This window comes from Protopterus annectens, chromosome 2.part0 (assembly GCF_019279795.1).
Source record: "Protopterus annectens isolate FY-2018-M chromosome 2.part0, PAN1.0, whole genome shotgun sequence".
In the NCBI taxonomy this organism is placed as follows: domain Eukaryota; kingdom Metazoa; phylum Chordata; order Ceratodontiformes; family Protopteridae; genus Protopterus; species Protopterus annectens.
In genome coordinates, this window is record NC_056728.1 from 245,795,654 (window position 1) to 245,867,742 (window position 72,089).

Sequence of the window (72,089 nt, forward strand, 5' to 3'; positions counted from 1 at the left end):
CCAGTGATACTTTCCCTGCAGCTGCTGCAGCAGATGAGCACACTACTTCCTGAGATGGGTTTAACCACTGTATCACAGCTTTACATGGGTGCCTAACACCATTACATGTCACAGTTGTCTGCTGACTCATGGCAGCAGTTGGTATTAATCAGCAATTGTGCTACAGTACCATCCAAACACAATCTGCAGCAATGCAGTCCAACATGGAGATGATTACTGTGTTGTGTGACATCAACAATAATGTAACCCAGGTATAAAGTACTGAATGGTCTCATGAGGTTTATGGTGGCAAAACCTACTTTCATCTCCACCTTCATACAAATGTTTTGCAATGCAGCTGTCACTGCCCACACTGATATTGTTATCTGATGATGAGGTAGGGTCTGTACCAGGGGTGGCCATGTTGGGGGGGGGGGGATGTCACTGTGTTCACAGTCCTCACCTACATCTGAATATTCTCAGTGTTTTGCCACCCTCATATTGAGTAGCCGTGACACTTGGCTTTCATAATATTAAGGGCAGACATCATAAATGTTACAGTGCCTCATTCACACACCATGCCTATCAAAGGGATCCCAAGTCCTACAACATAAAAGCAGCATAGGGGCTGCAAGTCACACTTTGTCATGTTAGGGCATTGCTTATGATACGAAGTACCCATCACAATATTCCAAATGAATATGTAATTTAGGTAAAGACTAAATTTAAGGCATTAGACTTTGTGAAAAGTACCTGAAGCTCTCTGAACAGAAGGTCTTGATACTGTCCGCAATATTGCAAATGGGAAAAAATTAGGAAGGCAAAATGTCTGTCTATGGAGCTTTGGATGTGGCCAGTAAAAAAAGGAAAGCAAGAGACGAAGATATGAAAGTATGTCAAACTGCATCCAGAGTTTCAGCGAACAGCAATGAGAGAGAAGAAGGCATATTTAAATGAGCAGTGCAAAGAACTACAAGAAGACAACAGAATGGGAAAGGCAGGTGATGTGTTCAAGGATACTGATGGTTGTTGTTGTTGTCTTTCGGCTTTTCCCGGTTAGGGGTCGCCACAGTGGAACTCCGGTCCGCTAATGATTGGCAGTATTTTTTGATGGACGCCGAGGTGCCAGCTCGATGTTCAACCTTCAAGGAAGGCACGCCCATTTACGCATGTCTTTCGAAACCCACCCAACCACAGGGAGGACATGCAGACTCCACACAGAAGGCACTCCCCACACTCCAGCCGAGAATCAAACGGGAGAACCTCTTGCTGTGAAGCAACAACGCTACCGCTGCACCACTGCGGATTAATATTAAGGACAAATGTCCATGTAAAAATGGGCCCAAATTAAAGACAAATATAGTAGTGATCTAATAGAAGCAGAATACATTAAGAAGAGGTTGCAGGAATATACATAAGAACAATATAAAAAAGACACCACTAATACATATGATGTTATGTTCTCTGATCTGGAACCAGAAATAATGTTGGGTGTATTTCTACTACATAACTGGGCAGTCAGATCTGTTGCAATCAAGAGGGTGCAAATACTGCTGTCATTTTCAACTGCACAGTTGGGCCTTCTATTTGTACTCACCTGTTCCTGTTTAGTCTACTTCTGGTATTATGGCATTCAGATCTTGCACATTCTGCTGTTACTGCTTCCAAACAGATGTCTTTCCAGGATAATGAATAATAAAAACACCACAGAAAGTGATGGAACTCCAGATGAATTGTTTAAAATCCTGCTGCTACAGGGCTGCTTAGAATTTGTAAGCAAATCTACAAAAACATAAGGGAGGGCATTATATTAGAAAAGGGCAATTTATATTCCATTTCTCAAAACGGGCAACACTAGAGTGCAAAACGTATTGAATGATTTTAACTGTTTCACATGCTACCAAGGAAATGCTCATGTAAGCTAAAAGTAAACATACTGTAAGTTAGGTAATTGTGTACCAAGAACTGTCAGATGTACTGGCTGGTTTTGGAACGGACAAAGTCACCACAGAGCAGTTTGCTGACATCTGCTGGAGAATGAAGCAAGCAGGCAAGTTCCAGAAGAAAATTACTTCTAATCTGTTGACTATTCTAAAGCCTTTGAATGTGCAGACAATAGCAAACTGTTACGTTCTTAAAGAAATGGGGATATTGTGACCTTATTTGCCTGCTGAAGAATCTGCAAGCAGTGTAAGAATCAACAGTTAGAACTGAATATGGAATAGCTAACTGATTCAGGATTGGAAAAGAACTACAACAAAGCTGTGTACTTATTTAATTTATATGCTAGAACTGATGAGTCTGACATTGGAATCAAATGGGAGAAACAGTAACAATGCCAAATATGTTTGAAAGCAAGAAAGAGTTGAAGAGCATGTTGATGAAGTTGAAAGTAGAAAACACAAAAGCTGGCTCATTGTCTAACATCAAAAAACTAAAATTATATCATTTGGCTTATAAGAATCAATGGGGAAGAAGTGGAAGCAGTGACAGGTTTTATTTTCCTGGGCTCCAAGTTGTCTGCAGATGGTGACTGCAGTCATGAAATTAATTAAGACACTTGTTTTTTTGGAAGGAAATTTATGGCAAATCTGGTTACGATTTTAAAGAGGAAATACATCACATTTATCAGTAAAGATAAATGGAGTCAAAGCTATGGTTTTCCCAATAGTAACATATGGCTGTGAGAGTAGAACTACAAATAAGGCTATGTTCAGAAAAATCAGTGCCTTTGAACTGTGGTACTGGACACAACCTTCGAGAACTTCATGGACTGGGAGAATATCAAATCAGTCAATAATTGAATAAATAAATCCAGACTACCTCACAGTGAAACTAAATATCACATATTTTTGCTGCATAATACAAAGACAGGGTTCACTTGAGAAAGATCAAAGGCAAAAGAATAGGGGGGGGGGCAAAGGCTAAGGTGGATGGACAGCATTGGTGAAATAATGAACATGAATTTGCAAGAACTTAAAAGAAGCAATTCTTGACAGTCATGTTTGTCTATACAAGGGTGTTATATTAACCACAGCAGCTGCAATGACTGACAAAATGGCATGGTGAAATGTCAGATTACAGGAAGTAGCAATATAGCTGAGGTTTTGCCATGGAAGATAAATAATCCTATGAATGTCACAGACAACCTGGCAGTTCTTGGATTGTTAGCCTTTTTTGTTCACAGTGATTCAATGATTCAAGCCCAAAGCCTATAAAGGTCAGTTAATGGCTTGCTTCAGATTTGACCCTGTTGCATATAACAATTTTTTAAACCATATGTAAAGTGAAGTATTAAATATTAGTAGACAGTGCAACTAATATCTATAGGTAGAGTGTTCCATAATCTGCCAGCCCTAAAATGGAAAAACAAAGATTTCAATTTTGAATTGACACTAGGCGAATAAACTAATAAATACTTATTCAGAGTATTTAAACCATGATTTAACGATATAAACCAACACAAATCAATAGTTATAATAGCTATCTACCTCCCTCCTGCAAACAATCTACAAAATATTGAAAATATACTTGAATGGGCTTCCACTAACTTTAACCATGAAACAGTAATGCTAGGTTACTTTAACCTGGACTGGTGCACATGCTCTTCAAATACACCAACAAATTTTATAAAACTATACAACTTCCATCAAAATATACAACACCCTACATGGATAGACAAGCATACAAACAGGCATTCCACCCTTGATTGGATTCTAACAAATGAAACTAACATCAACTATGAGTCTGGCTGCCTCCCTGACACTTTAAATGATCACTACCTAGTATACCTAATAAGGAAAAACACAAATAACTGTAATAATATCACTTACCGCTACATCCGAAATAAAAAAACAATTCTCACTATCTACCTTCCAGACTCTCTTAAAACAACAAAACTGGGCTCCCCTAAAAACACTACAACTAGATCATGCAGTCCAATATTTTAATAACATTTTCCTACAAATCTTAAATAAACTTGCCCCACCCAGAAAAAATTCATTCTAAAACCAAAAGACTCCCATGGTTAGCAAAAAAAACAATACAGCTACTTAGACAGAGACAAAGCATGGTCCCTCTATCTTTGTAACAAAAGACATTCTAATCTTATTACCTTCCAACAACTTAGAAATCAACCTAAGAAACAAATCAAAATAGACAAAAACAATACTTTCAAACTTGCCAACTAAAATATCAAATAAATCCACAAAAATTCTGGCAATCAGTTAACCTCCTATTAAAACCTGCCAAACCCACTACCCCAGTCCCTACTACCAATAATACTATAGAGCCCATTGCATCCCAGTTTAATTTCTACTTTATTAAATCAATAACATTCCTATTACATAACACTTTTACCCCACCCCTGTCTGTTCCCACTCCATCCGGTCCACCACAAATCCAATTTAAACTAGAACCCGTTCAAACAAGCTACATACAGGGCTTACTATCTAAAGTAAAGCCACGTAACCTTGCCGCTGACCAATTACCAGGTGAGTTTCTGAAATTAGCTGCCCCATCTATTGCATACCCCATATCAGTCTTAATTAACCTCCCTGTTACTGAACAATATGTACCTACCATATGGAAAATATCTCATATCATTCCACTGCATAAAGGAGGCCCTTCTAAAGACATATCTAATTACAGACCTATAGCCATACTCTCACCCTTAACAAAACTCCTAGAAAAGTGTATCCACAAGCAAATTGATTACTTCCAAAAAACAGCCTCCTATCTGTTACACCACATGGTTTTTAGACCAAAGCACAGTACTAGTACAGCCCTCATTAGCTTTACCAACTCTATAAATCACCTTAAAAATAACAAACAACTTGTCTCTGCTACCTTTCTTGACATGTCAAAAACCTTTGACACTATATCACATCAAATCCTCTTAAATAAACTTGTGAATTATAACCTTTGCCCTGAGGCCCTAAAGTGGTTCCATAGCTACCTCTCATATAGGCAGCAAACCACCCTATGGGATAATAAACTCTTCCCCCTCCACCTCCCCATCTCTGTAGGAGTCTCCCAAGGATCGATTGATTCTAGGACCGCTACTCTTTACAATCTTTACCAATGACTACTATAGCTGCTAGTCCTGCCAACATTATTCAATATGCAGATGACTCCATGCTTATCTGCTCTGCACTGACAATAGACACACTTCAAGAAAAGACCCAGACTGCACTTGCCAACATTGAAAAATATTTAGCAGCCCATCAACTTATACTAAATCCCAACAAAACTAAGCTTATGGTCTTTTCAAATCCTTTCTCACTGGCCAATAGCCAGTCCCTCTCTATTTTCTCCTCCAATGGCACAAAAATAGAATCTGTTGAACACACTAAACGTTTTGGGGTTACCACTGACAAACATACAGAACAGACTATTAAAAAAGTCCATATTAAACTAGGAACACTCTACAGAGCAAACTCCTATCTTTCAGACCATGCTAGACTGGCCACAGCAAGAACCCACTTGCTCTCCTCACTTTTCTATTGTTCTCAAATATTCACAAACCTTCATAAAACAGAAATAAATAACCTTGAATCCTGCCAAAGATAGCCAAATTTGCAACTAACCTACCCCAAAACAATTAAATTGGTTAGAATTCCCACACTTAATCATGCTAAACCAATTATTAATAGCCCACACAGTAATGTATAAACCTGATCACTGTCCAGCCCTAACTAACTAACCTTGTCCAACCCTTCAAAAACCTTAACTCTCTTAGGTTAGCTGACAAAGTCCTGCTTAAAGTAAATAAATCTTATAACTCTCATGGTGTCTCCTTATACTGCCACAAAATTGCAAAAGTCTCGAACTCACTCCCTCAACAAATTCTCTCTATTGATCATACACAAAACTTTAAGCGAGAACCAAGACAATACTTCCTATCCCATTGGCTATGTCCATGCTCTATTCCAGACTAACCTATACCTTGTCCCCTTTTTTCCTCTACTATTCTGGCTGTAGCTCTCAAAACATTTGAAGAAGGCACCCCTTCACACAATTTAACAAAAAAAATAATATTGTAAATTGTTAAATGTTTATATTATATCAATGTTTTTACTGTCTTGTAATTTCATTTTATCCTACTTAATATGTTTTATGCTATTCACTATGTTTTTACTGTCTTATTTGTAATACCTGCATCTCACGTAACTTGTAACCTTTTTTTTATGCTTCTATATGCATTGTATAATTATGTTCATTGGAGCTTTTCTGCCCGAGTCTCCACTAATGTCCAGTGGTCACTACCCAGTAAATAAATGTAAATAAATAAATAAATGATTTATAAAACTCTCTCCCAGCACTGCAGAAAACATTTCATCCTTAGGACACTTAACACAACAAAATTAAATCAGTCCTTAATAGCCTATAAGGTATTGAATAAAGTGATAAGTTTTCAAGTCTATTTACATATGATAAAGGTTGACATGCAACTATATGTTTGGTAAATATTCTTTTAACATGCTCAGGCTTTACCAACTGTGAAACCCCAACACATAAAACAAACCACTGTATTCTATCACAGAGTGAATATTGGCAGAAAATAACTTTACTATAGCAAACCTGTCCCTAGATATAAAGGTCATAAAGATATTCTTTATTAGTCCATAACATTTCTTAACAACAAAATTCACGAGAGTCAAAAGAAATGGATGAGTCACCAGTTACACTTTAATCCTTAATTTATCCAAAAGGCAAATAGAATTATCCAAGGCACATGGATAACAATTATTTGCAACACCAAAGTGAATTGAACATTTGTTAATGTTAAATGTCGTACCCTTTTTGTTGTACCTATGTGGTTAACTTATCCAGATAAATTTACAAACCCTGAAGGTAATTATTGTACCTCTAACATTTAAATAATTGGTAATTTACTGAAACAAATTTCTTTGGATGTTGGATAGTCACTCATAAGCAACCTAAACAACAGAGGTCCAAAAACCAACCCCTTTGGAATACCACATTTAATGGACACATCTTAAAAAATGTTCTTAATCTTAACTCTATTTTTCAGACCTGCCAACTAATTTATAACCTATCTCTTTACAAAAACATTCCTATCTGTCCTACTCAGTATATCAATGAAAAGAGACTGTAAAACTGAATCAAAGGTCTTAGACAAATCCAAAATAAACCACATCTATAGCTAGGCCTTTATCCAACATATTTATTATGTGTGCATAAAAATTCATCAAATTAGATAGACTTCATCTTCTAGGTAAAAATCCACGTTGATATATATCACTAGAGAAATTAAACATAAACTTAAATGATAATTTTAATGCTTTCTCAAAACACTTCCCCAGAGTACACATTAAACTATTTGGTCTATAATCACCAATAGTACAAACAGTGTGATTTTTACATACTGGAACAACGATAGCCTTCCAGATTTTTGGAATGAAACTACAATCAAAGTTTTCTGAAACAAATAAACCAAACAAAAGCAGATACAGTCATTTATTCCTCTCAAAATTAGCCATTCAATCCATCTGGCCCTGCTGCAGAAAATATTTTTATATGTTCTGCCATTAATGGAGGACAACTACCTACTAAATGTGGTAGAAAACAAAGAGTCTACCATTTATAGAATAATCCACAAAAAAAAAAACAGCAAAAGCACGACAATTTCACTAAAACCAAGTCCAAGGTACTCAGGAAAAATATCACCAGCAACACAAATCCAATTGAAGCAGTTTTAATACAAAATAATAACACTCACATAAACGCATATACTTCAAACAACAGCGTTTTCGTTTCTACCAAGTAGACTTCATCAGATGTGGATGGACAACTACAATGCTGCTTTTATACTCTTATAAAACACAAGTTAACCAATAAAATTGAACAAATGATTAAAAAGCTGGTTATCATAAAATTCATGACATGATTGAGTTTCTAGACAGTGTAAAACGTTTACATTACTTTTACATTAAAAAATATATCTAATCATGAACTCTAAAATGGTTTAAAACACACTTCAAAATGTATAAAATGTACATGATTGATTTGTTTAATCTTAAAATAAAGGAGGTTTACATAAAAACTTCCTGCATGGTGAAAAGCAGAATTATAAGTGGCCAAAATTTTAATCACACTTTCAATTAAAAACACATTTAATCTAGCAAGAATCCAGGGTGCCTCAAGTTTTACTTAATTTTAAATAAAAATAAAAATGAGTTTGTTTAAAATTGAACTTCATAATTTAGTTGCTGTCATCTTCAATACCGGGGCTAGGGATGCATCATTTAAACCAGGTAGAGTAGTGGCTTGTAAAGTTATTTGCCACCATTTGTAGAATATCTACAAAAAAAAACTTTGACAAGCAAATCAGCCAAAATCTCAGGGTCAGTTATGTATCCAGAAACATCTCAATACCATACTTGAAACATCATCTAATCCATAGCTGGGGTCTACTTCACCCTGTCAAAGGCTGGCAATATCGAAGCTGATATTGTCGGCACCAAAATGTCAAAAGCTAAAGTCATTGCACGTGTAAACGGAAATCTCCATAAGGGGAGACTTCCATTTACTGCAATGTAGTGCGATCTTGGAGTTGGTATATTTAAGTAGGGGGGATGTGGCTTGCCGCCCTGCATAGAGCAATTTGTGTTGTGTTTGGGTGTTTTTTTTTTTTTTTTTGTGTGTCCGATGTTCAGGGGTTTCGACATTTCGTGTCGACAGTTTAGGTTTTCGCAGGCGTAATATAAATGCCATAGCTTCATAGGTATTTAAACATACACTTTTTATTATCCAATATACTGATAGCCAGTTCCATTTCATAAACAATCCTATGTTTATTAACTAGGATTTCATTTTTTTTTCTTTTAGTTGTTATAAACAGAGTTATTTATCACTGCTGGATGTGATCTTAAAGTACCTAAACAATCTTCTCTTTTTTATTCTGTCTGATTTCAATTTTCTATTCCACCATGGATATCTGAAATATTAACTTCCTGTAGAAATATATGTTGGAATAAAATGGTCAATTAAACTAACTGACTATAAAAAAAAAAATCCCAGTTTTCACATGTAGTTTTATCTTTCAGCTCAGAATCTAAATCTCTTTTTTTAAGATTTCACCTTCACCCTTTCATTAACTTTTGGTAAATTAAAATCCATACTTTCAAAAATGATAAACAGTCTGATTACCACAACTCTGGTGATGTTCTACAATATTTACATTTTAATTTGTTAAGGAGCCAAACTACACCTAGTACCTTGCTATTCCATGTTCTCAGGTTACAATCTGTGAGTATCCCCTGGAGATGCTGTTGCTCAGGATCTTATGTTCCAGTTTACTAATGATAAAGCTAGTCAATACTAGGAGCATTTACATCACTGACAATTATATCATAGTCATTCTTGAAACAAGTAATTATTTGTTGATTCAACACAACATCAAGTTCACTAGGTAAATTTGGTGAAAGAGCCACATTCTTACTTCCTCCATCACTAGTTAACATCTAAGTCATAAATTCTGACTTATCATTTGAAAGAAATACAGAACAAACTTAGCAGAAATATAACTGGATGTTCCTCCCCCTTTTGTTAGGCCTATAAGTGATACCCAATAAAATATTGGATATTCAATGGAATATTGTTACTACTGAACCAAGTTTCAGCTATAAGTAGGATATCAAAATTGTTATTTGCTAAGAAAGTCTCCAAGTCAACTAATTTATTAAGACTACATGGATTAGTCTATAGTTAAGACTATGGGTCACATGGGGCCCTTATTGGTACATGAGTGCAATCTAGAGCACCCAGTACCTCAGAGAGTTGGACAATGTTGCAGAAGACATGCATGGTGTTAGCTTTTACCTTTGGCGTGATAGGAAACCATATACATATATACACATCCATATATAAAAATACTGCAGCAAGGTACTTATTTAGTACTTTAGAGCTGAAGGCCAGTGAAATATTCAGCATTTCCCCACTTGGTCTCTGAAAGGGCCTGGAACTAGAATAGAAATAGCTATACATACCTTGGCCTCCATAGGAATGGGAAGGCATTGCATTCATTCTGATTTTGTGTGTAAGTGATAACATGTTTGTGAAGACCCAAAGTCTTGATTAACTCTAAAGTGATCCATGATCTTTTGATTGATTAAATCATGGTGTGTCACCTGGATGCCACCTCACTTATGCTAGCAGGAACTAATGATGCTAAGAATGACTGTGTATTGCTATTTGATGGCTGCTGCTGCCTAAAACATTCTCACTATCTGCAACTCTTAACTTTTTGATGTGTTTTGCCCTTTTATGATGAGGCATATTTTGCAACATGTCCTTCAAGTGCAACTATGGAATGGGAATTATTATTACCTTGCATACACTTGCATATCATTGGGACCTCATTTCATTTACATGTCATTATTCAGTAATTTGAATATTTCTGCTATTGTGTATTCGGGCTCACCTCTATAGAGTGTAACATAATGCTAAGAATTATAGTTATCCTGTGCCAATCAGCATATGACTGATTCAGGTTTAGGTATGTGCTGCATATTACTTATCCTACCTATGAATCCCAATCATAATCCAGACCTTAAAAGTTCTTTTAATTTTAAACTGATTACCTCTTTAGAAAAAAAATAAACATGGCTTTGAATGATGGGACAAACTTATTTTAAAATTCTTGTTTCACTGTCATTAATTAAAATAAACTTGTTTTCCATATTGTTCAATCTATTCAGCAGTAACTTCTGCAATAATTTTAATGCCCAGTTCAAAAAAATAATAATAAATGCTATGATAAATTTCTTTGTTTGGAACTAAAAAAATAATTACAATTAGTTTAGATGAACTAAATAAATCAACATTAACAGTGGACGTATTAAAATTCCAACTTTAAGCAAAATTTCTAGAAATGTCCATTTGTGAAATTTCTTAAAAATAATATTGAGCTAATACACACAATACCCCCCTACAGACCAAAAAATATCATGGCTTTTAGTAGTAATAGAAGATCCTACATTACAGGGTCACGGATAATTCAAGCAGTGATCAAATACTGAAAATATTTTTAAAACTTGCTAACAGTTCCAATAAATGATTAACTAAATGTGGCTCTGAAAGAGAATTAGTTGTGATCCAGCCCATCATAAACAACCATAATTTTCTTCTGAGTGCTGACTGATAGTTGTTGTGATCAATATGGTTGATACCTACTGAGGTTTGAAGGAAGGCAGGAAGTGATCAATTTATGTAATGTTAAATTGATGGTAAATATACAAAAGAATATCTGTGATGTATAATGTCTGCAACTGGGAATATGCTAATCTGGGTGTTTTTCTGTTATATAAATGCATGTTTGCTTACACCTTATGTGATAATTCATTAATGATGTAAACATAAAAAATATAATTTATATCTACTGTTTAGCAACTGATAAATACAACCTACAAATGTCAGAACTCCCAGACAAGAATGTTCTCAAAGTTAGCTTCATGCACATTGCATTGATCCTGTCTTTTTCAACTGTCACATATATTTTCAGCTGTCACATATAGCACCAACAAACTGGGTATTCAGATTTATACTCAAAATAAACTCAGAACTTCATTCTTTACTGAGGATTTTAATGCAACCTCACATGAGAGTTTACTTGCCTAAAATAATTTTCTAGCGGTATTTGAAAGACTGGTTAGTATATGAAAAATGTGGCTGCTGGTTAGAATCAAATACAGAAGAATATAACCTTTTTAAATTTGATTGTTAATCTTGTACATCCAAAATATATGCTTACTCATTCTTCATTTGGACTAAGTGTTATAAGGCTTGTCAGTATAACAGAGAATACCTTAAACATATCCTTTGGAAATGTTGACCTATAGCACACATTCCAAAACACCTATTATTACAAACAGGCTTCTTTAATAGTGTTTCTGGAGTTCTTTTGTTATTATTATTTCTAATTATTTTAATAATCCTAGCATAAGTTATATGGAGTAGTCAATTTGTGTTCTCATCTTCTTAAAGGGAGCACAAATCATCTTGAAATGCATGAATGCATTCTCTGGTCATCAAGAGTTTGTTGAAAGTTTATACCTTCTGCACCAGGAAGACTAAACAGAGAGGTTCAAATCAGATAGTTACAGTGAAACTCTTGAAATATTTTGTATTATGGACTAGTTTGTTTTACTGCTGTAAAGCTAATCTTCTAAACAATAACCAAACCATGTGATATTTTGTTCCAACTCTGTATATGCAGAAATGTAAGTACTTTGTATTTGTCTGTTGTTTAGAGAAAGACAATACTTTCATTTAAAATAGTCAGAACTGGATATTTCTAACAATAAAATTCAATAAGTATATACACAGCAAATAGCAAAGTAATATACAAGTCTAATAGTAGCCCACCATATTAATGACATCTTTAGACAAAGAAAGAATGTCAACAACAATGTACACTGATAAATAATAGTCGTGAGATTAGATTGAGAAGGTATATCCATACATGGTAACGTAAGTAGCTAGGAATGGATTGAAGTTTAAAGAACATAAAAGTCAGACTGAAAAGTAGGCTGGACATCAAAGTTCAATTTTCAATTTATAAATATCTGAAAGTTAAAGTCTCCTAAAAGACCTTACTTGAGTTTGCCAACAGTAACTGGAAAGTAAATACCCTGTGTCCAAAATATTCATCCAATCCCTTCTTAAATATTGCTAGGTTACTAGTCATTCTGATCCTTAAAGGAAGACTATTCCAGGATCTGCTTATTCTTCCATGAAATGACCTTCTTCCTAAAAATATTCTGAAAACTTTGGAGAAAACATATAAACCAACGTATCTAGTCCCCAGGCGGTTAGACCTAAAGTCAATGCCTAAAGTGGCTACCAAAAGATCAAATGGCAAATGTTTATAAATTAAAATTAAGTCACCACAATGTAACCTATAGCTAATTGAATACAATGACAGCTCTAATAGCTTGTACAAATAACATAAGTGTTTGACCCTGTGATGATATGAGGTAGTGCCATCTGTGCCAGGGAGAGTATGGCAGTGCATGCATAACATATGCCAGCATAGCTAGCTGGAGTTTTGCAAAGAATTTTGTCAGTTGACTATCACACTGATTTTACAGATGCTTCTGTTGGAAATGTATTTGTAAAGTTGCTTGTGTTGGAAGTGTGTCAGTAGTGAGTCCTGCTGGACAGGGTTGAGATATACATGTGTGTCAAACATTATTATTATAACTGGTTAGGTATATATGTTTTAATAGAGAGTTCTGGAGGAGAGGAGGTTGGTCTCAGTCTAGCTGGTTTTGAGAAATAGGTTGAAAATTGGATGGATTGGTTTAGGCCATGGAGATTTTATCTCATGGGTCTGGTTGCAGCCAGAGACAGGGATGTCTGGGAGGACCAGGACTGGGAATATTGTTGTGTTGTCCTTGGGGGTGAACTGGTTTCTGCCTTGGAAGGGTGGAAATTATTATTTTGTAGCTTTCAGATGCTGTAACAGATCTTAGCAGAGCTCTAGGTGTATATTTTACCAAAGTCAGGTGACCAGAGGTGATGTCATTCTATAACCAGCATTGAAATGATTCTTTAGATATTACTAAGAGATATCATGGAACTCTCACAGCAGCACCTTGTCTTCTGGAACCTGACAGAAAAGATCTCTCACTGATATCTCACACCTCATCTTACCTTGCTGTAGTATGCAACTCAATGCTCAGCTTGCCTTAGTAAGGAACAGTAATTCTTTACTCAGTCAAGAAAATATAGTGAGATTAGCTAAGTATTGTTTTTTTCTTCCTCTATGTGAATCTATCCAACTGTGCTATTTTTATATCACCTGTGACTGAAACTCTGCTGTTTATTGTAACTAGATATTCAGTATTCTCATGTTTTCTATTTTATTTATTATTATTAAACATTTCTATACCTTTCATTATGGCTGGTCATTTAGAGAATACCTTTAACATCTTAAATTCTATCATTTTACTCAGTATCATTGAGTACCCTTGTAAGAGCCTTAGAGCAGCTGACTGGTGGTAGTGTAATTACCTGAGAGTCTGGGCAGAGGGGGCACAGCTGGTAAATCTGTGCCAGACTTTCCCAGGTGTGCATGTATCCAATTTTGTTCCTAGTGGCCGTCCCTCACCGGCGTCAGTGGTGAGGATTGAGACTACTTAATTACTGACCCAGAGTAAGGACTGTCACATATTGGTGAGCAGTGGTGGGATATTAATTGAACTTCAATAGCCTGTGGGCAGTTGTTACTGAAGGTGTGTATACTCTCAGATGCTACAAGGTAAACATACAGAGTTTCATTTTCACAACAGTTTGATTTATTCCTGTTAGTGTAGTTTAGTTAGGGAAAGTAGGCAACAATGTCAGCAGAGGATTATGGCAAGCTGACAAAGAACCAGCTGACCAAGGTGTGTGAAGCCAAAGGATTGCTGTATGCCAACTTGACTAAAGAAGAAATGATTTCAGCCTTAATCACAACTGTAACATGGACCGACAACCAGTCTAGTGATGGGGGTGTGCAGCCTTCAGAAACAGGATAGTTCACCTTTTCCTCAGAAGACTTAAAAACCCATCTGGAGTTAAAAAGACTTGACATGGAAGCCATACATTTGGTATCAGAATCAGCAGAGAGACTGCAGCAAGCAAAACAGATGGAATTAGAATCAGTAGAGAGACTGTGGTGTTCAGAGGATAAGGGAGATGCTGACTCTTCGTTGGGGTCATGGAGGTAATAGGGAAGGTAATAACCAAACCCCAGAAGCATTGAAGGTCAGTAAATTTTTTCCACAGTTTACACAGGGTGATAATTTTGATAGTTTTACTCATATATTTGAAAGAGTATGCAAAAACAGCATAATGTTGATCAAGGTTCTGGACCCTTTTACTCCATGGTAAAGCTGTAACTGCTGTTTCTAAATTGTCTGATACTGATTGTTTAAACTATGATAAAGTTAAACAATGTTTATTGGAATGTTTTAAGTTAACACCTGAAGCTTACAGAAAAAATATTTTGTGAGCATAGACAAAAGGCAGATGAAAGTTTATGTGATTATATTGCTGAGTTAAGCACCTGTTTTCATAGGTAGGTGTAAGGTCACCACTTTTTAAAGCCCGGCAGACCTTTTGGTGAGGGGAACAAGCCCTTAGCACTTTGCCTGAGGACATGAGAATCTGGTTGGCAGACCGGGAATGTAACTCTGCAGATGAGCTTAGTTAAGTATTGTTTTTCTGCATTTGTGTGAATCTATCCAACTATGTTATTTTTTATATCTCCTGTGTTGAAACTCTGGTGTTTATTGTAACTAGGTATTCTGTATTCCCATGCTTTCTATTTTATTATTTATTATTAAATATTTCTATACCTTTCATTGTGGCTGGTCTTTTAGAGAATACTTTTAACATCCTAAGAGCACTTATGCTTATTTTAGAGACACTGTGGTCACTCCTGAAGGCCTTGCTGCATTGGTTAAGCTCTACCATTTGTATTAGTATTAATTTTACTCATTGGAATTAGTATCATTGGGTACCCTTTTAAGATCCTTAGAGTAGCTGACTAGTGGCAGCATAATTACTTTATAGTCTGGGCAGAGGGAGCACAGCTGGTAAATCTGTGCCAGCCTTTCCCAGGCATGCGATTATTCATTTTTGTTCCTAGTGGCCCTCCCTCACTGGTGTCAGTGATGAGGACTGAGGCTCCTTGATCATTGATCAGGAGTAGGGACTGTCATAGACCTTACTAATCTGCCTAATGACAAATCTCTGAATTCTTTAAAATCTTTTTGTGTCTGAGCTACAATATACACACATGCTGAAGCACAATATTCAATATAAGATCTAGCAACTGCCTTATGAATTGGAAGAAAAATCCTTTCATCCCTGTTAGTAGCACTTCTTAATATGTCCCTTGTCACAGAGAAGCATTTTTAATAACCATATTAAATTGTCCTCATAGAGCAGTTCTCTGAATACAATGAGTTCTAACTCCCTTATCTTATTATCATTATTTAATGGTTTACTATCAAAATTTCGAAACGAACTCCGTCGACTGTACTATCGTCGAACACAGAAGTTCGAAAACGGTAATATCGATGTAAAAAAAAACAATCTAGGAACGGGTTTTAACATGGGTCGAGGTAGGGGAGATGTTTGTAGTTCGGAATAACACTGAACACCTAAGCATGGAGGTGTTTAGGTGAAATGGCAGTGGAGTTTTTAACTAGATTGTTTAATGAAATCTTGGAAAGTGAGAGGATGCCTGAGGAATGGAGAAAAAGTATTTTGGTACCGATTTTCTAAGAATAAGGGTGATGTGCAGAGCTGTAGTAACTACAGAGGGATTAAATTAATCAGTCACAGCATGAAGCTATGGGAAAGTGTAGTGGAAGCTAGCTAGGTTAAGAAGGGAGGTGATGATTAGTGATCAGCAGTATGGTTTCATGCCAGGAAAGAGCACTACAGATGTGATGTTTGCTCTGAGAGTGTTGATGGAGAAGTACAGAGAAGGTCAGAAGGAGTTGCATTGTATCTTTGTGGATTTAGAGAAAGCATATGACAGGGTGCCTAGAGAGGAGTTGTGGTATTGTATGAGGAAGTTGGGTGTGTCAGAGAAGTATGTAAGAGTGGTACAGGATATGTACGAGGGTAGTGTGACAGCGGTGAGGTCTGCGGTGGGAGTGACGGATGCGTTTAAGGTGGAGGTGGGATTACATCAAGGATCAACTCTGAGCCCTTTCTTATTTGCAATGGTGATGGACAGGTTGACAGACAAGATCAGACAGGAGTCTTTGTGGACTATGATGTTTGAAGATTACATTGTGATCTATAGTGAGAGTAGGAAACAGATGGAGGAGACCCTGGAAAGATGGAGATATGCTCTAGAGAGAAGAGGAATGAAGGTCAGCAGGACTAAAACAGAATATATGTGTGTGAATGAGAGGGAGGATAGAGGAATGGTGAGGATGCAGGGAGTAGAGGTGGTGAAGGTGGATGAGCTTAAATACTTGGGATCAACAGTTCAGAGTAATGGTGAGTGTGGAAGAGAGGTGAAGAAGAGAGTACAGGCAGGATGGAGTGGGTGGAGAAGAGTGCCAGGAGTGAATTGTGACAGACGAGTACCAGTAAGAGTGAAAGGGAAGGTCTACAAGAGGGTAGTGAGACCAGCTATGTTATATGGGTTGGAGGCAGTGGCACTGACAAAAAGGCAGGCGTCAGAGCTTGACGTGGCAGAGTTGAAGATGTTAAGATTTGCACTGGGTGTGATGAGGATGGACATGAATAAATAAGTATATTAGAGTGTCAGCCCAGGTTGGAAATTTGGAGACAAAGCCAGAGAGGCAAGATTACGTTGGTTTGGACATGTTCTGAGGAGGGATGCAGAGTATATTGGGAAAAAGATACTAAGGATGAAGCTGCCAGGTAACAGGAAAAGTGGATGGCCTAAGATAAGGTTTATGGATGGGGTGAGAGAGGACATGCAGGTGGTTGGTGTGACAGAGCAAGATGTAGAGGACAGGAAGAAATGGAAACAGTTGATCTGCTGTGGCAACCCCTAAAGTGAGCAGCCGAAAGAAGAAGAAGAAGAAGAACTGAGCTAGACTAGACAGAAAATATATTTCACAAGAACATATGCATTTAGTTGAAAACATTGCTACACATCCAGTAACTATTTCAGATCTTGCTCCAGTAACAACTAAGATAAAAGTGCAGGGTAATGAAGTATAAATCAAAGAATGGCACTTCCCCACTTACCTGTTAAAAACAGAGGAATGTAAGGAATGGGTAGAGGAAATTATCTGAGAGTTATTAGGGAAGATAGAAATATCTTCAGACATTATAACTAGTTAGTGGGATAAATTGAAAGTGGTCTTTAAAAATAGGATAAAAAACAAGAGTAATAAGGTCCACAATGGCTATACAGTACCATATAACACACAAAACAAAAGCAAAAAAAACAATATAAGATACCGACACACAACCAGGGTTTAAAACAAAAGAAAATACTTTTACTATAATAGGTTAGCACTTTCACGATTCAGGATCACTTCAATAGACTATTAAAATCCACAGACATCCCCTAATATTTAAATCAATAGCTACTACATTTCAAAATGGAATTCACCAATCAAGTTCAAGCTCAAAAAAGCATCACATCAATCCAATTCAGTTTCCCACTATGGTGATCTTATACAAAGTAACACAGCATTCATTCATTCATTAGATGATTCTTAAAGTGCCTACTACAACCAAAAACCCATATACATACATAAACGATAAATGAAACAGAATAAAATTAAATAAAAAATCCCAAATTAAATACAGAAGATGGAATACAAAATAAAATAAATAAAATTCCTATTTACGCAGTCAAAGAGCCTTCAGCACAGGTTTCAATGGAACTTGCTCATTGAGTCTATGGCCACTATCAGATCAAAAGTCTGATCATCCATCAGAGATCAGAATTCTTAGTGGAATTACTATTATCTCCCAACCACATTGATCTGTAAACCCTGTCAACCACTATTAATTTAAACTTATGTGAAGGGCCCTGCTGTGTAACATGTTTAGCAAGGACAATGCATTAACATTGTTGCACTTATGAATATGGTAAATATGCTCCCTAATCCACTCACAGAGACTCCTATTCATTTTACCTACATAAAAAGAACAGCACACCAAGCAGTGTGCCAAATAAACCACATTCCTAGTACTACAATCAGCTTGAGCATTAAAATGATGTTAAAATCCAGTATCTGCATGCTTGAAACTATGACTACTATCCACATACTGACAAAAGTTACACCCACCACAAGGGTGTGTACCTACACTATCATAGGTCAATAGACTACTATTCTGGCCAGGGTAACAAAGAAGTCATTTCAAAGATTTCCTATTCTTATAACAAAAATAAGGAAGCATTTTTACTAGATTCTTTATCTTCACATACATCAGCAAAACAGACCAGTGCTACATCAGTAATAGCCCTCGCATTACTGCTAAAAACATAGGAATAGACATAAAAAAGAAGTTATGTACTTAACATAACATTCCATGTGTGTTGTCCATCTCACCCTTCATTCTCACTGATGGGTTGGATCCAATCAATTGGATCCCTCTCAGCCATTTTGTAAGCTCAAGGTCTTCAGCAAAGCTCATGGGCCTGTTTTTACCCATAATGTAATCCCCTAGTTACCTTATTTGCCCCAGCAGACTCATAGAGAAAGAATATATATATATATATATATATATATATATATATATATATATATATATATATATATATACATATATACATATGGATCCCCTACACATCACCAAATCGCCACTTACCCAAAACCCACATGAACGAGCCAAGAACACCGACAGCAACAAACATTGACCACTTGGAACATCGACTCAACCAGGCCAACCAGGAAGGACAGTAAACTGGAACAAAAGACAACACACCCATGTGGGGGCTTCACACCCTTCTAATTATTCCAACTCCGAGGTCGCACTGCAGTGGAGATAAGGGGCAAAGGTTAACATGCTGGCCAAGCAGTTAACGTTAGTTCCGAGTCAGTGTCCCAAGCTGTCGGTGTTCTCAGCTTGTTCATGTGAGTTTCGGGTAAGTGGCAATTTGATGATGTGTAGGGGACCCATACATATATACGTAAGTATATATAAACCTGAAAAAATACACAAGACAATGAATTCTGAGGCTATATGGCCCTGTAGTATCCAGTTTGTGGTACTCGGTCTCCCAGCACTATAGGTAGGAGGTATAGAAAGGGGGTTGTGAGAATAAAGGGTGTGATGGACAACACACATGGAACATTATGGTAAGTAAATAACTTCTTTATGTGATGTTGTCAATCTCGTCTTTTATTCTCACTGATGTGACCACGTCCCAAGCAACCTGACTCTTGGGTGGCACATGGGAGAATATTCCTCATAACTATAGACCCGAAACACGCTCTACTCCTAGAGGCCAAATCCACTTTGTAATGAGTGATAAAGGTATGAGACTTTGCCCAAAGTGCTGCAGCACTGATGTTATATAAAGGTAAACTAGTTTGAAAAGCTGCAGACGTGACTACTGACCTTGTGGAATGAGCTTTAGGAGTACTTGAAAGTGGCCTATTTTTTGAATTATAGATGTAAGATATACATAGTTTAAGGCATTCAGATAAAGTAATTTTCGTGACTGGTTAATCTTTCCTAATGTCAGAGTAAGAGACAAAAAGCTGATCTAATTTTCTAAATTCGGAAGTTCTATGTAGGCAGAAATGTAACTCTCTGTGAACATCTAGGAGATGCAGCAAATATTCTCCTTTATTTTTGAAGTTAGGAAAGAAAACTGGCAGCTCTATAGATTAGTTGAGGTTACTTTGTGACACAACCTTTGGTAGAAAAGACAGAAACTCTGTCCTTATGAAAAATTAGGCATGGGGCTTTGGCCGACAAAGCTTGTAATTCAAAAACTCATCTAGCTGACGTTAGCCACTAAAAGTGTTTCTCAGGAGAGGTATTTCAAGTTGCATGTTGCAGATGGTTCAAAAGGCAGACAGATGATGTCAGACAAAATGAAACTGAGATCCCAGGGATATGTTGAATTCTTATATGGTGGTCTTACCATAGTAGTCCCCTTCAAAATAGCTTTACAAAGTCTGTGTGACATGATTTCAGAACCATTTTCTCCTATATGCAAATTGGAAATTGCTGCCAACTTAACTGTAATAGTAGCTGCAGCAGCTCCTTCAGTGAAAAGTTTTGCCAAAAATTCTAGAACCGAATGTATGGGAGCAGAAAAAGGGTCTATCTGATTACTGTTGGCCCATATAACAAATGTCTTCAATTTAGTCCTGTACAATTTTCATGTGGAGGTTTTATGAGAAGATAACAAGATGTGTTTGGCCAAAGAGGAAAGGGGAGGATACCTGGAGATCAGGGGAACTGGAGCATCCAAGCTGTTAGTTTGAGATTGTCCAGATTGGGGTGAACCATTCCTGATGGGTGAGTCAGAAGTTCTGGAACAAGGACCAGAATCCATGGTTCATCCTGAAAATGAGGCTGTAGAAAGGGGAACCAGATTTGACGAGGCCAATAAGGGGCAATCAGAATTATTTTTGTCTCCAACAAATTGGCTTTTTCTTTCTTAATTACACTAAACCTAGGAAATTTAAAAACTTTTTGTTTGCGTTTTACATTTTGTTGATTGTATTCTATTTTTATGGTTTAGTATCAAACTGAATATTCATTAGTCAGGAAGTTATGTCATTTGTCTTTAATTAGACAGAGTATATACTGCAGTCTTTATACTGTCTTATTGTATGTACCACTGATGAAAGCAATATGCTGAAACTGGTCTGGTTTTCTCAATAAACATTCACGCTCCCAAGGTGCTGGCTATCTTTTGTTTTGTCATAGTTTGCTTGGCCTGTGCATCTACCATACTTGCTAGCCTGCTTTTTCTGATTACGTCTTCCTAGCTGGTTGTTGGTGTGAGGAGCATTGAAGCAGGAGCCATTTTGTGGCGTTCGGTGTCGGTTGCGGAGGATTCCTCACATTTGTTGTTGGATATTACCTTTTCTTTCATCATTTCGTTCATGTACATGTTCACCTTGCTACAACTTTATTTTGGATTCGGCCAAATAATGGATAGTTGAGAAAACAAAAAACGGCAAATGTTGCCCCTTTGAACCATTTATTGGTTTAATCATATTTTTTTTTTGAGCTGGTGAATGGCGATGGTCTACGTGTTCACATTTTCAGCATCATTTAGCATTAAGGCAGCAAGCAACATCGTTGGGTCTTCAGTAAGTAAAGTCGTTGTCCACTTGCATACTGTTTGGAATATCTTATATATAACATTATGTTTTTCATGGCCATCATTGAGGGTGACAAATGGACCATAATTACGGTTGATGTTTTGGATAATTCAAGCTCGCCTTTTCGGTGGGGCTTTGGGCATTATCATTGGTGAATTATATCATCGTGGCCAGCTTTCTGTTTGAAGCGACATAATTTTTCTTTTGGGCTGACATTTTGGATGTTAATTTTATGAAAACAAGTGGTCGTGTTGGATTTGGTGCAATTCAGTTTATACGCTGGTGTACATGTGGTTTGGGACTACTACCATTTTGGTAAATCGAGTGGACAGTACACATGTTTGGTTTTTGCTTATATGTACCATTCAGAAAGACAGTGTTCTACATGCACCAAGGGACACGTGACAATGGGAAGAATGGGCATCCAGCCCACATCAGTTTGGAATAAATCAGGGCCTGCTTTATGTACATAAAAGGTTGATTTGGCAAAATTCAGTCGATACACTGGTGTATATGTGGTTCAGGACTATCACCATTTTGATTTAAGAGTGGACAGTAATTGGATGTTGTACATATTTGGTTCAGATTTATATGTATCATTCAGACAGTGTTTTTGTGACAAAGGGGAGAATGGGCACTCAGCCCATATTGGTGTGGAAAGAACCAGGGCCTAAATTCACCCCTCACAGTATAAATACAAACACGACCTAACCATCGTCAAAGAAGACATTTTCTTTTGGTCGGAATGCTATACATACTAAGAGTGGAACATTTTGGACTATTTCTCATTCTATATTGTGTTGCATTCCTTGTGAATGATTTTTTTCGCTGACTTATGAATAAGGAGCTATTTTGCACATTTTCATCTACATTTTGTGCATATCTAACACAGGGATTTGGTACATTTATTATAGGGATTTAGCATATCATCTCATATGTGTTTTTATAACCATATTTGGCATATCATTTGCAGGTGTGAATGATTTTTTATCATAACCCTTGTTTTGTCCTAGATAATATTTTGGTTGTCTGATTGTTCCCCAATTTCAAATTTGGAATATAGATTGCATTTTTTCTGGGGAAACTGGAACATGTTTGTATCTTGTGAATTTTCTTGATATCTGTGGTCAAGAGGTGATTCAGGAGACCATTGCAAATATAACAATACGGTCTCAAATAGCATCTATCATTACTATTCATGAAGTAGTGAGGGGTTTACATCATATTGGTAGACCTTTGGTTACTTATTGCAACTTGATAGAGGTTTACATCTTTTGAATCAGTGGGTCATTTATTTGTTGGGTTGTAATCTCTTTTTGGGAAGAATATTATAATTATTTAGTGATCATTGAACTGAGAATAGGGGACTTGGTCCTTTACTTTTGTCAGAAGGCCTTTCCACATTTTGGGACTGATTAGTTATTGGTGCTCACATAGATGTATTCTGGAACATTTGCACGCATGTCTTATCTGGTTTGTGATATTTATCATTACATTCAATAGGTTTATTTTTCAAGAAATTCTTTTTGGGTCGGAACATATAGTGTATATTTATTATACACATTACTGGCTTTAATTGGAGGGGGCAATTACCTCTCTCTGCTTTTTGATCCATTCAACAAGCCTTTGCACTTGTTTGAGACTCAAAGGATTGTGAACAACACATCTAATAAAAGTAAGCCCAGGACTGGGCATATGGGGATTATATTTTTCCAGCACCTTTGACAGTCTGTCTAAGAGACACCTTGTAGACTATATATTGGCCTTATCACATCACAGTTGACCACCAGTGGTTTATTGGTGATTGAAGCAATTTAGCAACTTATGGTCATGGATCTTAACAAATTACTTCAGGGCCTTTGGTCAGATAAGGATGACATCCATGTATTTGGAATCAAACCTACTGATGAGAGTACAAAGGAGAACAGCCAGATAGATCCAGTTGACGGTTGTAATTTGCTCTTCACTCAGCTTGGTAAAAAGGTGAAAACTCTATGTACCGTTTGACATTTAAAGATTTTTAGAGCGTATCAAAATCAAAACATTACCCAGAGGGGTTTAAGGACTAAATTACAACCATTAGTAAGCACGCCAGATGACACATTACTAAGGGGTTGGAACATGGCACAACAGAACGCATCCATGTCCTTTGTTAATATCTAAGCATCCTATTATGAAAGCACAATTGAGGTCAACATATGTGATGTGCAAAAGACGTGAAGAGTTGAAAAAGCATGAAGAGCAAACCAATTTTAAGGACAATCTTAGCAGACTTTCAAAGGAATTGACTATTTTTGAAAATCATTTAAAAGATAAAAAACTACATAAATTCTCCAGAGACATGGAAGATTATGAGAGGGGTAGGCCCTTTGAGTCACAGAGAAGTGTTAGATTTGCGATGGAACAAAAAATACTACTCAGATACGTAAAAAAAAAACCCAGATCCGTATTGAAAAAATGTAGACCAAATACTATAACTTCGTGGGAGGAATCCTCCACCACTGACACTGAATCCACACATACCTCCCAACCGTCCCAAATTTCTTGGTTTTTACCGAGTTTTGGGGTTAGAATAAAGGGGTGCCACGATTCCCGAGTGGCACCCTTAATTTCCGACTTTTTTCTTTTATTTCTTTATTTGCCGGTTTTTTTGAGTGACGTCATCGCGCTGGAGGTGTGCGCAGTGACGTCACTGCACGTCAGTCATGTGAGCAGGCTGCCAGCCTGTCGGGTTTCAGAACTAGCATTGCACAACACAACAGGACTGAGAAGTGAGGATTAAAAAAGTAAAAGCTGCTGTGCATGTGCTGAACAGCCCTCCCCGGCCCTTACCCTTGATTAATGAATGTAATATAATCACATCGCTGCCAAAATCAAGTTTCGCTATATATTACCAGCTGAACTAAACTGTTACAGTTGATTAATGAATGTAATAATCACATCGCTGCCAAAATCAAGTTTCGCTACTAATATATTACCAGCTGAACTAAACTGTTACAGTCAGAAGACTGTAACAGTTTAGTTCAGCTGGTAAATTTGGTAATATATAGTAGCGAAACTTGATTTTGGCAGCGATGTGATTATTACATTCATTAATCAAGGGTAAGGGCAGTTAGGCTTTCTACAATGTTTTTCGAAAAGCTATAAAATAAAACAGATTGAGAATGAGATCAGCATGGTCTGGTCATGGTTTCCCATTCCCCAATCCCCACCCCGGCCCGCGGACGGTGTACATTTGCTTTCTCAGCTCGACAAGTAAACAACCGTGGTCCGTTGAGAATATCAAGTGGGTTATAATAGTGAGTGACTGACTAGTAGTAGTGAGTCCATATTAAACTCTGGCAAATCTCGGAAATGCAGCATTCTGCTGCCTAGTGCCTACCTAAACAGTGAACACATTACACACTACCGCAGAAAAATAAGAAAAAAAAACATGTTACATATATTTGCTTGGTACATACATACTGTCCGATGTGTCTCTGGGGGTAGTGGGGGACAACAGTGACAAGAATTCAATTATGCATCAGGGATCCCATCCGTCCGTACAGATCTATAGATGGTAGCATACCAAAACATCAAGAAACTTACAAATACACTAAATTACACTATCGAGGTACCGCGAATAATTACTTAAGTTAAAAGGCTAAACTAGTTGCGTTTCACAAGCAATGTAGGCGCCTAAGTGCCAAACTTTTGACAGCAGAAAATAAATCAACATGCCACTTTTCTACTGCTGGTCATTATAAGCACTTGTGCAGCTTAGCTTACCCAGGCAAGGGCAGTTCCGAGACCCGAGTGTGCTGTCTGTATATCAACGTTGCAACTTGCAAGCATTATTTGGCACCCGCCGTGAGTGACCGTGACCCAGGCATGGATTAATGTACTAAAGAAGGTTACTAGAAGCAAGAGACTAGAGACTTCATGATATTATTGATAGCTATAATAGGCGCTCGAGTCGCTAGCCTGCTAGCAGCATTTGCTGCTAGGCTAGCGAGTAGCGACTCGAGCGGCTATATTTTATCATGAAGTCTCTTGCTTTTAGTAACCTTCTTTAGTACATTAATAATAATATCAATCACATTCACATACTCACATCACACAACACAGTAACACCTTCACATTTTCACAATCATACAAAAACTAACTATTACTATTTATATACGAGTGTCCGGCGCGGCGCCCGCCCCATGCCACCATGGCTCAGCCTGCCCATGAAATGATGCCATGCCAGTCAGTCATAGTCTCACACACACACACACACACACACACAGTGTCACTCACTCACACAGTCCAACCCAAAGAAGCCCAAACCCAATGTCCAAAATTCCAAACCAAAACCAATCCAATAATACACAGACAGGATCAAAAAGACAGCCTAAACAGCCAGGGAGGGAGGGACACTGTCACTCACGGCCACGGGACTCACTTGGACAGGAGTGGATGGACTAGTCTGGAATTCAAAAATTACTTGCAAAATCAAATGCAGTTTGCAAAATAAATAAAAATCCTGCAAATTGCAGAAACTAACAAGCAGTCTGTGTGTGTGAGAGTAATGTTGTGCTGTACTCCTCCTGTCCTGTACAATAAACATGCCGCCCGTGAATAGTAACGGTCAGGGGGGGAGGCAATGGCATTAGGCAATGGATGTGCGTGCCTGCAGCGTGCAGCCTGCCTGGTCTGGTGGTGCTGGGCAGGTTACACATTTACAAAGGTAAATAAACTTGCACAACACATACACAGCACTGACTGATCAATTTACTGATAAATCTGACTCTTGTTAGTTAAATTAAACGCGGTACAACTTACAGCACAGCAGGTTGCAGACTTGCAGGCTGGCTGCCAGGTACACAGTGTGTGTGCACTGTGCACGGATGGTGCGTGTAGAGAGGAGCCTGAGAGGTCGCACAGGTGTAATTCTTTTCTTGTTTTTTTCTTTTATCTTCTTGACTCTCTGTCATCAATCATTCTAGTATCTGTCTTCTTCTTGCTTGAGTGAAGAAGAGGAGTCTGGACTCCAAGACAAGACAACAACAAGTAAAGTAGTCACGACTCATTCACGAGCCCCACGTACACTACACACTTGCTGCTAAAATGTAAATAAAGAAGTCAAAAATGTAATTTACTACTTTGTTTACATTTTAGCAGCAGCAGCAGACCACCAGCCCCAGCCCCAGCAGCAGTGCACGTGCTGATCATGCCTCTGTAGCCCTATAAAGAGGCAGAAAGAAGCGGTCTCTGACAATGACAAGACTTTGACAGACAAATACAGAAGAACAACACGCCGGATCACGGAAGCTAACTGAACTGAAGAAAAGAGAAGCCTGGGGCTGGCTAGAGAATTTGATTGATTGAACAAGCGCACCAGTGAGACTTCGAAGTTTGACAGTCCACTCCAGCAGCACTAGAGATTTCAAGCAGGTGCGGGTCAATGCAGTAACAGTTTTTAGGGCAGGCTAGCTCTAGCAGTCTAGCAGAGAGAATCTGAGAACTTAGAGAGTCGTGTTTTTTTTTTAATTTTATTTAAATAATTATTTTTTTTGTTTGTTTGCTTAACTTGGCTTAATTACAATAGTCAACAGCAGCAAACAAACTGCAGCATATACATATTAGTAGTATTTTACTAATATGGCATTTTTGGCTATTGAAGTTGTGTTAGTGTGGACTGGTGGTGGGTGAGGGAGGGTAAGTTAATTATCCTGGATTCCTGGTGGTCTTACTCTTCCTGGTTGGTTTACTGTAGGATTCCATCCTGGTGTCTGTGACAGTGGGACCCGGTCCAAGTCAGAAACTGAGTCGTGTCAGTGGAGAGTCTTATAGTCATCATCATCATCATCATCATTCAACATCTTTCTTTCTTCATCTCTCATCAAGTCATCATCATCATCATCACCATCATGAAAAAGTTTATTACTTCTGCTGCAGCTGCTGCTTCTTCCCCTGGCTTCTCCAGCAACAGCAGGTAAGGAAAAAAAGATAATAACTAAAATATTGTTGTAGTGTGTGTGTGTGTGTGTGTGTTTTTTTTTTTTTTTGAGTAGTTTTTTCAGTCATAATAACAACTAAACTAACTCAGTGAAGTATGAAGTTAGTAGTAGAGTAGACTTAGTCTAGTCTGTGTGTCAGTCTGATATGTTTGATATTTTTGTTTTATACCTCAGAGATTTAGGAACTGAATGAGATTGAATTTGAAATTATGTTATGTTACATATCTCTTCAGTTCAGAGAATTGCTGTTGTGTTGGAGTCTGGAGAGACAGTGCAAAGTAAACTAAAGTAGATGTGATGATGATGATGATTAGTCGGATGACAGTGACACAGATGGAGTGGGACTGTGGGAGCTTGAATGAAGTAGGGGGGAACTTGGAAGGGATATAGTTGCAGCCTGCAGCAGAGAGCAGCACTGATGGGTTGGGTTGGGTTAGGGTACCCCTAAGGCAATGTCAAGTCAACCTTTCAGTGCAAGAAATATGGACAAAGCCAGAAAAATGGGATGATGGGAGTCACAGGACAAAGAAGGCCAAAAAATAAGTACATAATTTAAATATTGCTCCTATAAACTTAGAAAGTTAGTAGAATAACAGGATTTACATTATTATATGTTTTTCTGAAGGATATAAAGTCTGAAACTGCAATGTCTGTCATTGTTTAGTGTTATTTATTGACTGAATACTGACTTTCAATCTTCAGTAATTCTGCCAGAAGACCACACATTTTATGAGGAACAGAGTGAGACCAAAAATATCAGTAAAAAGTCTGAACATTCTGTGAAAATCTGTATAGAGGTATGAATCAATGAACTGAACTTAGGAGTCAGGACAGGAGAGGGACTAGGGGAGATGGATATATTGTGCTGACTGGCTGTGGTTGTAGATGTATTGTTTTTGTTTACACACATGATGTAACCGCTGGAAGTGGATATGATTATGAAGCTGCTGCCTAAACAAAACAAGTTTCATTGTTTCGTCTGACTGTCGTTCGTATGATTATCTGACCAGACAATGTGCTACTGCTTAGAAACCGAACTAAGCATGATGTGACTGTCCATGGTTTGGTTTTTGAATGCATGTTATAGGCTTTTCTGTAATATGTGCTGCAAGCTGGATTATAAATTCCTTCTTGTTTATTTATTCATTTATTTGTGTATTTGTTTAGATGTCGCCTGCATAGCTACAGTATAAGACAGTAAAACATGAATGAATGAGTTATATACAGGCAATTACATTACATACAATTCAAGGCAATAGTAATATCAGGAAAAAAACATTTATTGCACCTAAAAAGGAGCAGCAGATATAAACCAAACCAGCTAGCCTATCCTCCCACCTCATGACATGAACCTATTTACTTTGTCTTTTATGTGTTGCTTACAGTTCTTTATTTGAGCATAGCCAGGCCATAGACTATTCATCATCATAGTTCATAGTCTCACAGACACATACACACACACCTAATCCTATCCACCTATGCATTTAGGTTCATAGGTTCATAGGTTCATACTAGGCTATCTGCCCGAGGGCATTTACAAGCCTAGCCCATCGTTTTGTGGCTTACGCCACCCCTTTAGTATGGGGAACTATACCCATTATTTTGCTGTGCCTCTGTCGAGCAGTGACACTGAGGTAATCCCTGGGGTATATCTGCGATCTCCCATCCATTGGTCAAGATTTCTCTTGAACAAGGCCAGCGAGGTGCTCTGCCTCACATGTACCGGGATTTTGTTCCACAGCATAGGGAGACTTTGGGTGATGAATCTATCCCTCCAGCACGTCCTATTAATAGCCGTGTCAAGGTTTAAGTCTCCCGCCCTTGTGGCTCTGATGGATCTAGATTTTTTGAGGTGAAGCATATTCATCAAATCTGGGTTTGACATGGCCTTGTATGTTAGGCAAAGGTCACCTCTGAGCAAGCGGTAAATGACTGAATAGAGCTGGAGTTCTTTCAGTCGGGCAGCATAGGACAGATTTTTGAGACCCTTTATCCTTTTGGTGAGGAACTTTTGTGGCCTCTCCAGTTGCTGCAAGTGTCGGGTCAGATACATTGCGAATGGGGCATTGTACTCAATCATTGGTCTGATGAGTGATGAGTAAAGGGAGACTATGACCTCCCTTGATCTAGATGAGAATCCCTTCATGATAAGGTGGGCAATGTAGAAGGTCTTCCTAACTACTTTAGCTACATGGGTGTCGAATGACAGACTACTATCAACCTGGGTCCCCAGGTCCCTGATAACTTCTTCTGCGCTCAGTGGATTGCCACCTATTTGGTAGCTAGGGTAACCTTGTTTTTCCGAAGGGTATGACTATGCATTTTTTGGCATTTAACTTTAGGCCGTGGCGCTGGCACCAGTTATCCATTTCTGTGAGACCCTTCTGAAGGATATCTGTGTCAGATGTGTTTTCTACTATGGCCAGTTTGCAGTCATCTGCAAACTTTGTCAGCCATAACCCTCCTGTGTTTGCTTGTACTTGGAAAAGTAGATGCCAAACAAGAGTGGGCCCAGGACTGAGCCCTGTGGGACACCACTTGTGACAGGCTTTGAGTCTGACATGGCGCCAGCAACTCTGACCCTGTGGGTTCTGTCACTCAGCCAGTTTGCAACCCATCTTGTGATGTATGGGTTGACATTTAAGCTGATGAGTTTTCAATGATACCGAGTGGGGTATTGTATCGAAGGCCTTAGCCAGATCGAGGTAGGCTGTATGGACTGCCTTTCCCTCATCAATGGCTTTGGTGACTGTTTGAAAAAGTCGACCAAGTTTAAAAGGCATGATCTGCCTTTGACAAAGCCAAACTGGGTTGGATCCAAAGTCTGCAAATTCCATATGTCTTTATTTATGAGGTCCATTATGATCCTCTCCATGGCTTTGCAGATAAGGCTTGTCAAGCTAATGGGCGGTAATTTCCAGGGTCGGTGGAGGCACCGCCTTTGTGAAGTGGTACCACAGTTGCAGTGCGCCACTCCTGGAGTGCGTATCCAGAGGTAAGACTTTGATTAAACAGCTGTCCTAGCTGTGGGTTTAATTCCTCATTGAGTTCATGGAGCACACAGCCGGGGACACCATCAGGTCCCATGGATGCTGTGTTTTTTGCTTTGGAGAGAGCAGTTCTCACTTGGGCGCTGGAGATGTTTGTATTTTCTGGCTGGTTGGTGTTATGTATCTGAAGCTTCATATAATCAGGGGGAGATGGTCATAAGTCAAAGAATTATATTTTTAACAGATTTGCTGAACCATTAATTCTGTCTTTTGTAATTGGAGAGCTCCTTACTTACTATTTAAGTGTTTTGCGTTTAGATTTAAGATTAGATCATGTTTATTATGTATATCATATCATGTTATGCTAGACTTGCATTGAGATTTAATGTTGATTGTCGAAGGCTCGAAGCGATTTTTAAAAGGTGCACGTGCACTCTGTTATTCTGGAGTTTTTTATGCATTTATTGCTGCTGGTTGCTATGGTAATGTCATTGATGATGTGCTAAAGCTGTTTTTCTTTGATTTTATTATGCCTATTCTACTGTAAGGGAAATGAATATTTAAGATGTGATTTGCTTGAAGAAATCTTTCAAGTGCCCCCCGGCCCCCCCTGTGCCTGACAATGAGATAAAAGCATGAGCAATAAAAAGTCTTGTTCATTTTTATTCATAGTGGAGCTGGAGGTGGGTGTGGGTGTGCTTACTTTATTTTGCTTACTCATGTAGCAGCCATTGTGGGCAGTATGTAGAACAGACTGTAGTCTCCTGAAACCATAAAACACAACATGTTTACTGTGTTAAGAAAAAATAGGATTTATAAATCAGCAGATCACAACAAAGCAGGACAAGTAAGTGTGTGCACTGTACTGTGCAGTGTGTGTGGTATACAATATGATATGCTGCATATGCATTTGTCTTGCAAGTTGCCAGACAGTGACATTTTGTAAATGGGAATGGGATTATTACACGATTGCAGTAATATAGTACAGTACTACAGTTATATATATGGAAAGTGGCAAAGTGTACATCACTTTTTCTGCAGACATGCTTCATGTAAACGAGCAGTTTGTTTGCCAAGAAACACTCTTGTGTCCTAATAAACAGAATATTGATTCTTGTTTGTGGAGTGGAATGGATAAGTGCATAATGGTCCCTCTCCTCCTGGTCCATCATGTAGTAGTGTCACCAGGCCTCCCTTTTGTCACTGTTACCTCTTCTGCTGCGTAAGGGTGTTTTGTAGCTGCTGTGCTGACTGAGCCTGTGAATAATTTTGATAAAATGCAATGTGAGATGTGACATGTATTTGCATTTTGAGACAGAAATGAGGACGGGAGTCGGGACAAAGACCTGCCATTAATTCATGGATGAATGCATCCTATTCCTGTGGGATTTAAATATTTTTATTGTTTTTATTATTTCACAGAAAACTTAATGGTATTAAGGATTTTTTACTCTAGTCTATGCAAACCTAAATAACATTAGTTGTGTAATGTTCTCCTAAGTAAAATATTACAGACTTGGACATTTGCTGTATTTATAAAAAAAAAATATATAATGCAGGAAGGTCAAGTATTAATAATACCTGTCATGAAGGGCACCACCAGATCCCATATAGGCCTGGCAAGCCAGCATATGGGAGCAAACTGGGAAGAGGCTTTTTTACAGATGTGTTCTTCAGCTTTGCCAACACAAGCCTCTTGGGGAACATCACATGTTGTTATATATTATACACATTTGTGCATGTTTGTTACAGATCTGAAAAGCAGCAGTCAGTCAGTCAGACATTCACTAGCTACTTTCTGTGTTCTGTTTTGCTAACTGGGTAGGTTGTCCTGAATGTGTGCTGCTGCTGCTGCAGTTGGCTGTAGTCTATAATATGTCTTCAGAAATGAATGCACATAATTCACAGTTTCGGGTTAATTTTGGATTCTCTGTGCACAATGTTGAGTAACTGTGTTCTGCTTTTTACAAAGTACTTACACTAACACTTTCACATGGGCCAGTTTCTGCAGTGTGTACAGAGTCTGTACTGTAGATATAACACATTATATAGTTAAAGTAGAACAGCTGGTGAATGGTGATGATGAATATGGTACATGTTTGCTGTGTTTGTATGCATATCTGTGCTTCTGTGTAAGCCTAAGTCAGGTTTCTGTGTAATTGTGTCCCACACTTCCACCACCATGACATATTGCTTTTATAAGCTTGGAACGTTGCTAGAATGACAGGTTTTGTATTAGCACTGCAGCAACAGCATGCATTTTCCGAATGATATGAAGTCTGTAACTCAAATGAATGTGATTATTTAGTGACTCCAATCCAACCTTTAGTCATTTGCCAGCAAAAACCACACATTTTATGAGGGTCAAAAACCAAGGAGCAAAACATATGGCAAAAAATCTGCACATTCTGTGAAAATCTGTACAGTTGAGAGGTATAGATGGCATGCCCAAAGCATCATTTTTCTTAATCACCCTACCTCCAGTCCCACGCCAGCTGAGCTGACTCACCTAAACTGTTTCATGTTTGTTTGTCTTACACTGACTGATTGCTGCATGATGGCATGTTTGGATTTTACAGGACTTCACAAGACAGTAGTTCTGATGCAGCTGCACCTGTAGCCCAACTTGGCTCAAGAAGCAAAAAGACCCCCAGAACCAGTGTGACCCCCATTAAGGAGTCCAAGGGTCAACTTGGGCATGCAGAGATGGCTGAAGGTGAAAAAGGTAAGACCTGTTCTCTTCTCAGTAATATCCAAGCCTTCTTCTAATACCTCAGACCTCTTGAGTTGTAGCTAGCCTAGCTAGCTGGCATGGCATATCCTTTCTTTTTATCATGAACAGTTAGTTACATTCTAATACTTCTATTAAAAATATTCCTCTATTCCCTTTACTCATAAAACAGTAATAGTATTAATTCAGAATTTTTTTTCTTGTTTTACAATTGTTAAAATTGTATTACCATGATTGTTTAGTTACACAGCTATGTTTATTGGCCTATAATGTAAATATATTCTATTTCTTTAAATGGTTAATGTTATTGTAATGTTTATGGAATGTGGAGCTTTTCTCCTGGCAGTCCTCGGCTATGCTGAAAATGGGTGATTTGATTTCCAGCTTAGTCAGACAATCTATCCCGGTCAGTAAATGTAAAATAAATAAAAATATCTCTGTGTTATATAATGTGGTTTACTTTCAGCGTAATTTCTGTCATACTTGGGGAGGTTAAGTAGTTTTTCTTTTTCATTTTACAAGTAGGTCAGGTGGTGACTCAGGTCCAGGAAAAAAGAATGTCGTCTTCATTTCAAGCTGTACCAATAGCAGTACCATCCACAAGCAGTGCAAGTGAGGAGGACCCAGTAATCATCATCACCCATGAGCAACCAGAAGCAGAGACACCTAAAGATGGAAAAGGTATTGGGCATTCTCTCAGTCTCTCTCTGTCATATTTTACTAGTAGTAGTAGTAAAATATGTGAGATAATCAATGTCTTCATCTTCATGCTTACTTACAGGAGTTTTTTGTTCTTATTTAACAGGTCATGTTGATAAAAAAAGAAGACTGTCTTCATTCCAAGCAGCTTGGAAGATGTCATTTGATTGGCTAAGTGAGAGCAAGGTTGGGCAAGGGTATGCATTCTGCAAAGTGTGTCACTGCAACATTAGTATTGGCCATGGAGGACGCCATGATCTGCACAGGCACATGGAGACAGAGAAGCACAAGATAAATGCAAAGCAGGCATCTGGAAGGAAAGTGACAGATATGTTTGCCACCCAAGCCTGACAGGCAAGTATAGCTCAAAAAGTAATAAGCGCTGAAGTGGAATTCATTTTCACACTTGCAGAGCACAACCTGCCCTTTAGTGCTGCAGATCATCTGCTGAAACACATGAAAAAACACTACGGTGATCATGAAGTGTTGAAGAAGGTGAGCTGTGGGGCGACTAAGTCTGCATGCATTACACGTGATGTCCTGGGTCCAAAATATCAGGAAGATGCAGCAGCAGTTTGTCGGAAGCAGCCTTATTGCATTTATTTAGATCAGAGCACTGATATGGGGATAATAAACTCCTTGTGATTCTAGTTGGATTTTTTGACCAAGCAAAGGGTAGAAATGTTGTTCGGTTCTTAGACATGCCCAACTGTGTGGTAGGTACAGGTGAAGCAATATACAACTGCTTTATGGAAACTCTTCACAGATTCAGCATTCCAGTAAATAATATGGCTGCATACTCCTCAGATAATGCTGCAGTCATGGTTGGTAAATACAATTCTGTACTGTCACGATTAAAGACTGTCAATCCTGATCTCTTCAGTATGGGTTGCCTGTGCCATATTGCAGACCTTTGCATCAAATCAGGTTTGAAAGCAATGAAATCACATGTCGAAGAGTTAATATCCGACATTTATAATCACTTTTCACATAGTGCACAGAGGCAACAGAAGCTAAACGAATTTGCATTGTTTGTTGACATTGAGCCACTTGTACTTATCCGACATACCCCCACTCGTTGGCTGAGTCTTCACAAAGTTATAAAGCGAATACTGGACCTGTGGCCTGCACTTTTATCATACTTCCAATCGTTTGAGCCCCGGGCACACAGAATAGACCTGATAACAGAATGGCTGAATAGTCATCAGGTACAACTGATATTCCTTTTCCTGAAGTATGCTATGGAGTCTCTCCTTAACTTCAATGTGCAATTGCAGGCCAGAAGTAGTCAACTTTTAACTCTGTACGTTGATATCACACATCTTCTTCAGGTGTATGCAACCAGGTTATTTAAGCCACATGCTGCTGTACAATTTCTAGATAATATCAGTACTACCAGCAATTCTTTATTTGAGGATGATAATAATATTTTGCAGCAGCAACACCTTCATGTTGGATCTGATGTTGAAAAATATCTGCATGACAATAGTGATGACATATTTGGTACTGTAAGTGAGCACTCCTTCTATAAACAAGTAAAAGCATTTTATGTTGCAGTCCTCCTGAAAATGAAAAAACATTTGCCTGTTGGTGATGCCATACTGAAAAATATTGCCAGTGTATTGGACCCTTCTATGAAATTAGATCTTGACATTGAAGTTATCACGGACATTGCAACTCGTGTAGGACTTTGCAAGTCATGGGAAGAGCGTTCTCAACTTAAGACTGAGCTTGGCATATACCAAGTTGTTAACATCAAGCTGCCACAGCAACAGCACAGCCAGAAATCTGAAACAGATAAATGTTTCCTCAGGTACTGGTCAACAGTCCTACAAAGCCCTGAAGTAAAACGAATATCTCTTTTTAAGCACCTCATTTTAACACTGCTTTGTTTGCCACATTCGAACAGTGAACCTGAGCGAGCATTCAGCATGGTGCGGAAAGTTAAAACAGAGCTGAGGCAGTCATTACATGCTAAAACACTTAACTCATTGCTAGCAATCAAAATGAATGAGGACAGTGACTGTTTTTCTGTGGATGTCCCACCACACATTCTACAAGCAGCAAAAGGGCAACTCTAGCATACAATAGAGAACATGCCCTCCAGACCCAGCACCAGGCGGCAGCACAACAAACAGACCCAGAAGGGCAACAGCCAGGCTCTGAGACCATCAGTGCAGAAGGTGAAGAAGAGCAAGAGGAAGTAAATTAATCCATCATGTTGTAAGATTGTGTGAGTGAGTCACATTACTCACATAGTCTCACTGTCTCATCACAGATCATGGATTGCTTCCAAGCTTCCTCCTTCTGCTCTGTGACATGTGACTTGACTTGACTTGAGTATTTTAAAAAGAAAATGATTGGTTATTTTGGTTGCTATTTTTATTTCATTTTAAGTCTGTGGTTAATTTATTTTTAATGTGGTGGTTGCTATTTATTTCATTTTAAGTATGTGCCTGTGACTGTGTGTGGGGTTATTTATTTGGTTGCTATTTTTATTTAATTTTAAGTGTGTGTTATTTTATTTATTTTGAATTTGGTTGCTATTAACTTGCTATTTTTATTTCATTTTAAGTCTGTGATGACTGTGTGGGTGCCTGGGGGTTATTTATTTTGAATTGATTTTGGTTGCTTGCTGCTACTATTTGTATTTCATTTTAAGTCTGTGTGTGTGAGCTGGACTGTCTGTGACCGAGAACTTTGTATTTACTTAGCTTAGTTAACATCACTTGTCATTCAATTGTCATTTTGTATTTATTTAAGTTGTATTGTATACACAACACAAGTTGATCTTTCTTATTCTTATTTCATTTTGATTTATTAAAATTTTACACACCACACCACACCACTGTCCCACACCACTCACCCACCAGACAGTGCCACCACAGCACAGCACCACTATTTGTTGTTAGAATTTGTTTGTTTTAATGGTGTGTGTGTAGTTAGAAGTTAGAACTTAGTAGTACCACTAGTACCAGTAGTACTACTAGCAGTGCTGCTAAGTAAGTAGTAGTAGTCTAGAGTAGACTAGTTAGTTAGTACTATATAGTACAAGACAGAGTAAATTTTATTTTTATTTATATAAAGAGAACTTGTTTAGTTTAGGTTTTATTTTATACATGATGTCATTGTGATTGGCGTTGTTCTTGTTCTTGTTCAGTGTTATTTTTCTAAAAAGAATATTGTATTTTAGTTTTGCAAATTTGTACAAGTTCAAAAATTAATATAAATAAAATACTATTTCTCTTATTTTGTGTTTCATGATCATATTTTGTTTGTCCGTTCTTCACTTTGCATGTAAATGTGTGTATCCCAGAATCCCACAGGAGTGGGCTGGGCTGCATAATAATGTATGCAAATTTTATGTTAATTAGCGTACAGATTTGTACCTATTTTTCATGGGTCTTGTCCAGATTTTTGATGTTTCCAGGTTGAGAGGTATGAATCCACATACATTAGTGACTCCCCTGATTCCAAGAGGTTTGGAGTTCAGAACACCCTTTAGGGGTAGGAAGCACAGGGGTAAAAACCATAGAGGTTCTCTTTCAATCAATAGTGAAATAAATGTAGAGTGTTCAAATGTGCACAGCATTTCTAAACATGTTTTATCACCTGAACAGGAATTACTATTGAATAAAAGTCTTGGTTTTATCCCAGGTTTCTTTGTGGATGAAAGCATTTTTGTCTCTGATATTTTGTCATTTTGTAGAAAGCTTAATTTGAAATTGTATTTTGGCCAACAGGATCATTCTCAAAGATCGACTGAATTTCGATTCTATAAATCTAATTTTAATCCACCCATGAACAAACGTGGCCATTTTCCAACAGGCAGTCATCAAAGATTTGCATTATAAACTAAGTTCTTCACAGATCCTCAGAAACAATTTAAAAATGGCTGAACAAAAAGCTCTCACAGATCTTAGAGCCAACACTGACATTTCCATTTTACCAGTGGATACGGGTGGGGTTGTGGTCATTATGGATTCCAGTTATTACTGGGTGGAGGGAATTAGACAATTGTCTAACCCTCAGCATTACATGAATATGCCCACCGACCCCACTCTGAATTTCAAAAAAGTGATTGATGATTTTTTGCAAGAAGTTGTGGATCATGGAATTATCAGTGACAAAATAAGACAACACTTAATGGTTAAAGACCCGGGCAAACAATATCTATACTTATTGCCCAAAATTCACAAATCTTTGATTGCTCCACTGGGTAGACCCATTGTATCAGGTATTGGCTGCCTTACAGAACCATTATCAGCATTTCTGACTGAACATTTACAACCGCTATTGCCACATATTAGAGCAAGGCTAAAGGACACAACCGAGTTTTTACAAATTGTGTCCGAGTCGGAATTAGAACCCCACTGGTTGATGTGTACCCTGGATGTCAAATAACCTTACACCAGCATTCCACACTGGGCAGGATTAACAGTGTTAGCATTTTGGTTAAATAAGTCCAATCTTTGCAATCCAGGTTTCAATACCTTGCTCTTTTGCATGGCCGAACATGTCTTCACCAAAAACGTCTTCTATTTCAAAAATGAATGTTAACTGGCAAATACAAGGTACAGCAATGGGGGCATCTTTTGCCCCAATATATGCTGATTTATGCATGGGATATGTCAAAGAACATATCATATATAATGAGTTACATAACCTATATTTGCCAGAGATTGACATATGGAGACGTTTTCTGGATGACTGTTGGCTTATATGGAAAGGAGGCAGTGACTGGAGGAATTCATTGAATATATCAATGAAAACAAGTGGGTGATGAGTTCACGGTGAATTTTCACAAGGATGCAATTCACTTTTTGGATGTTAATTTATAGAGTCAACCAGACAATACATTATGCACCACTGTTTATCGTAAATATCCACAATACAACAGCCTGTTACATGCCTCCAGTCTCCATCCGAAACATACTATTAATAATATTCCTAAATCTCAATTTCTGCACTTGAAGAGAATCTGCTCATCACAGCAGGATTTGACACTATCTCACCAAGATCTAGCTAACAGATTTCAGCAAGGGGATATGGTATACAGAATGTGAACTCGGCCATGCAATGGGCAAACAACACATCCAGGGATACCTTATTACAATACAAACACACATCCAGGAGGGACAATAAGGATACTTTGAGAATGGTCACTACATTTGGTAGGAATACAGCCTCTTTGATGTAATAGATAAACATTGGAATATTTTGCAGGCTAATGAAGAATTGGGTTACATTTTGGGGGACAAATACTCATATTCCTTCAGGCAGGGTAAAACACTAGGGTCCCATTTTTCTCACTATAAAAAAATCATTCATCGGGATGTCACTGACCATCAAACAACATTAACAGGAGAGAGACTGGTTGGTTCATACCCTTGTGGACACTGCACCTTCTGTAAATATGTTTTCAAAGCAATATCATTTACTAGTAAAAACACTGGGCAGGTTTATGACATGAATTTTTACGCCAATTGTGGAACAGACTGGATTATATATCTGGCCACCTGCACTTATCAAGCCTTTTATGTGTGGCAAACTTCTAGACAATTTAGGTGTAGGATGTCAGAACATCTAGGAGACATCAGAAATGCAAGGGCCACCAATGCTTTATACAGACATTCACTTGTTCATCACACTGCTAAATTTACTTTTACAGTCATTGATAAAATATCGGGCAACAGATCTTTTAAAACAGTGCGGCATGGTATATTAAACATGAAGGAAAGGAAATGGATTGTGAAATTAGGGGGTTTATTCCCACCGGGATTAAATGACAAACTGTAGAGTTTTGTCAACATCTCCTTTCTCTTCATGGGTCTTGATACTAGTCATGGATAAATAAATTTCATAGGTTTAGTGTAATTAAGAAAGAAAATTAGAAGTTATGTACTCACCATAACGTTCCATCTGAGTAGGTATCTTCATTTGTCTGCAACCTTTGGGATATGGATCCGATCTCGGATCCAAGCCGGCAACTTCTACGACAGCATAGATTCAAGCTCCTAGCTCCTCCCTTTACCCATAATCCCCTGCCAACCCTGACTGACCTCAGATCAAGTTTGCCCGATATAACAACTGTTACTGTGCCCCAGAAGGGGCTTATCTAAGACAGATCCTAAACAGAATCACATAGGTCAGGGGGAAGGAGGGGGGATGGTTGCAGACAAATGAAGATACCTACTCAGATGGAACGTTATGGTGAGTACATAACTTCTAAATCTGAAGTAGGCACTTCATTTGTCAGCAACCTTTGGGACAGAGTCCCCAGCTACCTGAATCCTGGGTGGCCGTTATGGAAGAATATTCCGGAGCACTGCAGAGCCAAAGGACGCCCTACCTCTGGAAACAACATCCAGTTTGTAATGGCTGATAAAGGTATGAGATGAAGCCCAAGTGGCTGTGGAACAAATATCATCCAAGGGGACCCTAGCTCTAAAAGCCGCCGAAGTAGCGACGGCCCTAGTAGAATGAGCGGACTCCCTGAGGTGCAGGCCTTCCCGAACTCTGATAAGCCAAGAGGATACAACTAGCTATCCACCGTGACAGGGTAACTTTAGAAACTGACTTGCCTAAATTGGTTTTGGCAAAGGAGACAAACAACTGGTCAGATTGCCTATGACTAGCAGTTCGATGAATATAAAAGCGTAATTGTCTGTGCACATCCAAAGAATGCAGTTTGTACTCTCCTTTGTTCTGATAATTGGGAAAGAACACGGGAAAATTAATAGATTGATTAATATTAGCTTTCAAAGATACTTTAGGCAGAAAGGACGGATTGATCCTGAGGTAAACTCTATCCTGATGGAAGGCCAAATATGGCGGTTTAACACAGAGAGCCTGAAGCTCAGAGACCCTTTTAGCTGAAGTAATGGCCACCAGTAAGGCCGTCTTCCAAGAGAGGTATTTAAGATCAACCGTAGCCGCCGGCTTGAAAGGGGGGCTTGTCAAGGCCTGTAGAACCAAAGATAAATCCCATGGGGGTACTACCTTCCTGACCGGAGGTCTGAGAAGGAAGGTACCCTTGAGGAAAGCTTTACAGAGCTTGGAGGTAATTAGAGGGCCCGATCCATGCCCTACATGATAATGCGAAATCGCTGATAATTGTACCTTGATTGTAGAGCAACTATCCCCCTGATGAAAAAGGGTAGTTAGAAAATCCAAAACTGACATAAGAGGCGCCGTGAAAGGGTCTAAGTGATGGTGCGCCGCCCAGATGGAGAAACGTTCCCACTTACTCCGATAGACCCTTCTGGTGGACAGTTTGTGTGCTGCTATTAGGATGGCTTTGACTGGTGAGGAAATTCTGGGAGTCCTTATCAGGAGTGGAACTGGAGCAACCAAGCCGTCAGCTTGAGGTTGGCCAGGTTGGGGGTCAGAAGACCCAGAGGGTGAGTAATGAGATCTGGGAGGGGATCCAGAATCCAGGGTGGATGAATCAGATGAGACCACAGGTACGGGAACCACGTTTGATGAGGCCAGAATGGGGCAATGAGGATCATTTTGCTCCCCAACTGACTCGCTTTCTGTAAGAGCTTCAGCATCATGGGCAATGGAGGGTAAGCGTAAAGGAGACCGGAAGGCCAAGCATGTACTAGAGAGTCTCTCGGGGACTCCCCCTGAGGGGGGATTAGAGCAAAGTAACTGTTGCATTTGGTATTTGAAGGAGAGGCAAAAAGATCGCAACAGGGTTGCCCCCATTGGGCAAATATTTGTTTCGCTACTATTGGATTGAGAGACCATTCGTATGGGGTCAGAATTGAACAACTGAGCCTGTCTGCTAGGATGTTGGACCATCCCGGAATGTGCATTGCAATGAGAAAGCGGTTGGTGGATATCGCCCATTCCCACACTCTCATGTCCTCGCGACAAAGAGGATAAGACCTGGTTCCCACCTGTTTATTGATGTACCATACAACTGACATGTTGTCCATTTGTACTGCAATCGTCCCAATGGGAAGAAGGCTGTGGAGTGCCTGCAACGTCAAAAGCACCGCCCTCATCTCTAGGACATTGATATGCAAGGAGGTCTCTATGTCGTTCCACGTGCCTTGGACCATTCTGCTTGAATAGTGCCCCCCCCACTGCAGGCGAGAGGTGTCCCTGGTCACTGTGGTGATGGGGGGAGGCATCGAGAATGGTCGTCCCGTGTGAAGGCTCGGGGACTGGAGCCACCACATGAGCGACCCTCTGCAGGACTCTCATATTTAGACAGGCTAGGGGCAGCAGAGAAATTGCTGTCACCATGGACCCTAGAGCCCTCAGGATCAAATCCGCCGGTGGAGCAGGAAGTTGGAGAATGGCCTGAACATGCAACCTCAGGATCTGAAGCCGATCGGGAGTCAGGAAAGCAAGCATTAGTCTGGAATCCAATCTCGCCCCTATGAAATCTATTACCTGTGTAGGAGCCAGAGAGGATTTGGCCATGTTGACAGTCAACCTTAGGCTTGGAGCAAGATTGAGGATGTAATCCCTGCTTGAACAGAGCAGATCCCTTGTTGGGGCGATGAGGAGCCAGTCGTCCAGGTATGGGAAGACCTGAATTCCCTGAAGACTCAGGTGGGCCGCTATAACCACCAAGACTTTGGTGAACACCCTGGGGGCTGAGGTGAGACCGAAGGGAAGGGCCCTGAACTGAAAGTGACTGGCTCCCAGCCGGAAGTGGAGGAACCTCCTGGAGCGTCTGTCCACAAGAATGTGATAGTACGCGTCCTTGAGGTCTATCGAGCACATCCAGTCATTCTCCCGTAACAGGGGGAGAATAGATTGTAGCGTGACCATCCGGAACTTTTCTTTGGGTACTGCCAGGTTCAAGAGAGAGAGGTCGAGGATGGACCTCAAGTCCCCCATCTTTTTTGGCACCAGAAAGAACCTGGAGTAAAACCCTGATCCGAGCTGATCTGGGGGAACGGGTTGGATGGCTCTTTTTTTGTAAAAGCTGCTGAATTTCTGTAGCAGCCGCCTCCCTCTGATGGGGTGGTACGTCGGGGAGGCTTCTGGTTTTGGCGGTTACAATAAAGGGAATTTGGTAACCTCTGGATATAATGCGAAGCACCCAGCGATCTGTTGTTATGGACTCCCACATTGCTAGGTGCCTCGAAAGATGCCCCCCGACTGCCTCCAGAGTGAAGCAGCTGGGCAACCCCTCAGGGGTTCTGCGTGGGCCTCTCAGAGAAGGGTTCTCTGGACCCAGAACTTCTGGGACCCCCTCTGCCTCTAGGGCAGCATCCTCCCTGTCCTCCTCTGCCACGAGAGGACTGGTTATCCAGAGCAGACTGGGACTGATGCGATTTCCGGAACCACATCTTCTTCTGACCCTTTTGATTCTTAGAAAAGGACCTCTGGGGAGCAGAGAAGCAGACTCCGACGGCAGACAACGTCTTCCCATCTTTCTCGCTCTGGACTAAAGTGTCGCGAACGGTTTTGCCAAACAGTGCAGAACCATCAAAGGGGGCATTCGCGAATGATGCCTTAAAGGGTTCCGAGCAGTCACAATGTTGGAGCCAGGCTTGGTGCCTCATTACCAGGCCGGCTCCACCAGCTCTAGCGGCTCCTTCCATGGCGTGAGACAAGAGCCGCATAGAGGTGTTAGAAACGGAATGTAGAGTGGACATTTGGGAGGAGTACAGCTGCTTGTCCCCTTCCGACATGGACTCTGGGGGGGAGGCAGCGTATTCTTTTATTAGATCTCGCTGCATCCGGATGATGTGTGCCAAATAGTTCAGTGCCCTCATGGAGAAGGTTGCTGAACTGAAGGCCCGCTTCCCAAGGCGGTCCATCGCCTGAGACTCCTTGCTTGGTGGGTGGACCGCGGAGCTCTCCTGAGCCAACTCCCTCTTGGTGGCCGCCACCACCAACATGGCATCCACGGGGGGACCTCTGCTCCAGTGGGTTCTTTCTGCAGGGGGACTCAGGATCCTATCTGGGCACTTGGGGACTGGCTCTACAGTGTCCGGCTCCTTCCAAGCCCTGGTGGAGATAAGGTCCACCAGGGGGTCAGGGGGAGGGGACACCCAAGAGGTAGATGGCCCTGCTTCAAACGCCTCTAGGAATACGGGCTCATCGGAGGAAGCCTTGGGGGCAGACCACCCTCCCCTAATCCTGAGCATTTCCAGGATGTCTCCAAAGGAGACATCCTCAGGGGGGTGACCTTGGGGAGCCTTCCCCTTCATCTAAGTCTGTATCTTCTGTAAGGGACTCGGGGGAGTCCACGTGCCTCCTCTTACACTTAGCCTTGTGAGGAACCTCCTCGGTGGGGCTGTCCGAGGAAGTCTCACCAGCAATGTCATGTTCCAAAGGAACACCCAGAGGCGCTGAAGCAGGCTTCCCCGAAGGCCGGGTGATGGGAGCCTGAGTGGCCTCTCCACCACAGTGAAAGCTGAGGGGGAGCCACCCTTGATAGGATCCGAGAGTCAACTCCCACTTGGCTCCGAAGCAGGGACCGGACCCGGGGCCGAGACCATCGGATCTGAAGGACCCATGTGCTCTGACTGGGACGGAGCTGAAGTCACACCAAATCCCTCGGATCCGAAGCTCAGCCCACGGCTCTGAGAGGTCAGATCCGACAAGCTCGAGGGACCAGTCGGAGCTGAAGTAACCAGTACTGTCGACTCCGACCCACCCCTGGATCCAACGTGGCTCGGCTCCGAATGTTCTGAACCCAGAAAGCGGGTCGGAGAAGGAGTGATTGGAGCAAAAAATGGGGTCAAGCTCCCCTCCGGAGGGGGGGAGGCAAGAGCACTCCCATCTGCAGCTGGGCCTGGATGAACCTCCTCATCATCCGGTCTATGTCTGCATCTGACATGCTAAAAATGGACCTCGAAGAGGCCACCGAGGCAGACCTAGAGTGTCGTCTCGATGACCTTGACGGGGACCGGGTCCCGGTGAGAAGCAAGGGGACCGGAGCCGAGGAGGAGGCGATCCAGAAGCTCTGGATGGAGAAGCTCGTTTGGCGGGCGGGGCCGAGGAGGAGTCCTCGGCCCGCCGCTTATGGTGCTTCTCTTTCCATTTAGCTTTCCCGGCCTCCCTCTCCTCCGGAGCCGAAGCGGGAGGTTGAGTCCCGACCGGAGGGATGGAGGCAGGCGTGGCTGCCACCAAGGGCTGGGTAGCGGCGACAGAAGCACCGGAGGCCGGAGCCGAATCCGAGGGCAAAAGGCCCGCCAGAATCAGCTTCGACCTCCGGTCCTTAAGTGCCCTGGGGTTGAACGCCACGCAAATCGTGCATCCCGAAGAAAGGTGTTCAACCCCAACGCACTGGGTGTGGCCATCCGCCGGTGAAATCTTATGGCCACACTCGGTGCACTTTGAAAAGATGGCTTTAGGGGCCTCCGACATGGTAGCACAGAAACACACTCACTAGGCCCCTACACACACCACAAACACACACTACGACCAGCGAGGGCAGGGAGGAAAAATAACCACAAATTAAATTAAATTAAATTAAATTGTGAGAGATATAGGACTATGGGGTACCTAAACACTTGCTCTCACTCACACAAAGAAAAAGATAGAAATAGAAAAAAATGTTCTCACAAAACTTCACTCCAGTTGGTAGCTTGAAGCGCAGCAAACTAGATCTGGGGTCAGTCAGGGTTGGCAGGGGATTATGGGTAAAGGGAGGAGCTAGGAGCTCAGATCTATGCTGTGGTAGAAGTTGCCGGCTCAGATCCGAGATCGGATCCGTATCCCAAAGGTTGCTGACAAATGAAGTGCCTACTTCAGATCTTTTTGTTTGCATTTTACATTTTGTTGATTGTATTTTATTTTTATGGTTTAGTATCAAACTGAATATTCATTAGTCAGGAAATGATGTAATTTATATTTAATTTGACAGAGTATATATTGCAGTCTTTATATTGCCTTATTGTATGTACCACTGATGAAAGCAATATGCTGAAACTGGTCTGGTTTCTCAATAAACATTCACGCTCCCAAAGTGCTGGCTCTCTTATGTTTTGTCATAGTTTGCTTGGCCTGTGCACCTACCATACTTGCTAGCCTGCTTTTTCTGATTATGTGAACAAGTGCATCCCTTGGTGACTTCCCCGTAGGAGGGATCAGAGCAAAATAGTCACTGCATTTGGCATTGGTGGGCGATGCAAAGAGATCACAGTGAGGCTGGCCCCATTTTTAGAAGATCTTTTCCGTAACCTTCTGACTGAGGGACCACTCATGTGGCCAAAGTATGGCCCTGCTCAATTTGTCTGCGATCATGTTGGAGTTCCCCAGGATGTGCATTGTTATCAGAAAGTGGTTGGAAGCCATTTCCCATTGCCAGTCCCTCACAGCTTCTCAACAAAGGGGGTAAGATCTGGTTCCCCCCTGTTTGTTTATGTATCACACTACAGAAATGTTTTCTGACTGAATTGCTATCGTTCCTAAAGGGAGAGTGTCTTGAAATGCTTGCAACACCAAAAAAAAAAAAAAACACCCTCATCTCTAGGATGTTAATGTGCAAAAGAGCCTTGCATTCCTGCCAGATGCCTTGGATTGTCTTGCCCAGATAATGCCCCCCCCCCCGCTAATCTGGGAAGCGTCCATGATCACTGTGGCCTGGGGTTGATGGGGAATGAAGTGACGGCCTTGAGATACTAATGGGAAGTGAATCCACCATTGAAGGACCTCCTTGCAGGAGTTTGTTATCATGATTTTGTGTGACATTGGAAGATCCAAGATTGACCATTGTGCAGAAAGTAACCACTGAAATATTCTCATATGAAGATGAGCTAGGGGAATGAGTACTACTGACACAGTCATTTTCCCCAGGACCTGAAGAACCGGTTTTGCGGAGGCTCGTGTCTTCCTGATTAACAATCGGACATAATGGCGGAGATTGTCTACTCTGTCTTGTGGGAGCCTTTGCTAGCAGTGTAGTCATGTTTATCTCTGCTCCTATACAAACTAAGCTATGATACGGCTCTAGAGCAGATTTTTTGTAGTTTATGGTAATACCTAGGGAGGAACAAAGTCAAAGGGTTTAGTCCATGGTTTGTAGCAGAAGATGCCTGATCAGGGCGGTCATGAGCCAGTCATCCAAATACGGAAATAAAAAGAATCCTCTGTGTCTCAGGTGAGCCACCACTACTGCCATGCACCTGATGAACACTCTGGGGGCTGTAGTGAGACCAAAGGGCAGAGCTGAAAACTGGAAGTGACTGGCTCCTAGCCAAAACTGCAGGTACCTTCTCGATTGCCTTTCCATTTTATGTGGTAGTACCCATCCTGAAGGTCTATAGGGCACATCCAATTGTCTTTTCCTAGGAATGGAAGTATTGACTGCAGTGTCACCATTTGGAACTTGGTCGTTTTTACAGACGTGTTTAGATTGCTGAGGTCCAAAATGGGTCTCCAGTCCCATTTTCTTTGGAACTAAAAAGAATCTTGAGTAAGTTTTGGATCCTCTCTAGTCTGTGAGGACTTCTTGGATGAATCTTTTTCTTAGTAACATTTGGATTTCTAAAGATTGCTTGTTGCCTCTGACTGGGTGGAATGTCTGGAAGTGACTTGTTTTTGGGAGATGGGAAGGAGAAGGAAATTATATATCCTCTGAATATTATGTCTTGCACCCATTTGTCATTTATTACCTTTTGCCAGGTTTTGAGGTGCATAGACAACTGACCCCCGACTGCCTCCAGAGGGGAGCAGTCAGGGACTCCAGAAGCACTGGAATGGTCTACCAAAGAACAATTCTCTGGAGCCCTGATTTTGCGGCCCTCTCCTGCCATGAGGGCAGCGTCTTCCATTATTGTTCCACCCTCTGTGTGTTTTGGAACGGCCTCTGAGATGTCCTGAATTGCATCATCCCACTGCCTCTCTGACCTTTGGGAAAGGGTCTAGTAGGTGTGGAAAAACATACTTACCTTCTTGTTCACACCTGGTGGGCATTTCTTTTACTTTAGGCCCAAATAAAGAAGAGTCATCAAAAGCAGTGTTAATGAAGGAAGACTTGAAGGGCTCCACGAAATCACAGAGGTGGCTCCAGGCCTGCCTCCTGAGAGAGATGCCTAAAACCTGCTCCCCTACTCCTTTCATCTGCTGAATAGGATATGAGCCTCATGGATGGGATAACGACCAAATATACAGTGGCAAGCTCAGTATTGACTTTATCTGCCGCCGCATCAGCTACATCTCCTTGGAGGGAGTCTGATAGTTCCTTTAACAGGCCCCTCTTTAACCTAGTGAAGTGAGTAAGATAATCCAATGACCATAAAGCAAAGGCTGCTGATGAAAAGATGTGCAGCCCATAACTATCCATGGTCCTGGAATTCTTATTCGGAGGTTGGATAGAGAAAGTAGTCTCTGAGAGCTCTTTTTTGGTGGCCACTGCCACAACAATGGCATCAACTGCTACACCGTTTGTCAAAAAATTCTTATCCTTAGGGGCTGTAATACATTTATTTGGCCTCCTAGGAGTATGCTCTATGGTAGCTGGGATCTTCCAAGCCTTCCAACAAATTAACTCAATAAACTCATTGGAAGAAGGGGGTCACCCAAGAGGTTGAAGGTTGAGACCCAAAGGCCTTAAGGTAAACCGACTCCTTGGCCAAAGGCAAGGTGAACTCCTCTGGGGAGTCAATATGCTTCCTTTGGCATGTCCTCTTCCAAGGGACCTCCTCAGTGGGATATTCTGGGGAGGATTCAGAAGAGGCAGGACTCCTCTGCTGGACACCCTGAGGGTCTAGGATCTCTGTGGACCTGTTAAGAGGATAGGTGAGAAGACAAGACACCTGGACAGAACTGGGAGGAAGATCCGAGGGAGATTGTGTCTAGACTAAGAGGTAGTCAGAACCCTCCTCATAACTTCAAAGGCAGTCCGCCCCTACTCTGAAGAACTCCCCGAATCTGACAAATTGTCAGAGCCAATGGAACCCCCAGAGAAGAAGATGGAAACTATGAAGCTGGGGTAGGAGCTGAACTCACCTGCACTGAGGCCCCCAAAAGCAGGATCGGATCCGGTGAGTTCTTAACCAGCTCCACGGACCCATCCTGAGAGTGTCAGCTCCCAGAGGTCTCCTGCTTTCACTGGGTGGAAACACTAAGGGCAGATACCAGATTCAAGGAAGCTATAGGTCCCGGACATGATACAGACACAACCTGGATGTCGGAATCTTCCAGCTCCAAAACTGAAGGATGGATAGGAGGAGGAGCAAGTACCGAGGGGGAAGACTGAGTCTGATCTGACTCCTTTGGGCTCAGATCCAACAATAGTTGGGCCAAGGCCAGTGTCTTTAAAGGTCTCTCCACCATCATATCCACATCTTCATCAGACAGACTCCTACTTTACCAGATAGAGAGGGTAAAGTGACCTTGATCTTGCTAGAAAAGATGAAGGGAGCCAAGAATGGACTGGTTCCTGAGAGGGCAATCAGCTCCTGCATCTACACTCAAAGGGTAAGGTCGATTTTGGAGCTAAGGGCTCTTGTTCCTCCGAAGAAGCCGTGGGTTAGTTGTCTGCTCCAATATTTCCTTTGGAGCTGACAGTTTGGGAGGCTTCTGCTTTGGCTCCAAAGAGGATCTAGGCTCTGAAGAAGCTTGTTTTTGTGGTTTATCCAACTTGGCTGAGGAAGACAATTCTGGCAATATAGCGTCAGAAAAAGAGGTCGTAATCAGACCTTTTAGAATAAGTTTATTTTTTCATTCCATTAATGCCCTCTGGTTAAATCTGTGGCAGATGGAGATGATTATTGGGTGTGTGAGTCACTAAGGGGCATATTTTTCACACATTTCTTGCATTTCTTGAAGCCAAGAGGTTTCCCTTCCTGCTTTTGAGACAAACTTGAAAACTCTAGAATACCAGGAGAAAAGAGAAACAGGCCACACACAAACACACACACACACACACACACACACACACACACACACACACACACACACACACACACACACACACACTCACACACACACACACAAAGAAATACTCAACACAGTCCTCTAACTTAAATGGACTGAAAAAAAGTTGACAGGAATAAGATACTTTCTTTTTTTAAAATGATGGAAAGATATACTAAGATAAAAAAGAAGAGAAATGTCCTCTAGCTTAAATGGACACTAACAATTACAATAAAGGGAGGAAAGAGACTCACAAACATTCATTAGGGTAAAGATATAATAACAAGAAGGGTTTTAAGCTATGGAAATTCAGAAACCTACAGTAGAAAGAATATAATTAGAAAAAAAACACTTAGTCCAGAGCTGCTAAATGACCTCTTCTCTGTGCAGCAAATGAGATCTGAGGTAACTAGGGGTTTGCATTATGGGTAAAAACAGGCCCACACGCTTTGATGAAGACCTCGAGCTTGCAAAGTGGCTGAGATGGATCAGATCTGACTCATCTGTCCCATCAGCGAGAATAAAGACGAGACTGACAACATCACATCAGGTTTAGATGCAGTGCAGTTATTCCAATCATCCCTAAATGATGAAAAATATGGTTTGGCTCTAGTGCCCCTTATCTGCTTACTGTAAGCAAGACCATCATCTATCTCAAGCTGTCCATAGCCCTTCTCAGTAAGATCATTCCTTAATCTATCTAAATCATCTACAAATCCAGTTTCACTGGCATTCTACCTAGACATCCACATACCTCGTCATTTAACTATATTTCTAAAGATATGGGTTGGGTGCATACTAAATCTATGGAGAAGAGAATTCCTGTAACATTTCTTCCTAAAGAGTCCTGTGTTAAAGGCCAAGTCTGGACCTCTCTCCACTTTAACATCTAAATAATCAATCAGCAAGAAGAAAAAAACTTCATGGAAAACTTAAGAAAATCTGCAGTGCCATGTTGAAATGTTAAAAACTCCTGTAAACCATGAACAGTCCCTCACCACAGCAGAAAAATATCATCAACAAAATGGCGGTAAAAACAGACATGTTCTGCAAATCTACTGGAGTTGAAAATCAACCTGTTCTCCCACTGAGCCGTCACAATATTGGCATAGCTATTGGTACAAGAAGTGTCCATAGCTACGCCAGATTTGTGCCAGTAGTAAACACCATCAACATGAACACATTATTCTCTATGACCACCTCAAGAAATAGACAAATCAGGTCAGCCATCCTTTCATCATATACACTATGTTCTAAAAGATAGGATCTAACTAGATCAAGGCCAGTCATACTGGAAATGGAAATAAACAAAGATGTAACGTCCAATGCAACAAGAAAACAGTCAAGAGGTAGAACACGATGGCTCGTAAACATATAAAGATCCTGCAAAAAATGCCTAGAGTCTTTAAGTACAAAAATATTCTGATCTAAGACAGATCTCAGGTGCTTCTCAACCTAAATTGAGAAAGGCTCAGTAAGCCACCCACCTCCTGATACTATTGGTCTAAAAGGAGGCCAAACTGAATCGTTATAAACTTTAGGTAGTCCATGAAAAGTAGGGACAAGAGGATTCTCTACTTTAAAATGATAAGTCAGCTCCAGGGTGATAGAATGATTCAAGATACATTCATCAATAGTGGCATGTACGCCACATATCATAACTTCTAAGTCATCATGCTTAACCTCCACATATGTGCAGGAATCCTTCAATATATTCTTAATAGAACTAAAATAATAATCACTGCCAAGCACCACTACTGAACCACCCTTCTGCACAATGGTCAAATAACAATACTGGTATCACCTTGTAATTCCAAAAGAGCTTTTCTTTCCAAGTAATTCAAATTAAAGCAAGGGCACCCTTTTTCATTACCACTAACGACACTGAAAATATAATTTTCATACAATCTATAGAATACTTCAAAAACTGGATGATTCTGAGGTACAAATGTGCTAGGTTTAACAAAAACTGCACCAGAAAAATGTTCATTGCCTTCAAAAGAGTATATCATTTTCAACATCAGATTTCTAATAAACATTCTCAAGTCAATAATAGTATCAACTAAATCAGCTCTCTGTAATGGAATTAATGAGAGTCCTTTATTCAGTAGTGCTATCTCGATAGAAGTCAGTTGTCTGTGTGAAATGTTCCACACTAAGGTGTTTTAGTGGGTTGCCACATTCACTTGAGAGTGGGGTGGTTCCCCACGCCTAAAGGTTGTTTCCCCTTTGTCCTCCCTTGGATTCTGGATTAATCTGGTGGTCTCTCCTGAACCTGTTGAATGGGCTGGGGCAGAGCAGGAAAAACCTGATTAGAGCAAACTCGTCTTTCTCCTAACATCTATCTGTGCAGTTGTAGCAGATGACTGGTATCATATAAAGTGAGCTATCAATCGGCACCTGAGAAGAAGTGCCCTGCGTACTAACATTCACAATATTGCTACCATCAAATTGGCCAGTAATCCCACTCAAACTACTCTTAGCAGAGTATTTTACATTATTCACAACAGGATCACCATTACCTATATTACCATCCCCAACAATAAGGTCAGTATCAGTTCTCTCAATCATTCTAGGCCAAGAAAACACCTACCCATTCCTGAAATAATTCAACTCTCTGAATCTTTTTCTTCTTCTGCATGAAAGGTCACTTTTCAAAAAGAGAGACATTATATATAACCTCAGATAATGCAAAATCAACATTATCTGCTGGTGCAAAATTATACAGTTCAGCCTGTTGTTTCTTAACACTATCCAGTAACTCCTGAACCCAATAAGCAGTTTCAAGTAGATAAAAATAGTGTCTATATTTAATTGCTGCCATTTACCCAAAAGAACAGTATAGCTCTCACCATACGTTGGCATCTTCAGTATTCTTAAGCCTCTCAGAACAACACACAACTGAAGACATGCTCCAAAATGGAACCAATGGAGTTGAAGACATTTCAGGTGATATAAATCATTCTCAGCTGCATTCTTCTTAGAAAAAAAAATCTCAAATTGTTCCCATCCCCCTCATGGCAGACCCCAGCAGTTCACCATTGAACTCTAGCAGAGGATTCACTTCCATATCCAGAAATTTCAACAGACAATCCGCTCCACATTCTAATATACATACACATATGCATATACATAGATAGATAATGTATCTACTTCACATACCCAAAATACCACGTAACCGAAGATTATCTAACCAAGCCGAGAATGATGAAACTTCAAATAAACAAATGATCACAAAGCCGAAATGTTTCCCAGGGTAAGTAACCACTGGGCCAAGAACTCATGGAGAACACACTGCACCATCTACAACCTACCCAGGCGAGGGGGTCTACACCCCCCCCAACTAAATATACCAGCTCTAGGATTGCAATACAGTGGGGAAAAGGGTAAATCTCCCCTTGTTGTCCCAGTGGCTAATTACCCTGGGAAACATTTCAGATTTGTGATCATTCATTTGCAGTTTCAGCTTTCTCAGCTTGGTTATAAGGTCTTCGGTTGCGTGGTATTTCGGGTATGTGAAGTAGACCCATATATATATATATATATATATATATATATATATATATATATATATATATATATATATATATATACTACTCAGGTGGAGGACAGGCTAGAACTGGTGTAGGAACTGTGGTGATTGAGAGGCTTCAGTGGGCAGTGAGGGATTTCATCAGAATTAATGACAGACTCATGGCAATCCGACTCCAGTGTAATCATAGGGCAGCATATGATTCATAATCTCAGCATATGCTCCACAGCAGGGTTGTGATAGTGAGGAAAAGAATGCATTCAGACAGCAGTTGCAGGACTTACTAGATAAAGCAGGACAATATGAATTGGTGTTGATAATGGGTGACTTGAATGCACATATTGGGACAGACAGAACAGGATATGAGGACTGCCTGGGTTTATAAGGGTGAGGTAACAGGAATAAAGAAGGAGAAGCCATTCTAGACTTCTCTCTGGCAAATGGCTTGATAGTAGCCAACACACGGTTCAGAAAGAAAGACAGTCACAAGATCATATAAGAGTAGCCAACATGCAACTCAGGTAGATTTCCTCCTAGTAAGGTAAAAGGACTGGGGTAGAATCCATCCCTAAAGTCATCCCTAATGAAACAGTCGGCCCATAGCATAAACCATTAGTTGCCACAATCAGCTGCAAGCAGTGGTCAGAGAAGGCTCTAAGGTCAACAGAGACCTTGCTGAAGACCTGGAAGTTGACTGGAGAGAAAGTACAGCAGTTCAAGGAATTACTCAGGGCTCTAGCACCCCAAGAAGAGGAGGAAATAGGTGGAGTTGAAGAGGAATGGCAGTGCCTAAATACAGCATGTGTTAGGACTACAGAAAAGATATTGATGAATGTAACAGAATGTTCAACAATTTTGGAATGGAATTTATGAAATTTATAATTTCTTGCAATGACAAAAAAATATGTAAATTATTAACCGAAGTGGAAGCTTTAAATGAGAAAATTACTAGTGATTTAGTATTTGATGAAATGGAGACATTATACAACAGCTAGTTTGACTGGGTAGAAAAAATTATTGACAAGCAGTTTGATAGAAAATGTAAGAAAATGTGGAGAGACAGGGACCAATATGCCAACAAAGAAGCTTATAAGTGGGAAAATAGGAACAAAAAAGTCCCCTATAAAAGTAATAGGACTGTTAGGAATGGGATTAAGTCACATGAGGGTGATTTTTTTGGAAAACAGTCTGTATATTACAAAAATGGACATACCAATGCTAGGTTTGATATTGATCAGAATAGAAATGAGAATTTTTTAGAAGAGGGAGACAAACGGTGGCAACAAGAAGGACGGAAGGACACAAGTACATACAGGTGGAGGGAACAAAAAGAAAGACAACCACATGTCAGTTCGAGACAACCAGGAAGGAGGTTGGACAGAACATTTTAAAGCACAATGAGGTGCACTACAGTTTTGGGGAATATAATATCTTTAATTATACGAATATTGTTATCAAGAAAGAACATTTTGAACTGTTTGCAAAAGGGATGAAGTTCATCCCATACAGAAAATTCAACGTAGTTGGAAGTATTATAGATTTTAAAAAATACATTAGAAAATTGAACTTGGAACTGTTATATAGGAACAAGCCCTATAAAAACAGTGAATTCAGAGTTAGAAGTACCTACACTCCCCCCCTTAACAGTTTATTAGCTATTTATGAGAAACTGGTCATAGATGATATGTATGCTTATTCTAATGTTTGCAAAAAGAATAAGATAACGTACAATCTTAATTATGATGAGTATATGTTATTGAAAGATTTGAAGTGCAACAATGAAATACGAATCATGAAGCCTGATAAGGGTAGGGGAACAGTGTTATATGGCACTACCGAGTACAACAATAAGATCAATATGATTTTAATTAACTCAGGGAATTATGACATCTCTTCTATTAATGAAGTAAACATAGGATACCATAAAATTGATTTAGTTCTAGAGGACTTGCTCATAGAAGAGAGAATAGACTTAGATCTGTACAACTACTTAAAAGTTAATGACCCCACTATAGGCGCCATTGTAGGTATACCGAAAGTGCTCAAAAATGTTCTAGATCCCCCGTTCCGTCCAATTATCTCAGGGAATAAGTCTAAAACTTTTGTGTTTGGTAAGGTTGTGGATAAGTGGTTAAAATCTAGTTACGACAGAGTTCACCATTTATTAAAGGACTCATGGGATTTTTTGAGACGACTGACACCTGATCTATGCAAATCTGGTATTATTATGGTAACCATTGATGTGGTAGACTTATTCTCAAGTATTCCCATAGAGGAAGGTTTAAATAGGTTTAGTAATAGTATGGATGAACTGGGAGTTATTGACGAAGACAGGAAAAATTTAATTTTGGAATTCACAGATATAGTACTAAAATACAACTATGTGTATTTCGAAGGAGAATATTATAGGCACTGCAAGGGGGTTGCGATGGGGGCAGCTTGCGCCCCCATATTTGCCAATTTATTTTTGCTTGATTGGGAGAAAGAACACATTTTCAACAGTGAATGGTGGAAATTTATAGATTTATATACCAGATTCTTGGACGACCTGTTCTTGATCTGGAAAGGGAGTGAAGAGAAATTAGCTGAGTTTATGGGGTACTTGAACAGTAGGTGTGACTATTTAAAATTTACCATTAGTAAGAGTAACGAAGCAATATCCTACTTAGATACTGAGATAACTGTAGGGAATGAGGGGTTTATATCAAAAATTCATAGAAAAGAGACATTTAGTAACTCGTACCTGCACTTTAATAGTTGCCATTCCTACAAACAGAAAAAAAGTATTATTAAAGGGCAATTTATAAGAGCGGCCAGAATGACCTCTGAAATATCTGACTTGGCAATAGAACTGGACTTTATTGGCAATATGTTTAGAATTAGGGGGTGCCCTGACAGTTTGATTACAGACTTAAAACAGTATGTTATCAGTAATAGAAACATTAAATATCAGGCCATTCTGGGCAAAAATGAGGTAGTTTGTGCCCAGACTGTGGTCGACCAGGCCACTATGCCAAAATATACAGGAGCATGCATATTAGAGTATGGGTGCAATATTAATGACATTAAGACCATTATGGAGAAGCACTGGAATATATTTGGTGTAGATAAGGATATCTTAGAAGTAATAGGTAATAGGCCTATATTTGTATACAGCAATGCAAGCAATCTAAAGATGGAATTTGAGAGGAAAAATAACAGATCAGAAGGTCAGCAAGGTACGATAGGTACACACAAATGTGGTAATTGTAACCAGTGCAGATATATTGACAGCAGGAATATACTAGTTTTGCAGGATATCAACTCTACAAATATAAAATTCATGAAAGGAAATTGTAGAACATCCTGCTTAGTATACTTAGCTACCTGCACACACTGCACTTGTTACTATGTAGGAAAAACGGAGAGATGTCTTCGTAATAGGATATATGATCATTATTACTGCATTAAAAAGGGAGACGAAAAAAATGCACTAAGTAAACATTTGATGACTAGTAAGACTTGTGACAAGTTTATATTTGGGATATTAGAAATTGTACAAATTAATGCCAGAGGGGGGAATGTAAAGAAAAAATTAGGAGAGAGAGAGATATGGTGGCAAATAAAATTAAATGCCACTGTGTTTCCTGGTCTAAATGAGTACATTTCTATTAAGCCTATGTTGGATAATAATAGACTATAGGGCACATTTTCTCTTTTTTTAAAAAAAGTTGTAAAATGTTTTGCTGCTTTCAGTCATCATGTTTTTTTAGTTTTTTTTTTTTTAGTTTACCCCATATTAGAGATACTATGCTGATACTCATGACTTCAGCTTGCAATGACTGACTTTTTAATCTTTTAATTGTTGATTTAGAGAATATTCTTGCATGTGTACATATTATTTTTTTTAAAAACAATAGGAGTTTTAGGAAGTTGTGTTTGTTAACATATATATCAAACATGAGCATTATAAATGTAAGATGAGATATATGTGCTAGATGTTTTACCAGGTTAATCTACTAGAGGTAGCAGTCATAGGGTTAAATTTTTAAACAATTGATTTTATCTAATTAAGTGATTACAACGAGGTGTGTGTGTGTATATAAGTTGTGTATTTTAAAATGGATGGTGTTCTGAGGAAGTCTATATGATAGATGAAAGCGCTCAACGTGTATTTTATTTGTTTCATTAAAACATTTTTGCTGCTACCTTAGTGGACTAACTTGTGTATGTATAGTGGTGTTGGTGACACTACAGTCCGTGCATACTGCCATATACATAGATAGATAATGTATCTACTTCACATACCCAAAATACCACATAACTGAAGATTATCTAACCAAGCCGAGAATGATGAAACTTCAAATAAACAAATGATCACAAAGCCGAAATGTTTCCCAGGGTAAGTAACCACTGGGCCAAGAACTCATGGAGAACACACTGCACCATCTACAACCTACCCAGGCGAGGGGGTCTACACCCCCCCAACTAAATATACCAGCTCTAGGATTGCAATATAGTGGGGAAAAGGGTAAATCTCCCCTTGTTGTCCCAGCGGCTAATTACCCTGGGAAACATTTCAGATTTGTGATCATTCATTTGCAGTTTCAGCTTTCTCAGCTGGGTTATAAGGTCTTCGGTTACGTGGTATTTCGGGTATGTGAAGCATATATATATATATATATATATATATATATATATATATATATATATACTACTCAGGTGGAGGACAGGCTAGAACTGGTGTAGGAACTGTGGTGATTGAGAGGCTTCAGTGGGCAGTGAGGGATTTCATCAGAATTAATGACAGACTCATGGCAATCCGACTCCAGTGTAATCATAGGGCAGCATATGATTCATAATCTCAGCATATGCTCCACAGCAGGGTTGTGATAGTGAGGAAAAGAATGCATTCAGACAGCAGTTGCAGGACTTACTAGATAAAGCAGGACAATATGAATTGGTGTTGATAATGGGTGACTTGTATGCACATATTGGGACAGACCGAACAGGATATGAGGACTGCCTGGGTTTATAAGGGTGAGGTAACAGGAATAAAGAAGGAGAAGCCATTCTAGACTTCTCTCTGGCAAATGGCTTGATAGTAGCCAACACACGGTTCAGAAGGAAAGACAGTCACAAGATCATATAAGAGTAGCCAACATGCAACTCAGGTAGATTTCCTCCTAGTAAGGTAAAAGGACTGGGGTAGAATCCATCCCTAAAGTCATCCCTAATGAAACAGTCGGCCCATAGCATAAACCATTAGTTGCCACAATCAGCTGCAAGCAGTGGTCAGAGAAGGCTCTAAGGTCAACAGAGACCTTGCTGAAGACCTGGATGTTGACTGGAGAGAAAGTACAGCAGTTCAAGGAATTACTCGGGTCTCTAGCACCCCAAGAAGAGGAGGAAATAGGTGGCATTGAAGAAGAATGGCAGGGCCTCAAAACAGCATGTGTTAGGACTACAGAAAAGATATGTGGCTGAGCCAGGTATGGAAATAAGGTACATAAGGAAAGCTGGTGGTGGAATGCAGAAGTCCAGGATATCATCAAAAGAAAGCAGGAGTGCAGGAAGAAATGGGAGAGAGAAAAGACTGACCAGGCTAGGAAGGGCTACTGGTTGGCTAACAAAGAAGCTAAGAAAGAAGTGGCAAAGAATAGGGCACCTGAGGCACTCTACCAACTTCTGGAAAGTGACTCAGTAAGGGGCACAAAGAAACTATATCAGATTGCAAGGCAAAGACAGAAAGATAAAGAAGATAGTCAGACACCCTTCATAAAGGATGTCAACAACAACCTGCTTACCAGTCTACAGGACATCAAAGGCAGATGGAAGGAGTATTTCCAGCAGCTTCTGAATGAAGAAAACCCCACAGAAGCTGTACTGCCCCAGAAACAGCCTGCAATTAAAGAAGAAGAGGAGCTCACCCTATAAGAAGTAAGAACAGCACTAAGGAAGAGGAAGTTAGGGAAAGCAGCAGGCTCAGATGAGCTGACAGCAGATATGATAAAGATGCTGGGTGAGATAGGGGAGAAATGGCTCCTGAGGGTACTAATAGCAGTGTGGAGAGAAAGGCATATCCCAGATGACTGGAGAATAAGCATATTTGCACCAGTGCACAAGAACAAAGGAGACATTCACAACTGTGGGCAGTACAGAGGGATCAAACTTCTACCACACTGCATGAAAGTTCTGGAGAGAGTGATTGATAAACAGATACACAGATTAGTAGAATGTAAGATGGGAGATGAACAGTTCAAATTCAGATCAGCAGCACAACTGACCCAATGTTTGCACTGAGACAGATAGATGAGAAGAAGCTAGAAATGAGGACAGAGTCCAACTGGGCATTCCTAGACTTGGAGAAAGCATATGACAAGGTCCTAAGAGAGCTAATCTGGGCAGTACTGCAGTGGTTTGAAGTCCCGGAAACATTGGTAGAATTAGTGCAGGCTATGTACAAGGACCCAATGACTCAAGTACGAACAGTGTTCAGCCTCACAGAGGGATTCCCAGTGGGAGTGGGTGTACACCAGAGTTCAGCTCTGAGCCCACTGCTGTTCATACTGGTGATGGACTACATTAGTAAACTGGTTGGAGGGGACAGCTCAACAAAGCTGCTGTATGCAGATGATGTAGCAGTACAGGCAGACTCTGAGCTACAACTTCAGCAAAGGATAGGAAAATGGAATGCAAATCTGAAGGAACATGGGATGAAACTAAGCACAGATAAGATGGTGGTAATGGCAGCAAATTCGGGAAATCAGAAGAAGTTGAGAATAGAGATAGAAGAGAAGATAGTGGAACAGGTAAGCAGCTTCAAGTATCTGGGAGGGGTGGTTGAGGAAAAGGCTAGTCTGAATGAAGAGGTCAAAGCTAAAATCAGAAGGGCTGCAGCCAAATGGCACAGAGAATCAGGTGTAGTCTATGACAGAAGAATGCCAAAGAAGCTGAAGAGCAAGGTGTACAAGACAGTGGTGCGACCAGTACTACTGTATGGTACAGAAACCTGGGCAGTAAAGGTAGAACAGTTGAAGCTAGAGGTGATGGAAATGAAGTGCATAAGAAATGTGGTAGGATGCACACTGTGGGACAGATGAAGAAATGAGGACATAAGAGCAGAAGCCAAAGTAGCTCCAATTGCAGAAATGATCAAAGAGAATGGATTACTGTGCTTTGGGCACATGTAGAAAAACAGAAGATAATCTGGCGAGGAAGATTTGGGACAGACTGGAAGAAGGTAAGAGGAAGCAAGGATGTCCAGCAAAGAGATGGATGGATTGTGTGAAAGAAGATCTGTGACAATCAGGCATGAGTGGTGAAGAAGGCAGGATTGTGGCACTGAATCAAGAGAGTTGGCGACAGTTAACACGATACCCCGACCCCATATAGAAAAAATGGGAAAAAATGGGGTGGATGATATATATATATATATATATATATATATATATATATATATATATATATAAACGGTTCCTGTTCTAATTGCCAAAATTACATTATTCTAAAATTCACTTTGCCGAGACCACAAAGCGTCTGCTTCCATGCTGTCTAGGACATCGTACCAGTTATGCAGATAGGTGTACAGCTATGTACATTGTGGAAAGCAAAAAGTGAACAGCACTCCTATATTGTAAAGTGAGATCACACTACAGTATGGACGGACAACTATAGCCTTGTTGACACTGTAGTGCGATCTCGGAGTTGATATATATAATTTGCAGTGGGTGTTGGGGGCACAAAAATAATTTGAGGATTTCTTTTAGTGTGTGTTGTAGGTGTTAGTGATTGACTTGTTGGTATTTTGTCTTTCGGCAAAGTGTCATTTTGGACTACTGTAACATTGGAGAACTGGTCTTGGCAAAGTGAGTTTTGGAATAATGTAATTTCGGCAATCAGAATGGGATCCATATGTGTGTGTGTGTGTGTGTGTGTGTGTGTGTGTGTGTGTGTGTGTGTGTGTGTGTGTGTATGTGTATGTATGGGCTGTGCTAAACCATATAAATATATTAGTTACCTTTGCTCATGTGGTTGAATTAATGGCTGATAAACTTCTGAAAAAAGAAGTTATGTCTTACCATAACGTTCCATCTATGTTGTAGATCTTTGTTCATTCATTGCTATTAGGACTTCGGTTCATAGGTTGGTACTAGGCTATCGGCTCTACGGCCTATACAAGCCTAGCCATAAAAACTCCCTGGCTATTTCGTCCCACAGTATTTACTTCCCTGGACCCCTGACCACTGAATCCTAACCACTAGACCACCAAGGACTCCACGTCCTCAGAATCGATATGGCCATTTCCAAGCTCATACCAGTCAAAAACTCTCAGCTAAGACCTACCTATAATGCCCCTCTCCTAGTTACTCCAGATCGAGTTTGCCCGCCCCAATATAATAGACACAGTAATAGAAAAATAGCAGAAGGCTCTGTCTGAGCAAATACCCTAACCAGGAGTTCCTAAAGTCCACCAGCCGACTCGATTCTGTAACTGACGCAGATGCAAATGCAGGAACCGAGTGACTCCATTTTTCCTTATGATTTTTTGGTCTTTGGAGAGGGTGAGACCTCCGACCCAGATAGAGCCTACAAAAAAGGCATCTTATGCCCACACTTGTCACACTGTTTAAACCCCAACTTAGCTTTATCTGACATAGTAAGGCAACAAGGCTATCCTATAGAAAAAGCAATATAAGGGAGAGAAAAAGGTGAGAGAATACCAACAATGGTATTTAAAAAATACCACAAGTGGTAAGGAAGGGCCTGTCAAAGGCAGGAGAGAGGGACAGTACCAATAATGGTAGAAATTAAATTACCAGGGTAAAGGGTAGGGAATAGAATTAAGTTATAGGCGACAGTGAGAAAAGGCTAAATTAACTAAAAAATAAAAAATTTTGAAGAGAAACTATCTTAAAAGTGACAATTTTCTACTTAGCTTTGAGAGAGATGGCTAGCACGTCTGATTAGGAACACGGCAAACGAGATCTGGAGTAACTAGGAGAGGGGCATTATGGGTAGGTCTTAGCTGAGACTTTTTGGCTGGCGCGAGCTTGGAAACAGCCGTATCAGTTCTGAGGACGGAACCGAAGTCCTAATAGTAATTAATGAACAAAGATTTACAACATCAGATAATATCTTTCCATCACCAAGCTAATTTAGAGAAACAGTTTTATGGCCACCTGAGTTTTGAATTTTGATGTGTATTATTTCTTTAAAATGGCAAGGAAGGTGAGAATTCTGCAAACCTACAAGCCTGTAAATTTATACACATGTGGTTGAGCAGTGGCTGGGTATGTTTTATGGCCCTAAATGCATTCATGTGTCTATGTATCAGATATGTTGTCTTCTTTCTCTTGTTTTCCTACTCTTTACTGCTGGAAAAGGCCACATCAAATAAGCAACTGTTACATACAGCCACATTAAAAAACCACAACCCTTTCATTGCCATATACTCTTTTAAACATGCTTCGTTTCTGTAAAGCAAAATAAAAAAAAATCGGGACTGATTAATATACATTCTTCCCCAGATTGTGAGTATATGAGAGAGCAAAAGTAATTGGGACTGGAACTTTTACTCTAAGTGTTTTACGGCCATTATGTAAATGTTTAGGAAAGTACTGGTGTTCTTAAAAAGGAGGCCCTAAATTCTGAACCTATTTATACCATCTTTTAAGTGAATCATACACATCATATTTTCATTCAGTGGCGCAAATGACTTCACAACTTTTATTTTCAAAGAAACACTGACTGACTTCAGAATGCTGTGATATCCATGCTGTGGGAAATCTTTACATCATTAGTAAACCCAAGGGAATCTGTAACAAAGAAGGGCTTTACATAGAATGTAGAAGACAATATGCAAGCAATGCCATCAGTTTGTATAACCTCACATACATCACAACACAGACTGCTAGGAATGTTTGAACAGTGAATATGTTATTCCAGTACAATATAAAACAAAAGTGTTTTGGTGTAACCAGGGACAGAAAGTTAAAATCAAGTAATATGGAATGAAGAAACACACTAACTCTCAGGAGAGCTACAGGTCCCCTCCTATTTAAAAAGAAACACTAGTATTTCTGAAACAGTGACTATAATAGTGGAGATCAAAATCTAACATTGTTGAAACCCTTCATAGTGCTATGATAAGTTACATCCCCCCTTTTTCTTACTGTTTACAGCAAGAAAGTTCCACATAAATTAAATAATGGTTATATAAAGCCACATTTAATAACACTTCCCAGTGCCAAACACTGTCATTTACCATACACAGCATTTTATTTTTATAAATAAAAAATAAATAAATAGAGCCTCTGCATTTGTATTAAAGCTACTTGTCCCTTATTATGATCATGAGATAGAAAAAAGTAACTGAATTTGTCTACAGGATGGAGCTTTTACTCTACATACATTTCCTCATGTTACACAGTTTGGACAAGAAAACAAGTCATCAAGTAAAATTTATTTTCTAATGAGCAATGTCTTCAGTGCAGTTTACTTGGCTAGAAAACATTCTTGTATTTCTGAAGAAATATTGACTGAGTCAAGACTTCTGCAATATTGGAGGGGGTGCAGGATAGAAAGTATGTTTTTTTTCTTTTTAATGAAATGCTGAGCTCATTTGCTAATATCCATTGGGCGAGTTTAGGTTCTACAAAAAGTGTTTGATTCCCATGTGCTGGAAGACCACTGTCTCAAAGCCAGCAACTCAAGCATCTTGCAGCTTGTACAATCAGCCACTTGCACTCAAACTCAAATATGATTTCAGAAAAGCACTTGTGTCTTGCCAAACACACTACTTGAGTTCAAGAAGATAAATGCGACAATTGAAGGAAAGAAATGGCAGGGAGTGGGAGTGTAGATTAGGGCAGAGATCAGGAAGGGAATTTAGATTTAGGGAGTTGGAGGGGAGTTTTAGGCTTAGGGAGCAGGAGCAGTGCTTTAGGCTTTGGGGCAGGAGAGTTATAGAGCGGGAAGGGAGTTTTAGGGTTAGAAGGGGAGTTTAGATATAGAAAGTGACTGGAGCTTTTAAGTATAGGGAGGGGGGTTGGAGTTTTCAGTTTAGGGAGCAATCAGGGACTTTAGGGTTATAAGGGGAGCCAAGTTTTAGGTTTAGGTAGTGACTGGGGATTTTAGGTTTAGATACAGGTGTTATGTTTCATAATACTTTAAAAATTAAGACAAATAGTTTATTTCACTCCTTCAGTGGTTTTTATTAACTACAAGTACACACGTGCGGGAGTCTCATGGAAAGTACCAGGGAGACTCCCAGAACAAGAAAATAAACAAGCTTATGTATTGGTAATAGTGCTGACAGTACAAAAATATGAAACTGAACCAATTAGATTATTACACAGGGCAATTAACCAATCAAAGGTTTACCCGTAAACATAAGACAATTCACATCATCATATCTCTAGGCAAAAAGAGAAAATCGGATGAACTTCCATAAAAGGCACATTTCCTGCTGTTAGGCAGATTCTTGTTGTTCAGCATTTTCTTCATTGTTCAGAGTTCATTCAGAGTTCACAATACACAGTACATTTTGCATACAGACTATCACATACTCAATTTCCTCAAACACATGCTTTGGCTGTTCATATTCTACAATCCTCCATTTGATGCTGTGTAAGCATCACCATTTAACCTATCATACATTTGTCCCAAATCTAACATAACCATGCTACTGGTCTTTTTGTCATTCGAAAACTTTGTCATTTTATCATTTACATTCATAGTTGCAGGCATATAAAACGTAGGCACTTTATTCACAGTTTTTGAAGACATTAATTTCAAAATCAATGCTTTGATTAGAAATAAGACAAGAAAAGCAACAATTGCTAATACTGCAATTAATAAAATCAGTTTCAGCAGTCCACCTCCCCAACCTGTGAACAGGTTGGTTAACCAAGCCCATGTTGAACTATCGGCCTCTTTGGCCTCTGAAAGTTCAGAAATTCTCTGAATCAGTGCAAGGTGACTTTCAATTTCATGCTGATTGTCAGGAATAAACGTATAGCGCTCCTCCTGGATTAAAACGCAAGTTCCTCCTTTCGCCGCTAGGGTGAAATCGAGAGCTATACAGTTCTGGAGTACTACGGCTCTCATAGCAGTCAGTTCATCAGTTACTAATTAATGATACCAGCCCATGATATGACATCATCACCCAAGTCCATATGAGATAGTCCTTCAGTACTAGCATGAGCTAAGTCATGATGATAGATCCAGGAAGCATCGACTTGACCTACCGGGTTGGCAGGCCTCTTGACCTCTCGAACGTTCCGAATTTTTCCTTTAGGTAAAGTAGACACATGTCGAATAGCTGGAACTAGGTAACCCAGGAAACAGCTGCCAGACCAGTCTCCTGGTAGCCAATTATATGCTTTTCTTCCGCACACAAAATAACAGTTTTCTGCTTTAATGGTGATGTTGATAGACTTAAAGCGATTCCTGGTATTTTGAAGTCCTTCGAATATTTTCCGGGAAAAGTTAGCTATAGAATTTTTAACAATTCTTAATATAGGTGAAAAATCTGTTACACAACCCCATGCAGTAAAGTTGTATACCACAGTTTTATTACAATGGCTCCACCCTACTCTGGATCCTATTCTAGTTTTATCAAGTTTTTGAAAACATACAGTTCCATTTTGATGGAGGGACAACTGTAATGCTACCTTGTGTTTTGAGACAACCTTTGATGTGTCATACATCAGATTCATCCAAGTCTCTTCAATCCCTAAAGGAACTATATTTAGCATCAATCTCCCATGAACCATAGGAATGGCAGTGCAGATCCAGCAACTGGAGAAGTTAAGGGATGATGCATAAGCATATTTTATTGCTTGGTAGGTGTTGAATTGTGGATGCCATGCAGTTCTTTTGGCATGAGGTTTAACTGGAGCAGGAAATAGAAATGGCCATAGTAAAAATACGATAACAACAAAAATAGTCACCATAATAGTTATGCAGTACTTCTGTGGAAATGGTGGTTTTGGTTGGATTATTGTGTCAGAATGCAGAAATGTCCTGATTGGAGAAATGTCAGTCATCATCAGGTACTGGGACAGCATGGCTTCTAGTTCGAGAAGCAATTGGTGAGGAATCTGGAATTGTACAAGGTAAATGTGTTTGATCTTCAGATGGAATGACTTTCTTAATGTGTGATATATGAATCCAGGTAGGTGAGCCTTGTAATCGTATCACTGAAGATGTTGTCAATAGAACCAGGTAGGGCCCCTTCCAATGAGGTTGCAATGCTGTTTTTCGGGAGAAAGACTTGACATACACCCAATCTCCCGGTTGCAGTTCAGAAGACAGGAAAGGATCAGGATTATGTTGTACCGCTGCCACTTGGCAGTGATAATACTGTAAGAAAGAAACAAGAGAAGTACAATATACAATAACATCATGATCAAAGGCATCATACTCAGAAAAGGGTGGTGGTGAAGTCATGGGCATGCGCATAGGGCGGCCCATGAGGATTTCATGAGGAGAAAGACATTTAGTAGGATGTACTTGTGCTCTCATAGAGAGCAAAGCTAGAGGTAAGGCCTGTACCCAGGTGAGGCCTGTTTCAGTAGTAATTTTTGCTAGTCTGGTTTTCAGTGTTTGATTCATACGTTCGGTAATGCCAGATGCCTGCGGTCGATATGGGCAGTGAAATTTTAAAGTGATACCCAACATAGTACACAGTGAGTCAATTAACTGAGCTGTAAAATGTGTTCCACGATCTGAATATATATAACAGGGAACACCAAATCGAGGTATAAATTCATAACATAGTTTCTTAGCAACTGATATAGCATTGTTCTTTACACATGGGTATGCTTCTAGCCAGCCAGAAAAAAACATCAACAACAGTTAAAACATATTTAAAATGAGCACTTAATGGTAATTCAATAAAATCCCATTGCAAAGTGCAAAATGGTCCTAATGGTTTTGGTAAGGGTTGTATGGGAGCCATTGTGCCTTTTGAAATATTGTACTGTAAACAAATGGAGCATGTGCTCACAAAGTGCTGTACAGAAGCAGAAAGTCTTGGGGCAAACCAATCCCTTTGGATTTGTTTTATTAGAGCTTGTACCCCAACATGAGCTGGCAAATGATAAGCTTTAATGAGAGAATTTAGCATGGATATAGGGCAGACCAATCTGCCATCTGGATGTTGCCAAAGTGAATCAGAGTGTTTAAAACAATTGTTAGCCAGCCATGTTCTTCTTTCTGATTCTGAAACTTCATCCTGTAAAGCTTTTAACACTGTATTATCAAAAGTTGTCATGGATTGTAACGGCTGCAAAAAGTGACCCTGAGCAGTTTGTGAGAAAGCAGCCTGTTTAGCAGCCCAATCAGCAAAATTATTGCCCTTGCTTTCGAAAGTATCATTGGATTGATGGGCTGCGCATTTAACAACAGCAATTTCAGAAGGTAACAATAAGTCTTGTAATAAATTATTGATGTATAAATGATTTTTAATGGGTGTTCCGGAAGATGTTAGGAACCCCCGTTCTTTCCATAACATACCAAAATCATGTATATCACCATGGGCATAACGGGAATCAGTATAAATAGTAACAGACTTGTTTTTAGCTATTTTGCATGCATTTGATAAAGCTACTAATTCCGCGACCTGCGTGGAGGCGCCTGTAGGTAATCGTGCTGATTGCAATACTTCAGTCGGTGTGCAGACTGACCAAGCAGCTTGGAATTCTCCGGAGTTTGTTCTTAAACAGGATCCGTCAACGAAAAGAACTAAATCAGGATTTTGTAATGGAGTATCATATAATTTTAATCTAGGAGAAAGAACAGAGTTAACTACTAGTACACAATCATGTGGTTCGCCCTCATCTGAGGTTGGTATTAAAGAAGCTGGTTTTAGTGGTGGGCAGCGTTTAACTTGTAAAGCGGGATTTCCCATTAAACTTATTTCATACTTAGTAAGATGTGCATTTGAAAGATATTGTGTTTTGGTTTTCAGAAGCAACGCTTGAACAGCATGTGGGACTGCTATTAGCATGTCATGCCCCAGGGTTACAGGGGCTGCCATGTCTACCAAAATGGCAGCTGCTGCCACAGCCCATAAACAAGCAGGGTAACCAGAAGCAACTGAATCCAATTGAGTGCTGTAGTAAGCAATGGGTCGATAACCTCCAGTGCATTGCAGAGTTAAGAGGCCTAGAGCAGTTTTATTCCATTCACAACAAAAGAAAACAAAAGGTTTTGTATAATCCATTAATCCTAAGGCAGGAGGATTTAGCAGACCCGTATTGATGGCCTGGAAAGCCTCATCATGTTGTGATGTCCAAGGTAGAGGGTCTGTGATGTCTTTTTTCAAAAGTTTCAGCAGAGGGGCTGAAAGTTCTGAAAAATTAGATACCCACTGTCTGCAGTATCCCGCTAGACCAAGGAACCCCCTAAGTTGCCTCTGGGTTGCAGGACGTGGTGCATTTTGAATAGAACTAATACGGGTAGGGAGTATCCGTCGAGAACCAATTTCAATAATGTGTCCTAAATACTGCACTTTTTCTTGACAGTATTGTAGTTTTGATTTATTTACTTTAAATCCTCGTGCAGCTAAAAAATTTAACACTAAAATGGAATCTTCCTTACATGAGGTACTATCTGGAGAAACTATAAGTATATCATCCACATATTGGACTAAAACCAAACGTGATGATAATTGTAAATCTTGTAACTGTCTATGCATTTCTCTTGAAAATAAAGTTGGAGATTCTACATACCCTTGGGGCAATCGAGTCCAAGTATACTGTTGCCCTTTGTAGGTAAAAGCAAACAAATATTGGCTATCAGGATGTACTGGAATAGAGAAAAAAGCTGATGAAATATCTATTACTGTAAAATATGTAGCTGTAGGTGGGATACAGCTTAAAATAGTAGCTGGGTTTGGCACAATTGGGAAGACAGGCATAACTGCTTTGTTAACTTCCCGTAAGTCTTGCACGAATCTGTAAGCTTGTTTACCAGGTTTCTTTACTGGCAATATTGGAGTGTTGCAAGGGCGTATGGTGGGTACTATAATTCCTTGCTGTTCTAGTGCAGAAATAACAGGGGCTATACCAGAGATAGCTTCAGCCATCAGAGACTACTGTGGTACTCGTGGCAACTTTGCTCCTGGTTTTAGAATTATCTTTACAGGGATAGCTAAAGTCAAATATCCCACATCATTGTCATGAGTTGTCCACAAGTAAGAGGGTAGGGAATGTAAATCTTCATTTCTGTTAGATTCTGACTGAATACACATAGACTGTAGTGTTATGGTGTCATCCAAATCTGCCAAAGTAGTGTCCTGTTGGTCTGAAGGTACTTGGAGATAAACTCCATCAGCTGTGCAAAAAATGGTGGCCCCCATTTTGCAAAGCAAATCTCTTCCTAACAAGTTTAAAGGTGCTGAGGGTCCCACTAGAAATGCATGATTATCCTGTAAAGGTCCCAAAGTTATTGGGACCAGTATGGTTTCAGAATACTCAATGGGTATACCAGACACTCCTACTCCTTTAGTTAGTTTGTTAGAAAGGAGAATATTCATGGCTGCTCTGCTAGTCAGCATAGATTTAGTCACCCCGGTATCAATCAGGAACAGATATGGTTTATTTTTAACCAATAACATGACATGTGGTCCATCCTGATCCACAGGAAGGAAAGGGTACAACTGCTGTTCTTTCTGTTCAGGGAACCTTCATTGTGGTTGCTGCTGGGGGGTTGGTGTCCAATTAGAGTTCCATTGTTGTGACGCATCAGTATACGGTGCAGGTTTTTCAGCCAAGTATGGACACTCATTTTTCTAATGGCCTATCTGGCCACAACTGAAACAGTCTGATTAGTAGGATTCTGAGGTTGGGTGGACTGCGTACCTTGATAGTTTTGTCTATCTTGATTTGCTGGAGCTTGGCCCCTACCTCTCCCTCTTCCCCGCCCTCATCCTGTACCCCGGTGACCAGATTGGCCAAAAGCGTTACACATTTGGATTTGTGCTTGTACTAATTTTTCCTGGAAATCCTTTTTTTTCTTTAGCCAAATGGTCAGATAGGTATTGTACTTGCTAGACTAACTCATGTAGACCTAGACTAGGCCAATTTAAACATACCTCTTTTAATTTATCTCAAACTGGAGGGCGTAACCCATCCACAAAAGCAGCTGACAGCCAGCTTTGTGCCGGCCAATTGGTGGGCTCTGGATATCCGGAATATGCCTCGAAGGCATCAGTAAGTCGTTGTAAGTACTTGTCTATAGGTTCATCTTTTTTCTGTATGACTGATTTAATCTTAGACCAATTGGGGGTAGGTGGTACTATGACAATGATAGCATCAACTATTCGTTGCCTGACTGCTTCAAAACCATTTTCCCCTTGTGTGTCATGCTTTGGTATTGGGGTGGGGACATTGGCATGATCCCAGATACGTTTCATTAAATCAGCTGGAACAGCATATTGGAGGACAGCTTTAACTTCTTCTATAGTAGGATTTTGTAAAAAAATGTGTCCTGCTAATACGAGTTGGAACTTTGCTGGGTTATTAGGAATAGGCAGAAGTGACTTAGTGATTGCTTGAAAATCAACTACCGACCACACCCTAGGTACAACTACAGTAGCTGGTTGTCCCGCATCTCTAGCATGTGCTGGATTTGGAACCTCCCTCAATGGAAATACTCCTGCTTTGTCTGATGAGCTCGTGTTCGAATCAGAAGTAAAGCTTTATCTGGACTAACGTAACCATCCTTGTCTTGAATTACAATTGGGCATTGCTTATAATATTTACCCTTGTGCGAATATACAGTTTTCCTGTTTTGAGGTATTTTCAGCTGACTGGACCTAGGGTCAAAAAGCATTGGTACTTTTCTTTTGTGGTGCTTCTTTACCTTAGAGTGGGTTATTCTAGGGGATGATTTGCCTGTATCTATTTGATCAGGTTGTTCTATAGCCAATCGGCTAGACTGACCTGTTATTACCTGATCTCCACTTCTGGAGTCAGGAATGGTTTGTTCTTCCCTCAGCCGGCCTTCACCCTGTATTGTGGAGCTAACAGTTCCGTCCTGAAGTTGTGAAGGCTGATATTGCGGTGGAGGAGCCGTAGGGGGTGGGGGGAACCATGGGTTATCATCCTCAGATGATTCAGGTATCTGTAATTTATTTAATTCTTGTACTGGATATAATCTCTTAGAGGGTGGTTCTTTTAAACGTTTACCGTTTGCTATATCTAGATTCTTAGCAGTTTGTCGTAGTTCCTTTATCTGCTCTTTTAACTTTTGTTGACTATCCTTGAGACTACTAATGACAGAATCCTTTTCCCGTTCTTTAGCCTCACATATCCAATCATTAAAAGCTGCCCAGCACAACCCTGGTATTTTTCCTTTCTTTTTTAAATTTTTCCATAAATTATTCAGAACGTCCTTATTAAAACTACCATTTTCCGGAAATGCCAGATCGCCGTCATCTTTAGTAAGGGCGATCCACTGATCCAAAAACATACAACTGTCCCGGGACACCCGATAAAACATATAATCAGCTGGTGTACCTTTTTCTGGCTC

At 40.0% G+C, this 72,089-nt stretch overlaps 1 protein-coding gene across 1 annotated transcript; it reads left to right on the forward strand.

Moving 5' to 3' along the window:
- The first annotated feature begins 27,685 nt into the window (after nucleotides 1–27,685).
- On the forward strand, nucleotides 27,686–34,546 carry LOC122792728. The gene is made up of 4 exons (XM_044060310.1): nucleotides 27,686–27,750; nucleotides 33,345–33,490; nucleotides 34,022–34,177; nucleotides 34,302–34,546. Exons 1-4 carry the CDS (start codon nucleotides 27,686–27,688, stop codon nucleotides 34,544–34,546), a joined length of 612 nt encoding a protein of 203 aa, XP_043916245.1.
- Nucleotides 34,547–72,089: the final 37,543 nt, after the last annotated feature.

What these genes read in the sequence shown, in the direction of transcription:
- LOC122792728 (XM_044060310.1), top strand. Translation starts at nt 27,686, where the DNA reads ATGAAAAAGTTTATTACTTCTGCTGCAGCTGCTGCTTCTTCCCCTGGC. An exon ending in GATGGCTGAAGGTGAAAAAG is followed by an intron (nt 33,491 to 34,021) that starts GTAAGACCTGTT and finishes TTTTACAAGTAG; the next exon opens with GTCAGGTGGTGACTCAGGTC. An exon ending in GACACCTAAAGATGGAAAAG is followed by an intron (nt 34,178 to 34,301) that starts GTATTGGGCATT and finishes CTTATTTAACAG; the next exon opens with GTCATGTTGATAAAAAAAGA.